This window comes from Homarus americanus, unplaced genomic scaffold, assembly GCF_018991925.1.
Source record: "Homarus americanus isolate GMGI-L3 unplaced genomic scaffold, GMGI_Hamer_2.0 scaffold824, whole genome shotgun sequence".
Lineage (NCBI taxonomy): Eukaryota > Metazoa > Arthropoda > Malacostraca > Decapoda > Nephropidae > Homarus > Homarus americanus.
The window spans coordinates 3,232,574-3,300,165 of NW_024719328.1; the positions used below are offsets into that span (position 1 = coordinate 3,232,574).

Genomic DNA, 67,592 nt, shown 5'->3' on the forward strand with positions numbered 1-67,592 from the left:
GTGTGTGTCCCCAGAGTCAGGTTGTAGGGCATGTGTGTGTGTGTGTCCCCCAAGGAGGTCAGGGTTGTAGAGGGCATGTGTGTGTGTGTCCCCAGGAGGTCAGGGTTGCCTTGGGGCATGTGTGTGTGTGTGTGTCTCAGGAGGTCAGGATGGTGGGGTATATGTGTGTGTGTCCCCAGGAGTCCAGGGTTGTGGGGCATGTGTGTGTGTCCCAGAGGTCAGGTTGTTGGGCATGTGTGTGTGTCCCCCAGGAGGTCAGGGTGCCCAGGGCATGTGTGTGTGTGTGTCCCCCCAGGAGGTCAGGGTTGCCCAGGGCATGTGTGTGTGTGTCCCCAGGAGGTCAGGGTTGTAGGGCATGTGTGTGTGTCCCCAGGTCAGGTTGTGGGGCATGTGTGTGTGTGTCCCCAGGAGGTCAGGGTTGTAGGGCATGTGTGTGTGTGTCCCCAGAGTCAGGTTGTAGAACATGTGTGTGTGTGTCCCCAGGTCAGGGTTGCTGGGGCATGTGTGTGTCCCCCCAGAGGTCAGGTTGTTGGGCATGTGTGTGTGTGTGTCCCCCAGGAGGTGGGGTTGTTGGGCATGTGTGTGTGGCCTCCAGTCAGGATATTAGAATATGTGTGTGTCCCCAGGAGGTCAGGGGTTGGAGGGGCATGTGTGTGTCCCCAGGAGGTCCAGGGTTGTTGGGCATGTGTGTGTGTGTGTGGCCTCCAGGGTCAGGATATTAGGAGTATATGTGTGTCCCCAGGAGGTCCAGGGTTGTTGGGCATGTGTGTCCCCAGGAGGTCAGGGTTGTTGGGCATGTGTGTGTGTGTCCCCAGGGATCAGGTTGTAGAGACATGTGTGTGTGTGTGTGGACCTTGGGAGGTCAGGGTTATGGGGCATGTGTGTGTGTCCCCAGGAGGTGGGGTTGTGGGGCATGTGTCCCAGATCAGGGTTGTAGGCATGTGTGTGTCCCCCCAGGAGGTCAGGGTTGTTGGGCATGTGTGTGTGTGTGTGTCCCCCAGGAGGTCAGGGTTATAGGGCATGTGTGTGTCCCCAGGAGGTCAGGGTTATGGGGCATGTGTGTGTGTGTCCCCAGAAGGTCAGAGGTTGTGGGGCATGTGTGTCCCCCCAGGAGGTCAGGGTTGTGGGGCATGTGTGTGTGTCCCCCAGGAGGTCAGGGTTGTTGGGCATGTGTGTCCCCAGGGAGGTGGGTTGGGGCATGTGTGTGTGTGTGTGTGTGGGTCAGGGTTTATGGGGCATGTGTGTGTGTCCCCCAGGAGGTCAGGGTTGTAGGGCATGTGTGTGTCCCCAGGAGGTCCAGGGTTGTTGGGCATGTGTGTGTGTGTCCCCAGGTCAGGGTTGGGGCATGTGTGTGTGTGTCCCTCAGGAGGTGGGGTTGTAGGGCATGTGTGTGTGTCCCCCCAGGATCCAGGGTTGGGGCATGTGTGTGTGTCCCCCCAGGAGTCCAGGGGTTGGGGCATGTGTGTGTGTGTCCCCAGAGGTGGGGTTGTGGGGTATGTGTGTGTGTGTCCCCAGGAGGTCAGGGGTTGTAGGGCATGTGTGTGTCCCCAGGAGGTCAGGGTTGTAGGGCATGTGTGTGTGTCCCCCAGGAGGTCCCAGGGTTATTGGGCATGTGTGTGTGTCCCCAGGAGGTCAGGGTTGTTGGGCATGTGTGTGTGTGTGTCCCCCAGGAGTCCCAGGTTGTTGGGCATGTGTGTGTGTGTGTGTCCCCAGGAGGTCAGGGTTGTGGGGCATGTGTGTGTGTGTCCCCCAGAGTCAGGGTTGTTGGGCATGTGTGTGTGTGTCCCCAGGAGGTCAGGGTTGTTGGGCATGTGTGTGTGTGTCCCCAGGAGTCAGGGTTGTAGGGCATGTGTGTGTGTGTCCCCAGGAGGTGGGGTTGTTGGGCATGTGTGTGTGTGTCCCCCCCAGGAGGTCAGGGTTGTTGGGCATGTGTGTGTGTGTCCCCCAGGAGGTCAGGTTGTTGGGCATGTGTGTGTGTCCCCAGGAGGTCAGGGGTTGTTGGGCATGTGTGTCCCCAGGAGGTCAGGTTGTTGGGCATGTGTGTGTGTGTGTGTCACTCCAGGGTCAGGATATTGGGAGTATATGTGTGTGTCCCCAGGAGGTCAGGGTTATGGGGCATGTCCCCAGGAGGTCAGGGTTGTTGGGCATGTGTGTGTGTGTCCCCAGAAGTCAGGGTTGTTGGGCATGTGTGTGTGTGTGTGTGTCCTCAGAGGTCAGGATATTAGAATTATATGTAGTCCCCAGGAGGTCAGGTTGTAGAGACTGTGTGTGTGTCCCCCAGGAGGTCAGGGTTGTTGGGCATGTGTGTGTGTCCCCAGGAGGTGGGGTTGTAGGGCATGTGTGTGTGTGTGTGTGTGTCCCCAAGGGGTCAGGGTTGTGGGGGCATGTGTGTGTGTCCCCAGGAGGTCAGATTTGTGGGGCATGTGTGTGTCCCCAGGAGGTCCCAGGGTTGTTGGGCATGTGTGTGTGTGTCCCCCCAGGAGGTCAGGGTTGTAGGGCATGTGTGTGTGTCCCCCAGGAGAGTCAGGGTTGTTGGGCATGTGTGTGTGTGTCCCAGGAGGTCAGGGTTGTTGGGCATGTGTGTGTGTGTCCCCAGGAGGTCAGGGTTGTGGGGCATGTGTGTGTCCCCAGGAGGTCAGGGTTGTTGGGCATGTGTGTGTGTGTGTCCTCAGGGAGGTCAGGATATTAGAGGTAGTATTGTCCCAAGGAGGTCAGGTTGTGGGGCATGTGTGTGTCCCCCAGAGTCAGGGTTGTTGGGCATGTGGTGGTGACCCCCAGGAGGTCAGGGGTTGTGGGGGCAGTGTGTGTGTGTGTGTCCCCCAAGAGGTCCAGGTTGTGGGGCATGTGTGTCCCCCCAGGAGGTCAGGGTTGTAGGGCATGTGTGTGTGTCCCCAGGAGTCAGGGTTGTTGGGCATGTGTGTGTGTGTCCCCAGGTCAGGGTTGTGGGGCATGTGTGTGTGTCCCCAGGGGTCAGGGGTTGTTGGGCATGTGTGTGTGTGTCCCCAGGTCAGGGGTTGTGGGGCATGTGTGTGTGTGTCCCCAGGAGGTCAGGGTTGTAGGGCATGTGTGTGTGTGTCCCCAGGGAGGTCAGGGTTGTGGGGCATGTGTGTGTGTCCCCAGAGTCAAGGGTTGTTGGGCATGTGTGTGTGTGTCCCCCAGGAGGTCAGGGTTGTAGGGCATGTGTGTGTCCCCCAGAGTCAGGGTTGTTGGGCATGTGTGTGTGTGTCCCCCAGGAGTCAGGGTTGTTGGGCATGTGTGTGTGTCCCCAGGAGTCAGGATTGTTGGGCATGTGTGTGTGTCCCCAGGAGTCAGGGTTGTAGGGGCATGTGTGTGTGTCCCCAGGAGTCAGGGTTATGGGGCATGTGAGTGTGTCCCCCAGGGTCAGGATTGGTGGGCATGTGTGTGTGTGTGTGTGTCCCCCAGGTCAGGGTTGTGGGGCATGTGTGTGTGTGTGTCCCCCAGGAGGTCAGGGTTATGGGGCATGTGTGTGTGTGTCCCCAGGAGGTCTGGATTGTTAGACTGTGTGTGTCCCCAGGAGGTCAGGGTTGTAGGGCATGTGTGTGTGTGTGTGTGTCCCCCAAAGAGGTCCAGGGTTGTAGAGACATGTGTGTGTGTCCCCAGGAGGTCAGGTTGTTGGGCATGTGTCAGCTGTCCCCCAGGAGTCAGGGTTGTTGGGCATATGTGTGTGTGTGTGATCCTCAGGAGGTCAGGATGGGGTATGTGTGTGTCCCCAGGAGTCAGAGTTGTAGGCATGTGTGTGTGTCCTCAGGAGGTCAGGTTGTTGGGCATGTGTGTGTGTGTCCCCAGGTCAGGGGTTGTTGGGCATGTGTGTGTGTGTGTGTCCTCAGGAGGTCAGGATATTAGGAGTATATGTGTGTGTCCCCAGGGAGGTCAGGGTTATGGGAGCATGTGTGTGTGTGTGTGTGTGTGTCCCCAGGAGGTCAGGGTTGTAGAGACTGTGTGTGTGTCCCCAGGAGGTCAGGGTTGTTGGGCATGTGTGTGTCCCCAGGAGGTCAGGGGTTGTTGGGCATGTGTGTGTGTGTGTGTGTCCCCAAGGGTCAGGTTTAGCCCAGGGCATGTGTGTGTGTGTGTGTCTGGGGAGGTCAGGTTGTGGGGCATGTGTGTGTGTGTGTGTGTCCCCCAGGGTCAGGGTGTGTGTGTGTGTCCCCCAGGAGGTCAGGGTTATGGGGCATGTGTGTGTGTCCCCCAGGAGGTCAGGGTTGTTGGGCATGTGTGTGTGTGTCCCCAGGAGGTCAGGGTTGTTGGGCATGTGTGTGTGTGTGTGTGTCCCCAGTCAGGTTGTAGAGACATGTGTGTGTGTGTGTGTCCCCCAAGGAGTCAGGGTTGGCAGGGCATGTGTGTGTGGCTCCCCCAGGAGTCAGGGTTGTGGACATGTGTGTGTGTCCCCAGGAGGTCCAGGTTGTTTAGGCATGTGTGTGTGTGTCCCCCAAGTCAGGGTTGTAGGGCATGTGTGTGTGTCCCCAGGAGGTCAGGTTGTTGGGCATGTGTGTGTGTGTCCCCAGGAGTCAGGTTGTGGGGCATGTGTGTGTCCCCCAGAGTCAGGGTTGTTGGGCATGTGTGTGTGTGTCCCCCAGGAGGTCCAGGTTGTTGGGCATGTGTGTGTGTCCCCCCAGGAGGTCAGGGTTACAGGGCATGTGTGTGTGTCCCCAGGAGGTCAGGGGTTGTTGGGCATGTGTGTGTGTCCCCCCAGGAGGGTCAGGGTTGTAGGGCATGTGTGTGTGTCCCCAGGAGGAGTCCAGGGTTGTTGGGCATGTGTGTGTGTCCCCAGGAGGTCAGGGTTGCAGGGCATGTGTGTGTGTGTGTCCCCCAAGGGTCAGGGTTGTAGGGCATGTGTGTGTGTCCCCAGGAGAGTCCCAGGGTTGTTGGGCTGTGTGTGTCCCCCCAGGTCAGGGTTGTTGGGCATGTGTGTGTGTCCCCAGGAGGTCAGGAGTTGTTGGGCATGTGTGTCCCAGAGTCAGGGTTGTTGGGCATGTGTGTGTGTGTGTGTCCTCAGGAGGTCAGGATATTGAGATATATGTGTGTGTCCCCCAGTCAGGGTTGTAGGGCATGTGTGTGTGTGTGTGTCTCAGGAGGTCAGGATAGGAGTATGTGTGTGTCCCCCCAGGAGGTCAGGGGTTGTAGGGCATGTGTGTGTGTGTGTGTGTCCTCCAGGAGTCAGGATATTAGAATTATATGTGTGTACCCCCCCAGAGTCAGGGGTTTGTAGGGCATGTGTGTGTGTGTGTGTCCCCAGGAGTCAGGGGTTGTGGGGCATGTGTGTGTCCCCAGGAGGTCAGGGCTGTAGGGGGCATGTGTGTGTGTCCCCAGGAGGTCAGGGTTGTTGAATGTGTGTGTGTGTGTCCTCCAGGAGGTCAGGGTTGTAGGGCATGTGTGTGTGTGTCCCCAGGTTGGGGCTGTGGGGCATGTGTGTGTGTGTCTTCCAGGAGGTCAGGATGTGGGGTGCTATGTGTGTGTCCCCAGGAGTCCAGGGTTGTGGGGCATGTGTGTGTGTGTCCCCCCAGGAGGTCAGGGTTATGGGGCATGTGTGTGTGTGTCCCCCAGGAGGGTCAGGCTGTGGGGCATGTGTCTGTGTGTCCCCAGGAGGTCAGGGTTGTGGGGCATGTGTGTGTGTGTCCCCAGGGTCAGGGTTGGCCAGGGCATGTGTGTGTGTCCCCCAGGAGGTCAGGGTTGTAGGGCATGTCATGTGTGTGTGTGTGTCCCCAGGAGGTCAGGTTGTAGGGCATGTGTGTGTGTGTCCCCAGGAGGTCAGGGTTGTAGGGCATGTGTGTGTGTGTGTCCCCAGGAGGTCAGGGTTGGGGCATGTGTGTGTGTGTGTCCCCAGGAGGTCAGGGTTGTAGGGCATGTGTGTGTGCATCCCCAGGAGGTCAGGGTTGTGGGGTGTGTGTGTGTGTGTGTCCCCAGGAGGTCAGGGTTGTAGGGCATGTGTGTGTGTGTCCCCCAGGAGGTCAGGGTTGTAGGGCATGTGTGTGTGTCCCCAGGAGGTCAGGGTTGTAGGGGCATGTGTGTGTGTGTGCATCCCCAGGAGGTCAGGGTTGTAGGGTATGTGTGTGTGCGTCCCCAGGAGGTCAGGATATTCTGGTATGTGTGTGTGTGTCCCCAGGAGGCCAGGGTTGTAGGGCATGTGTGTGTGTGTCCCCAGGGTCAGGGTTGTAGAGGGTGTGGGTGTGTCCCCAGGAGGTCAGGGCTGTTGTTTATGTGAGTGTATATCTCCTGGGTTCAGGGCTGTAGCATGTGAGTGTCACCCACGAGGTCAGGGCTGTAGGGCATGTGAGTGTGTCCCCAGGAGGTCAGGGCTGCAGGGCATGTGAGTGTGTCCAGAGGTCAGGGCTGTAGAGGCATGTGGTGTGTCCCCAGGAGGTCAGGGCTGTGGGGCGTCTGAGTGTGCCCCAGGAGGTCAGGGCTGTAGGGCGTGTGAGTGTGTGTCCCCAGGAGGTCAGGGCTGTAGGGCGTGTGAGGTGTCCCCAGGAGGTCAGGGCTTTAGGACATGTGAGTGTGTCCCCAGGAGGTCAGGGCTGTAGTGCATGTGGTATGTCCTCCAGGAGGTCAGGGCTGTAGGGCATGTGGGTGTGTCCCCAGGAGGTCAGGGCTGTAGGGCATGTGGGTGTGTCCCCAGGAGGTCAGGACTGTAGGGCATGTGAGTGTGTCCCCAGGAGGTCAGGGCTGTGGGCATGTGGTGTGCCCCCAGGAGGTCAGGGCTGTAGGGCATGTGGTGTGCCCCCAGGAGTCAGGGCTGTAGGGCATGTGGGTTTGTCCCCAGGAGGTCAGGGCTGTAGGACATGTGGTGTGTCCCCAGGAGGTCAGGGCTGTAGGACATGTAGTGTGTCCCCCAGGAGGTCAGGGCTGTAGGGCATGTGGGTTTGTCCCCCAGAGTTAGGGCATGTGGGTGTGTCCCACAAGAGGTCAGGGCTGTGGGACATGAGTGTGTCCCCAGGAGGTCAGGGCTGTAGGGACATGTGTGTCCCCAGAGTCAGGGTTGTGGGAGCATGTGTGTGTGTCCCCCAGGAGGTCAGGGCTGTAGGGGCATGTGGGTTTGTCCCCCAGGGATTAGGGCATGTGGTGGTGTGTCCCCAAGAGGTCAGGGCTGTGGGCATGTGGCTCCCCAGGAGGTCAGGGCATGTGGGTTTGTCCCCAGGTCAGGCTCTAGGACGTGAGTGTGTCCCCCAGGAGGTCAGGGCATGTAGGTGTGTCCCACAGGAGGTCAGGGCTGTAGGGCATGTTGGTTTGTCCCCAGGAGGTCAGGGCTGTAGGGCATGTGGGTTTGTCCCCAGGAGGTCAGGGCTGTAGGGCATGTGGGTTTGTCCCCAGGAGGTCAGGGCTGAGCATGTGGGCTCCAGGAGGTCAGGCTGTAGGGCATGTGGGTTTGTCCCCAGGAGGTCAGGGCTGTAGGGCATGGTTTTGTCCCCCAGGAGGTCAGGGCTGACATGTTTTGTCCCAGGTAAGGCTGTGGGGCATGTGGGTTTGTCCCCAGGAGGTCAGGACTGTAGGACATGTGGTGTGTCCCCAGGAGGTCAGGCATGTAGGTGTGTCCCGGAGGTCAGGGCTGTAGGGCATGTTGGTTTGTCCCCCAGGAGGTCAGGGCTGTAGGGCATGTGGGTTTGTCCCCAGGGTCAGGGCTGTAGGGCATGTGGGTTTGTCCCCAGGAGGTCAGGGCTGTAGGGCATGTGGGTTTGTCCCCAGGTCAGGGCTGTAGGGCATGTGGTGTGTCTGAGTCAGGGCTGTAGGACATGTGTGTATAGTTTAACTGTATAGTCACTCCTGTTTCTCAAGGAATTGTATTTCATTCCTCAGCCTATAATTTTTTCCAACAGGTGTGTGTGTGTTCCCTTTTATTGAAGGATCAGCTATAAGCTGCTCCAGATACTGTCATACAAGTGTAAATCATTGCAGCCACTAGAAACCCAGAGTTTGGTAGCAGAAGTTCGATTCAACAATACCAGATGTCTTTTGCCAGACAGTTGAAATCTTGGCCCATGACCTTCAGAGCCATGTTATTACAATAGATGAGACTTCTGTCAAAGGAGGTACAGTAATAATTGGAACAGTTTTATCTTCAGATGAAGTTCAAGTATGACTGTGGTTAGGTTAGGTTAGGTGAGGTAAGTTGAACAAGTGGGAAAATGACAAAATCTTACCGCCATTTGCCCTGGACACTGGCTGCTTGGCCTTAATATTCTCCATAGCAACTTGGCCCGATTGGGATGCTGCCTCTGCCGGCCCTTAGTAACAAAAAAAGTGTTTTGACGTCATGATAGTTATTTCTTTTACTATTTCTTTTTATTTTTTTTTATTTTGGCTCATACTGTATGTAACTGCGTAAAATATCTGAAAGTTTTGTATATCTACTTGAAATTATGAGTTAAAAAAGCCATCTTTTCTAAAAACCAGTTTTTGTGATACAGTCATCCCTTGGTTATCACGCCTAATTGGGACCACGCCCAGTGTGTGATAACGAAAAACGCGATAATGAAAGTACAGAACCTATGGGATTTATTCTATTGGTTCCAGGCACCCAAGACCCAACCCCAAGTTTCCCATTTTACCACCATTTAAACCCACTAAGAATATATATAATGTTATGGTAAATATAATAAACACACACAGGCATGGAGGCTTATTACAAAGTGATGAAAAGTCGCTTAATACTGTAGTCCACAAAAACATTAGCTATGTTTTCTTTTTATTTCAGTCCCCCCATAGGAGTCCGTTTTCTCTCGCTTCAGGACACCTGAGTCCTCTGTTTTCTCTCAATCTTAGAGTGCACCAAGACTTCGTTATTCAGTAATGACACAGAATATTGCAACCCCAATAGCAACTGGGGTTGCAATTGGGGTTGCAATGAGGCAACTAGACATGTCTGATTACAGCAAATGTGTTATTGTCAATTTGTAGATGAAAGATTTTATCCTCAATAGATATAAGTTAACATTACACCTGGAGGCAAATGCGTGATAACCAAATTCTCAGCCTGAAAAATGCTTATAACGGCAGGTGTGCAGATTTTGATGGAGGCGTGATAATGAAAATCACGATAACCAAGTGCGCTATAACCAAGGGATGACTGTATAGTCCAGAATGTGATGCCTAGCTTATACCTAAGTATGTTAATGCCTAGCAATAACTCGCCAGGCCAACATACAGGCAATTAAAACATCTAATAGTTACTGAATAAGTAATATTAGGAGGACACGTCGCTAGCTGGCATTTAATTGCAATTCTCAAAACCCCCTCCTTCATCCCCCATCACACTCACTGCTACCGTCATCTTCTTGCCTGGCAAATCAGCTGTATATATGCACAAGGAAAGCTTTGCTAATTTGTGTTGTAATAGCTGAAATTACCCTAGAGGTTGGTCTTCCAACCCACACACCAACCATGTGAGGATGGGGCTAAACATGGTGTAATCTTTCATAAAGCTGGGAACCTTGTCCCCATGCCCGGTGCAGAAAGGTTTGACTGATTTTCTCGCCATTTTCTCAGATTTTCAGGTAATTACTTTATATCATTATTTATCGTTTTTATACATTTAGTATGTTCACTGTAGGCTGAAGTAGGTTTTACTGTATCATGTGTCTGAGGTGTCTCTGAAGGTGTGAGCGTACTAACAGAATTCATCTCAATATAGCAAACTAGTTCACTAAATACAGTGAAAAATATTGGAAAAATGCCTTCCACCAAATCAAGTGTTCAATAGGGATCCGTTATATCGAGAGTACAGTTGTACCCCGATTTACGCGGTCAATTGAACCCACGGGGTACCGCGGAAAGTAAAAACCGCGTAAAGTGAACAACAGAACATATGGGATTAATTCCAATAGAGACTGGCCCGACCCCCAAACTCCACTTTTTCCGACACAAAACTATGTTGTAGTAAAAATAACATCTTAATTTTATGATGGTATACACACACAATTAATATTTAAAAGAAATACAGTCGCCAGGTTAATGTCCATTCAAATAATGGACTCAACTCTTCCCAGCTCACTAGCTCCTACCTCTGAGAAATGTTTGGGTGAAAACACTAGATTTTAACGATAGTAATAAATAATGTAATTGACATTTCTCTTCCTTGCAGGTCAGGGAATATTTTGAATGTAAACTTCATATATTTTGCATAAAAGATAAAATATTTGCTTTTGTAAACCAAATTATTACATTAGATCTAAAAATTGTATGTCTAATGCAAAATCCATGATGTTTATATTCAAATGATCATCATATTGTAGAATTCCAGCAATGTATATTATATTCCCAGGTAATTTTGTATGAATTTTCTGAGCTAAATAAAAAATTATACTTCACCCGCATATATGAGTAGATGCACCACGTAAAATGAAATTCCGGTTCTGGCTAGGTACCGCGTAAATGTAGAATCGCAGAAAGCGAAACCGTGTAAATCGGGGTATTACTGTATACCATTTCCTCTTTTTAAATTTTGATCAAATATCCATAATTCTTGGCATAGCGGCAGCTGCTACGGTCCTTATTTACATAAGAAACAATAAAAGTCGTAGAAATATAATTTCAAAGCTTTTATGTCACTTTGAAGTAAAGAAAATATATTTTAAAACTATAAAATAAGGGAAATGTTAAGTGAATCTTGTGTAAGACGTCAAGTTAAGGTGGTGGTGGACCTTCCCTCTGTTCCCTTAGTACAACATTATGCAATTTCATCATAATTCCTATAGAATTTACTGTAGGTTCATTTGGTATCGGGTTAATATAACTATCATAAAGTAATCACCCCCCAAAAAAAACTCTTAGTCAACCCCAGACCTAATTATTCTGCCTCATTAAATTTCTGGTTGTTTACACAGAGCTCTCACAGCCAGCCCGACACCTGTCTGTCTCGATGTTGGTGTCACCAAGAGGATAAGTATTAGAAGGGAAGGAACTGTTAATGTAATATACAACTACAGTGAACCCTCAAATATTCGGACCTTGTAAATCCGGATTTCGGAGATTCGAACAAAATTTAGAAGTTCCAGGGGCCAAGAAGCCTCCCTAAGAAGCATTCCCAAACCAGAGCAAAGAACATTTTAGGCCCGTGGGAGCTGCTTGACCCGTCAGTTGCTTGAACACAGGTGCCCGAGGAGGTGGGAAAATAAACACAGTTGACATTTGTTGTTTGTGGGAATATTATTTAATTCACTCAAGTAGTGATACAATGTTTCTTATTATGTTATCATAGGTAGCTGCATGGCTTATATAATATGTTTACAACTGTGCCCGTCACTGTTTTCAAATTAGACTGCAAGAAATGTATTTCTCTCATGCGTATTTTGATCTGCACCTGACAGTGGGTGTGGGTAAGGGGAGTCACTTCATTAACTAGTTAGTGCATCGTCTGCAGTTGTAACTCTCCTCACTTCCCCGAGTTCACTGGACTTACTGTTATTATTAGTGTTTACTGATTTAATGGTGATTAATCATGACATTGTAGCCAGGTTAGACTTATCACTATAACCACCAGGCTATTGGACCACGCTGTTGTGTTATTGTAGTTGTTTTTCAACTCATATTTTCGGGTAGATATACGTAACTTTCTTCATTTATTTTTACTCAGTTAGGTACATGCACACTCCATCCTACATATATATTGTGAAAATAGTAAAAGAAATAATTGTCATAAGGGTAAACAATAAAGGGAATAAACAGTTCTTTGTACACGAGTTAGCTGGTTCAGTGAGGGAGGGTGCAGAGTGTAGGGGTGGGGAGCGTTGCTAGGACATCATCCAACTGGTCTTTGTTACTATGGGGAACCAGGCAGTGTATGCAAATGGCGACTGTGTTGTCATTTGGCTTTTATTTACCGGTTAGGTAATACTACAGTATTTTTTTTTGTAACTTATTTATTGGTATTATTGTTATTTATTCCTCACATTTATTGGTACTGTATATATTATTTTCAGAAGACTATGGCTACAGGAGGAAAATACACACAAAAGTTTTTTTTCTTAAATACTCACTCCCTTGTGTCTTTATATGCAAATACAGTCCTGTATTTTTTGGCTTTTTTTTTTTTTAATTATTTATTGTTTTTACACATTTAGTTCATCCACCAGAAGATTCAAACAATTGGCTTTTTTGGACAGGTGGTCCCCCCTTTTAGTCCGGATCTTCGAGGGTTCACTGTACTGTTTGTACAATATCTATGTGTTATTGCATTTAATGATGTATTATGAACCATATTTAGTGTTTATTAAAGTTTCTGAAACTAAAGTAATTATTTCCATTGATATTAATTAAACTACAATTTGCAATTTATAATTCACGATGTCTTGTGGTACCTGACCCGGGAATTATGACGACCCAATCTAAAGTGTGTGATTTTATTTTCTTGTGTTTGATAAAGAAATTACTGTAGCTGTATTTACAACATTCTGCTACTGCTTTAATCATTAGAAGTTAGGTTCTAATAAATGGCCTGTGAAATAATGAGTCATTCACCTTCAGTATGACCACAGAATGATTGTTCAGGATTCACTTCTCCATTTTTAGGTGTACAGGTGTTAGAATAGGGTCCCTTAGATCAGTTGATTGCCCTATTAATTCCTAACCCCATAACTGTGTTATTCCTGTGGCCATGAGAGGTTAAGGGGTTTTGTTTTACTGTAGTAAGTGATGAACTGACTGTCATCTTGCTTATAACTTAACACCTCACATATTGTAAGTGATGAACTGGCTGTCATCTTGCTTATAACTTAACACTTCACATATTGTAAGTGATGAACTGACTGTCATCTTGCTTATAACTTAACACCTCACATATTGTAAGTGATGAACTGGCTGTCATCTTGCTTATAACTTAACACCTCACACATTGTAAGTGATGAACTGACTGTTATCTCGCTTATAACTTAACACCTCACATATTGTAAGTGATGAACTGGCTGTTATCTCACTTATAACTTAACACCTCACATATTGTAAGTGATGAACTGGCTGTTATCTCGCTTATAACTTAACACCTCACATATTGTAAGTGATGAACTGGCTGTTATCTCACTTATAACTTAACACCTCACATATTGTAAGTGATGAACTGGCTGTTATCTCACTTATAACTTAACACCTCACATATTGTAAGTGATGAACTGGCTGTTATCTTGCTTATAACTTAACACCTCACTTATTGTCAGAAGCATCACAGAGGATTTGTTTCTTTATAAGGAGATAGACTAATGTTTGTTATTTAAATTATTAAAGAAGTTCATAACAGCTGTGAACATATCATCTTTGTATCCTTTTTCTCTTACAGGTATGTACTTCAGTGTTGTTGCCTTAATTAGTGCAAGTGTGTGCAACAACCTCTCCATCACCAGCCTTGTGTCTCCCCTCACTGAGTTCATATCCATCATTATGAAAAACAATATTCTGGTCAAGGTTGGTACAGGTTGATAATGCTATTTGATCCCCGTTCAGTGGCTCTCATTTCCCCATAGAATCCCATGTAAACCCAATAAGTGTGGCATTTGGGAAATATGAGTCTACCCCAAGTACTGCAAACAACACAATGGTGAAATATAATGTGTTTATTTACTGAAGATATATATGTTTTTAGCTCATAAAATATATAATTTACATTGCTGGAATCCTGACAAGATGGTGATCATTTTAAATATAAACACCCTAAAATATGCATTAGGCATTCAAATTTTAGATGTAATTTAAGAAGATGAAAATGAGCAAAAATTTTATCTTCTGTGCAAAATATATGACGTTTACATTCAAAATATTCCCTGTCCTGCAAGGAATCCAGCAATGTCAATTATATTATCCTAACTTTAGTCTGAGGTATTATTTATTACTAAAAATGCAAATATACCAAACATTTCTCTGGTAGGGAGGGAGGGAGGGACCCAGCGAGCATGGGAAGAGGTTGAGTCCATTATTTGAATGGACATTAACCTGGCGACTGTATTTCTCTTAAATATTAATTGTGTGAGCATACCATCATGAAATTAAGATGTTATTTTTACTACTGAAGATAATAACACAGTATGAGAATGGAAAAACAGTAGCAACAATCTCACGCGACCTAGGTTTCTCACACTCAACTATATCCACTATTCTGAAGGACAAGGAACGTATTCGTGAAGTAGTGAAAGGAACAACACCTATAAAGGGAACTATAATATCAAAAAAAAGACAAGGTCCTATCCACGATATGGAAAAATTATTGGTGATATGGATAGAAGACCAGATACAGAAGCGTGTACCCTTAAGTGTTCTAACCATACAGGCTAAAGCAAGAAGCCTGTTCCAAAGCCTGAAGGAGCAGGCAGGAGATGAATGTGATCAAACCTTTACAGGAAGTCATGGGTGGTTTGATAGATTTAAAAAACGCTACAGTCTACACAATGTTAAGGTGAGTGGAGAGGCAGCTAGTGCCGATGTTGGTGCTGCCGAAGCTTTTAAGGAGGAGTTAGATGATGTGATTGTGGAAGGGAATTATTTGCCTGAGCAAATATTCAATGTGGATGAGACTGGATTATTGTGGAAACGCATGCCTGAGCGGACATACATCCACAAAGAGGCAAAAAAATGCCCGGATTCAAGGCATTCAAGGACAGAATTACACTTCTGTTGGGGGGGAATGTTGCTGGTTTCAAGCTAAAGCCCTTCATGATCTATCATTCAGAGAACCCCAGGGCTTTTAAACATGTCAGCAAACACACACTGCCAGTGTTTTATCGCAGTAACAAGAAAGCCTGGATGACCCTAGTACTGTTTGAGGATTGGTTCATGACTTGTTTCATTCCACGAGCCAAGGAGTATTGTCTGCAACAACAGATTCCATTCAAGCTTTTACTGATTTTGGATAATGCTCCGGGACACCCACCACACCTGGACGACATGCACCCTGATGTTAAGGTAGTGTACATTCCACCTAACACTACCTCTATCATCCAACCCATGGATCAAGGTGCTATTGCTGCCTTTAAAGCGTATTATTTACGCACGACCTTCGCTCAGGCTGTTGCTGCTACTGAAGGTGAGAAAACGCTCAGACAGTTTTGGAAGGAGTACAACATTTTGTCATGTATAAAGAACATTAGTGCAGCATGGGATGAGGTTACAAAACATTGCATGAATGGAATATGGAAGAAAATCCTGAAAAGATATGTGCACAGTTTCAAAGGATTTAATGAAAATGAAGTTATTTTGGATATTAGTAACAAGATAGTGGAGTTAGGTAAACAGCTGGAGTTAGAAATTGATACTGAAGATGTTGGACAGTTGGTTGAAAGTGTAGCAGAATAGCTCAGTAACAAGGATCTTATTGAACTAGATGCACAGAAAGTTGCAGAGGAAGAAGAGAGACAAAATGTAGAAGAAGAGCCTGCACCCCCCAAAAAGTTTTCAGTGAAACATATGGCAGAGGCATTTGCTACAATTAATAAAGGAATGCAAATGTTTGATGACATGGATCAAAATTATGAGCGTGATGCCAAAGTTGACAGAATGATCCAAGATGCACTTGCTTGCTACAGAGAAATTTATAATGAAAAGAAAAAGCAAACTGTGCAGTCTAAATTGGACATCTATTTCAAGAAGTCCCCCAGTACTGGCTCCTCACGCCCCACCAGTGCTGCCTCTTCACTCCCTCAAGATGATCCAATACCTTCAACCAGCAAGTTTCCACAGTACATAAACCTGTCTGAAGGAAGCGACATTGATGACCCACCCAGCCCTGTCTCCTCTTCTGCTTCATCCAATTAATGTAGTCTCCACGTATCCTGTAAATAGAAAATTATGGGGGCCCTGTGTGCATTCAGCTGACTACATTTAAGGTAAGTGCTCAGTCACACTGTATCCATTCCTCATTATTTATTACTTTTACTGTACTGTATCCATTCCTCATTATTTTTTACGTTTAGTGTACTGTATTTCATTGTAGATTTTTTATTTTTTTATTTTTTTATAAATTGAATTTTTTTTTTTTGTTTTTTTTTTTTTTTTATCATCGGACTTGACCTGGATTTGGGTCCCTAACTTGCGTCATAAGTCGGGGTCTATTTTATTATATATATATACAGTGGGGTATGCTATAACGAACGGATCCTACTACGAATATTCCTATAACGAACGGTTTTACCTATAAAATTGAGAATGCTATAACAAACAAAACTCCTACAACGAACATTATTTATTTATTTATTTATTTATTTATTTTTTTTTTTTTACTAATTTATTGTTTTTTTATTACAAGTATTAATGATATTGGTTATTTCAGGGGTTTAGATGCATATTTATGCACTTTTTTACAATTTTTACAATTTTACCGGTGACTAGCCAAGTCAGGTCAGAAAAAAGGGACCCACAAAATAACTATCATACATCTAGATCAAAGGTTTTCAAAGCATTTTTAACCTTGGGCCACTGACTTGGCTAGTCACGTCACCACCCTTCTCTTAAGCTCCTCTACGTGTGTGTTGGTGTGGGGATTAGTGGATGTCATCATTTTGACCTGACCTCATGTTTTTAGGTCACCCTGTATATTTAAGCCTCTCTCTGTCCATGTAATCCAGTTGCCTCTGAAGATGTCTTGAATAAAGACGAAAGCTAAGGTACTCCGTTGTTTCCATTTTCCAGTGTGATTTTATCAAAATATATATATATATATATATATATATATTAACACCTCTTCAGAATTGAACCCCACAGCTTTGGCTTCTGTGTGACCCGAGGGAAGCATGCTTCCTTCGTTACCAGGATGCAAAGCAGTCCTAGACTTTGTTTATATTTCTAAAATTATATTTCACTTGAAGCTTATAAGCCGTGAGCAGGTAGTCCCCATTAGAGTTCACGGTATATAGCTCGTTGAACAGGCTTTGTGTGTGTAGAATCGTGCTATTGGGCTAATAAATATATATATATATATATATATATATATAGATAGATAGATAGATAGATAGATGAGATGATCGATGAAATTGGGACACAGACATTTAAAAAATGCTTTAGTAAAGTCAAAATCCGGATGCAATCGGACCACCGAAATCGGACTTTTTAGAAAATAATTTTTTTTTTTTTTTTTAGCGGGCTTTTGTGTGTATGTGCACATGCGTGAGCGCCACAGCTGCACAGCGACAACAAGCGACCACATGGTCGCCACTTTGAAACGAGCAATCAAACTGTGACAACATACCGTATACGGTGGTCCCTCGGTTAACGAGCACAATCCATTCTAGAAGGTTGCTCGTTAACTGAGAAACTCATTAACCGAAACCATTGTTTCAATGGGTTTTTGGGTAATTGGTTCCAGCTCACCGAAAATTGCCTAAATTCAACAAAAAAGGTAGAAAAGTACACTTACTTTGAGGTGTGTATGTAGAAGGCTCCTGGATGATGATGATGATGGGAATTAGAATGGGGGTGGAGGAGAAGGGAGAAGAGAAGGCATTGGGGTGGTAGAGAAGTCACCCCATGGCGCCATTTCACCCATGAAATTTTAGTTCTCTTGGTGCAATTCAAGATTATTTTCTTTAAATGAACACTGCATTGCATTATATATTGTCAATATGTAAAATAAATTTCAAAATGACCAAAAATTTGCTTGCATAAACAGAAACAAGGCATTTAGTTGAAGAGAGTCTCAAGCAAGATGTTACCTCCACTGAAAAGACACAAAGACTGACGCCTGTATGGTGTGTTGAGAGGCTGGATGGCATGCATAAAACTAGTTTCATTACCTTCAATTATGTTCAATAATTGTTAAAATTAGTAAAAAATTTAATATTAAACTTTTATAATTATTGAATAGTATAAACTTCTTGATATTTGCTAAAATGGTAAGGAATTTAAGCCCTAGAACCGATTACTGTATTGGCGGACTAATACTACAGCTGGTGGACCGCCAAATGCAAGCGAAATCATGTTCAGGTTGGCTTGTAAGAAACTCGTTAATCGAGGGATTGCTCGTTAACCGAAGTTAAGAATCTTATGGAAGGCAACTCGTAAACCGAAATCTCGTTAACCGAGGGACCACTGTATACTGGTCTATAGCCCCCTCGTTTATCGGTTGACCCTGATTTTTTGACCAAGAAATCGTTAATTTATGATATTCCTCGTTTATAGGTCGACCCACGTTTTTGAGGGTAATGCAACAACAAAACCTTCAGTAAAAACGCTCTACGTCCTGTAAACTGAGGCTCGCCGTGCCTGAAACACCGAGTGCCGAAGGCAAATTGTCTACCATTTATTATTACGACACTTTACACTGAAACGCGGGTAGTTTCAGCAAAATATTGTATATTTCCATTCAAGTATTTATTCAAGTCAATTAGGAGGGAATATTATTGTAATACAACAGTTTTTTAACTAAACCATTCGAAAAGCGATTATTGTAACATCTTTTGAACGAAAGAAAGCGAAAGTTATTGTCTTCGTCACGATTTTATCCAACTTTCCACTGTAATACGTACATAATTTCAGCAAAAATATTACATTTCCGTGAATGCATTATATCAAGCACAGTATGAATAGAATATCATTGTAATATACATAACAGAATTTTAACCGAAAACTATTAAAAAAACGAGTAACATCTCAAGAACATCGGAAGCTTAGGTAAAGTCTTTTGTTTTCGTCATGTATTTTATCCTACTGTATTTTACATTGAAATACATCACGTTTCAGCAAAACTACTATTTATTTCCGAGAATATATTCATTCAGGCGCAGTTTAGGTAAAATATACGTGTGATGTAATAGTTTTTTAACTGAAAACGATTCGAAAAACACGTACCCTCTTGCCCTGTTCAAGGAAAGGACTTGGAGAAGCTGTTTGGTGCTGCAGACGATGACAAGGAAAATGATTTTGATGGATTTTAATGAAAATATTCAGAAATATGGTATCATAGTATTTATTCAAGTCAATTAGGATAGAATATTATTGAAATACAACAGTTTTTTTAACTGAAAACCATTCGAAAAGCGATTATGGTAACATCTTTTGAACGAAAGAAAGCGAAAGTCATTGTTTTCGTCACGATTTTATCCCACTTTCCACTGTAATACGTACGTTATTTCAGCAAAAATATTACATTTCCGTGAATGCATTATATCAAGCACAGTATGAATAGAATACCATTGTAATATAACAATATTTTGAGTCCTACTCTTTCCATTTACAGAGTACTGTACAAGCCCATAATAATGGCTCCTAAAGTAGATAAACTTTGTTGTGTGAAGAGAAAGAAGAACACGTTGAAATTGAGTGACAAACTTGAAATAATTAAGAAACTAGAACGTGGTGTGAGCAATACTGTTCTAATGGAAACATACGACATTGGAAAGTCTACAATTTATGATATAAAAAAGGCAAAGAATAAAATTCTAGAATTCACAGCTTTTTCATTAAAACTGCTTGTTTTGATAAATGAAGCATGCTATATTTGCTATTGAATATACTATCAAAATGTACCTGTTCATCTCTTCTTTATTCCTCCTTTAATTTGAATTTTAAAAGTACTGCCTGAGAATCCGGAAAATCCGAAAATCCAGAACGACCCAATCCCCAAGCAGTCCGGATTTTTGGACTTCTACTGTATACAGTGACCACTCGTTTAACGAACGCCTCGGTTAACGAAATTTCGGTTAACGAACTGCCTTCCATAAAGATCTTCAATTCGGTTAACGAACAAAAATTCGGTTAACGAATTTCTTACGAACTGACCTCAACATGTTTTCGCTTGCACTGACCGGGCAACCAGCTTTAGTATCAGTCCGCCAATACAGTAATCGGTTTTAGGGCTTATATTCCTTACTATTTTAGTAAATATCAAGAAGTTTATACTATTCAATAATTTTAAAAGTTTAATATTAACTTTTTTAGTCATTTTAACAATTATTGAACATAATTGAAGGTAAAGAAACTAGTTTCTGGCATGCCATCCAGCCTGTTAACACACAAGACAGGCGTTAGTCTCTCTCTGTTTTCAGTGGAGGTAACATCTTGCTTGAGACTCTCTTCAACTAAACGCTTTTTTTCTGTGTTTCCAAGCAAATTATTGGTCATTTTGAAATATATTTTCCATATTGACAATATATAATGCAGTACAGTGTTGATTTAAAGAAAATAATCTTGAAATACACCAAGAGAACTAAAATATTATGGGTGAAATGGTGCCATGGGGTGACTTCTCTTCCACCCCAATGCCTTCTCTTCTTCCTTCTCCTCCACCCCCATTCTAATTCCCATCATCATCATCATCATCATCATCATCATCCAGGAGCCTTCTACATACACACCTCAAAAAGTGAACTTTTCTACCATTTTTGTTGAATTTAGGAAATTTTCGGTGAGCTGGAACCAATTACCCAAAAACCCATTGAAACAATGGTTTCGGTTAACGAACTTTTTGGTTAACGAACGACCTTCTGGAACGGATTGAGTTCGTTAACCGAGGGGTCACTGTACTGTAATACCTCGGTTTACGCGTTTCCACATTTATGCGGTACTTCGCCAGAACCGGAATGCCCAATTTACGCTGTGCATCTACTCATATACGCGGGAAGCGGCGGGGCAGGGTGTGCACAAGGTGGCCCAGTCATCAAAACATTACCGAGTTCTTCACCCGCCACCCACCACAACCGGCCCAAGTCAGTGATAGTGATAGTGAGGATATAGACTTATATGGACTTTGAGGGGTTTGACAAAGAGGCCCTGCAAGCCTCTGTGGTGGATAGTGATACAAGTGATACAGGTGAGGGCCAATAATCTGCCCTCTGCCCCGGAACCAATCCCCCATCCCCGTGTGCCCAGCCATCTTTTCTACTAATGTAAGTGTTAAAAATCCTAATATTATTGATATTTCTCTTAATTATTAATTGTGTGTGCATACCATCATAAATTAAAAATGTTATTTTTACTACAATGTACGTATTGTGTCTGAAAAAGTGGAGTTTGGGGGTCGGCCCGGTCTCTATTTCAATTAATTCCATATGTTCTGTTGTTCCATTTATTCGTTTCTCGTTTTACGCGCTACTCCGCGGGTCTTTTGACTGCGTAAATCGGGGTATTACTGTATATATTTTTTTATTATCTTATTTTATCCTATTTCCTTCATTTTCCTATAGGGGCTAGTCCGTGGCCCACCTGAGAACCACCCCATGGCCCACCAGTTGAAGACCACTGTGGGCCTATGCTTATTGTACAGGGGCCCCATACTCCGGGCCCTATGCTTATTGTACAGGGGCCCTTATGGTTGTGAATATATTATATAATGAAATACTCGGTGTACACTTGAAATAAGGTGTCATGGTTTTGGGGTGGATCGGTGGTAGTAGGAGTGGATTATATTATATATAGATAATAATATGTCGTATTTCTTATTTCTTACCGTAGAGTCCGATACCTTCACACTGATTACTTACAGGAGATTATGGCGTATCTACGTAGAAGTTCACTCCACCACTCGACATTCCATGATTTATACTTGATAAATGATGATTTAATGAATTCATTTAATTTTCAACATCCATCTAAGTTATTGGTTATACTATGTCATAACCAATCAGTCATTACCTTTAGTAATAATAAGATAGGATCACAGATACGGGCAGATAATTGCGCTTACATTTATTTGTCAAGCTTCCATACAATGATTTACAATTTGCATGGATATATGATTCTCTCACGTTCACGCTGTAATAAAATTAATCTTCTAAAAGAGAATTTTAACTTGGTGACACATGTGATTACTCTACTATGGGTATAACTTAACAGAGCCTTAATTCTTCAAGTGATACATTTACTGCCAGCCTGGATTGCTTTTGTTGCAACCAGGCTTCATCACAAGAACTTCTTCCCACGGCCATAACAACAAAAAGGTACTCTTGGGTTACCACACATAGTCTCGCGTCACTGACAGTCACTGTGGACGGTTGTCGCGGCAAGTAGAACTGGTAAGCGTGACTTGAATTAACCATTAGGTGCAATAGACCAGCCTGGATTGCTTTTGTCGCAACCAGGCTTCCACACGTGATATTTCCACGGGGATAACAAACCTAGGTTAACACACTTAGTCTCGTGTCGATCACGGTCACGGTAGACGGGTGTCGTGCAGGAGAACTCTGTAAGCGTGAATTAATTAACCATTTACTGTAGGTTTGATAGGCCAGCCTGGATTGCTCTTGTCGCAACCAGGCATCCACACGTGATATTTCCACGGGGATAACAAACCTAGGTTAACACGCTTAGTCTCGTGTCGACGACGGTTCACAGGACGGAGTGCGGTGGAGGACTCTGTGTGGTGTGGTGTCCCGCCCCCCCCTTCAGGAGGGAGAGGCTGGAGGCGACGTCTTAAGTAACCCATGGCTCAGGGGATACTGCTTAAAATGAGGTTTTTGGGTGTGAAGCGATGAACAGTACAACACTGTTCTTCTGCCCACCCCCCTAAAGGCTGGCTAACATACACTAATTGAAAAATACATGTCCCAGTTATGCCTCGCCGGGCGTCTTATCTCTGGTAAAACAAACTTTGGAGTTGGTTGCGTGGGTAAGCCTAACGCAACCCATGACATAAGGTTATACGTTGGCACGTTGCACGACAAATTAGTTTCTGTGGGCCCCCAGATACCGGTGGTCCCTAGGCCAATGGCCTACTTGGCCTATTGCTAAATCCGGCCCTGCTCGAACCCTCGATGCTGGATTCTGTAAAATGCTACTCCAACCATATAAGTGGCACAGGCAATCCCCAATTGGAGGTTCATGGCTCCATAAGCACGATCAACAGGCTTTGTGTGAAATATAACAAAGTCTAGGATTGCTTATAGTGTCCTTGTGGCGCGGTTGGTAGCAATCCCTGGTCATACGCATAAGGTCAAGGGTTTGAGTCCTGGCTGGTGAGGTTGTTGAATATATGTTGAAGTCTGCGTGCTATATGAACTAATGATATATATATATATATATATATATATATATATATATATATATATATATATATATATATATATATATATATATATATATATATATATATATATATATATATATATATATATATATATATATATATATATATATATATATATATATAATTTTTTTTTTTTCAGGTGTGCAGTGTAAGTGACTTGTACTGCTTTTACCCAAATGACTGTCACCCACTAAAACATGCAGCCTTCACTTACCATCCAGTGAATGCACACAGTGTGGACTTGAAACTCTATACAAAGTAAGCATATTTGGTGTTCATAACACATTATTATACTGTAATGTAATGGATATTTATGCAACTAACTAGATGTATGTACCATTTTTTTTAATTAACTGAAATTATCAAGTCCCATTTTATTATGTATGATCAAAGGTGGGCAGTTGTGCCACAAAAGGTTGAGGCGTAACTTGTGCCACAACTTTTTGGTTGTGCTTACAGTTGCACCGCACTTTTTTCCAGAGAGTTGTGGAACTGGTTGCGGCACAACTTTTACAAGCATTTTCAAGCGCAAAGCGCAAAATTTTTCGGTAATAATTAAAAATTGGAATACGACCGCATAAACAAACAGGCATCCTTAGAGCCGATCATTACGAAAATTTCTGTTTCTGACAGAATGATCCAGTATACACATGATACAGGTCGGGCAGCATATTTCTGAACTGTAAACCAGATGAGACACCCCGCCCCCCGTCGCTCCCTCACTCCCCTTTCCTCGCTGTAGTTGCCAAATTTCATCTTTCACATTAACTGTAGAGACTAGAGTTAATGTGAAAGATTAAATCTGGCAACTACAGCTCATTTTGCACACATAAACATTAATTCAATAAAAAAGACATTCAGTAATAAACAATAATGAATCTTTTGTACATAAGATACATAAGAGAAGTGACGCTGTTTACACGATTATGCACGTCGTCTGCATTTTGGCGGGCCGTTCAAACCCGTCGAAATTCAAGTTTCCGGCGTCAAAATTTTTATTTATTTATTTTTGTGTGTGTTCCAATAAAATACGTTAAGAATTAAAAACTCGCGAAATTTGAGAAGCTACTATACGACATTTAACCCTTCAATATGTCTTCAAAGAGACCATGACGCAGAGAAAGTGGTGCTAGTGCTTCCAGGCATAAGCACAAGTCACTATCTATCCAGGAAAAGGGTGAATTTCCATGGTCCGGCACCGGTCAGGTCCCGAGGTTGCCGGACTAGAGAGGTACAACCTGTACCTCTTTATGTCTCTATTTATGTCCATCAGTATCCGCTTAGTTACATTTAAGTATTTCAGTGTTAGTTTTTATATGTTTATGCAGTGTTAACGTAATCCAATGCTTTATTTTTATTCTTTTGATGTTTCGATGTTTAGTATCATTTGTGTCTTAAAAGTTTCGATGGTGAATCAATTTGTTGACAGCCTACGAGGCTCTTTATTGTGTTAATATTTATTTAATTAAATTCTTATAGGTTTACTTTGTTTATTTTTATTCCCTTTTAATTTACTTCACTTTTTTGTTTGGTTACGCCTAGAACCTGGATATTTAGGTAAATTAAGAGACAGCGTAACAACGTACATAAACACTTTTACTCTAAGTCACTACTGTAATGTGATACAGGTGATTAATTTTTATCTCTTGTGCAAAATACATGACGTATATAAAATTATTCACTGTTTTACAAGGATTCCAGCAACGCCGGGCAGATGGGGGAGAGAGAGGGAGGGAGCGAGCGAGGGGGCGTGGGGGGAGGGGAGGTAGTACGTTTGACAGTTGGCACAGGCCCAGGTCTAACGCGTGTATATTTATCAGTTATTAGGTGACTAAGCTTCTCTCTTATAAAAAGCCAGTGAAATGACCTGGGTGAATATAATTAACATTGCTGGGATTCTTGTAACATACTGATTAATTTGAATATAAACATGCTATAATTTGCACTAGACAAAACAATTTTAGTACCATCATCAAATTAGTACATGTGCACTCCAGCTTTGCACTAAAGTCATTTATTTCTTTTACGTTTCTTTTAGTATGGTGTGTGCATGTAAATGGATGAAAATAAATACTAAATGAAATTTATGTAAATCTACCCAAAAATACAGTTGAAAAACTTTTTATAAAATGTACTACAGCATTGTACACTAATGTACTACATTTTTAATATCGTTAGCAAAATATATGTCGCTTATATTTAAATTAATCTCTGTCTTGCAAGGATTTCAGCAATGGAAATTATATTATCGTAACTTTAGTCTGAGATATTATATAAAATAAACATATAGAAATCACCAATCTTTTGTCTGGTAACACAAGGAGGGAGGCAAGGAGGGAGGTAGCCAGCGAGTGTGGGAGGGAGGTGAGGTGACAGTGTGTCTTTATTTATTTGAGATACGATTTGACAGTTGGCACTAAAGCCTGTGTGTTTATTTATCATTCCTTAAGAGTGACTAAGCTCTTATCATAATTTGCCACCCAAACGACCTGGATGAATATAACTGACATTGCTGGGATTCTTGTAAGATAGTGATTTATTTGAATACCTGTACATTTAGTACATGTACAATACAGGTTTGCACTTAGGTCCATTGTTAACCGAGGGACAACTGTATTGCAGTGTACTTGTACTGTACAATATTGACTAAATTCACTAGATGACGTACACAACTAATGAAACACAGAGGTTAGGAAGGCTAATAAAATAACATAATGTCTACAATTGCTAATATATTGAAGTAAAAAAATACAGGTTCAGTATAATATACATACAGTAAATCAGGCACAGTACAGTATAGAAAAATTAAACACTACACTGTTCACTGATTGAGAAGTAAATGCAGTATCGTATCCTTAAATCTGATGGACTTTTCTTGCGTTTTACTTTGAAAATTAGATTTTACATTTCACTTATTTAACTTAAGTATAGTATACAATTTACATATACATCACACAATTTTTAAGCCTGCTCTAGGGCCATTTAGGTTCGCTACTTCCCATTATTTGAATGTTTTTTTTTTTTCAATTTCAATTTCTATTGTTTATTCCTTGATAGAGGAAGCGGGATCCTAGTGCTGTCACTTGGTACCCCAGTACCATAACACCAGAAGAAGCTGCCCAGTGTCACAAGTATATACAGTACAGTCATCCCTTGGTTATCGCGCCTAATTGGGACCCCGCCGATAACGAAAGTACAGAACCTATGGGATTTATTCTAATTGGTTCCAGGCACCCAAGACCCAACCCCAAGTTTCCCATTTTACGACCATTTAGACCCACTAAATATATATATAATGTTATGGTAAATATCATAAACACACACAGGCATGGCTAGGTTTATTACAAAGTGATGAAAAATTATGCTTAATACTGTAGTCCACAAAACATGTAGCTATGCTTTTTTTATTTGGTCCCCCATCATAGGAGTCCGTTTTCTCTCACATCAGGACGCCTGAGTCCTCCGTTTTCTCTCTTAATCTTAGAGTGCACCAGAGACTTCGTTATTCTTAGTAATGCCACAGAATTTGAAATTGCATACCCAATTGCAACTGGGGTTGCAATTGTTGAGGCAACTAGATATGTCTGATTACAGCAAATGTGTTATTGTCAATTTGTAGGTGAAAGATTTTATCCTCAACAGATGTAGGTTAACTTTACACCTGGAGGCAAATGCTTAAAAAAAGCCTAAGGAAGAGAGCATATTCCTTTAACACATAATATCTGACCAGTATGGGGAGGATCATCGTGTCTCCGTCAGGGGGTCGTGGAGTGGTGGTCGAGCAGGCGTCACAGACTGTACTTTTCTGTGAGCTGGAACCAATTACCCAATATCCCATTGAAACAATGGTTTCGGTTAACGAACACCTCGGTTAACGAATTACCTTCCATAAGAATCTTCAATTCAGTTAACGAACAAAAATTCGGTTAACGAAATTTATACGAAATCATGTCAACATGTTTTCGCTTGTTCACCAGCTGGTAGATTAGTCCGCCAATACAGTAATCGGTTCTAGGGCTTAAATTCTTTCCCATTTGAGTAAATATCAAGAAGGTTGTACTATTCAATAATTTTCCAAGTTTTATATTAAATTTGTTAGTCATTTTAACGCTTATTTAACATAATTGCAGTACAATGATCCCTTGGTTAACGAGATTTCGGTTAACGATTTACCTTCCATAAGATTCTTAACTTCGGTTAACGAGCAATCCCTCAATTAACAAGTTTTTTACGAGCCGACTTCAACATGTTTTCGCTTGCATTTGGCAGTCCACCAGCTGTAGTATTAGTCCACCAATACAGTAATCGGTTTTAGGGCTTAAATTCCTTACTATTTTAATAAATATCAAGAAGTTTATACTATTCAATAATTTTAAAAGTTTAATATTAACTTTTTTAGTCATTTTAACAATTATTGAACATAATTGAAGGTAAAGAAACTAGTTTCTGGCGTGCCATCCAGCCTGTTAACACACCAGACAGGCGTTAGTCTCTCTCTGTTTTCACTGGAGGTAACATCTTGCTTGAGACTCTCTTCAACTAAACGCTTTTTTTCTGTGTTTCCAAGCAAATTATTGGTCATTTTGAAATTTATTTTACATATTGACAATATATAATGCAGTGCAGTGTTGATTTAAAGAAAATAATCTTGAATTACACCAAGAGAACTAAAATTTTATGGGTGAAATGACGCCATGGGGTGACTTCTCTTCTCCCTTCTCCTCCACCCCCATTCTAATTCCCATCATCATCATCATCATCATCCAGGAACCTTCTACATACACACCTCAAAGTAAGTGTACTTTTCTACCTTTTTTGTTGAATTTAGGCAATTTTCAGTGAGCTGGAACCAATTACCCAAAAACCCATTGAAACAATGGTTTCGGTTAACGAGCAACCTGCTGGAACGAATTGTGCTCGTTAACCGAGGGACCACTGTACAGGAAACTAGGTTTTGGTGCACCAATCAGCCACTTGACTCACCCAGCAAGACATCAGTTTGTATCTCTGGTCAGTGGAGGTAAGATCTTGCTTGTGGCTCTCTTGAACATAAACTAATTTTACGTTTTTACAGTGCAATTATTGGTCATTCTGAAATTTATTTTACATATTGACAATATGTAGTGCAGGGCAGTGTTGATTTAAAGAAAATAATCTTGAATTACACCTAGTGAACTTAAAATTGTATGGGTGAAATGACGGCATCAAGCATGGGGTGATTTCTCTTCCATCCCCACTTCCTTCTCTTCTCCCTTCTCCTCCACCCCCACTTCTAATTCCCATCATCATCATCAACCAGGAGCCTTCTACATACACACCTCAAAGTAAGTGTACTATATTGCATTTATTTTTACTTTGTATGTAATTTTTGGTGAGCTGGAACCAATTACCCAAAATCCCATTGAAATAATGGTTTCGGTTAACGATCGACCTGGAACGAATTGTGTTCGTTAACCGAGGTACCACTGTATTATGGATCGTTGTGTGATGAGGAGGAGTCTGTGGCCAGCAGCAGTGATCCTGCCTACCAGGACATGGACACGGAAGTTGAAGTGACTGAGACTGTTGACAGCCAGTCGACTAAGGCCAGTGGCAGTGAGGCTTTTTTTTTTTGTAATAAAATTTTGATATTAACTTATTTTTATCAATTATATTTTTGTTTTACTTGTAAATAGGCAACTTTTTTATTATAGTATTTGTTATTTTTTTTAAAGTTGTTTGTTGCGGTTTTGCTTGCGCCGCAACTTTTTTAAAATGGTTGTGGGTGCGGCACAACTATTTCAGCAGAGTTACGGTTGCGGTGCTAAAAAAAAGTTGCGTATGAGACATGGTAAGTGACCAATTAGTAACACCTCCAGCAGAGTTTACCATTGGTCAGGAATTTCACAATGCCTGGCAGCAGGAAGACACAACACTTGAGTATCAGGAATAACAATACTTGGGACCAAGCATCTGGTGTATCTACTCCAGGAACCCATATTATATACTGTACTGTACAGTATTGTCTCGGTTTACGCGGATTTTCTATACGCGGTTGGTCATTTACGCAGCACCTGTCCAGACGCACCAATTATTAGGTACGGGGTACATTTCTGAATTTATGCGGGAAGCTGCGCGGACAAGGTGCGTGCTAGGTCGCTCTTACATCACCGCTGATGTCAGATAACGTTTTGGACTGTGATTGGGCCACACATCCTTACCACCCACGCATCCCCTCCGCCACTAGCTGTGATTGGTCTATTTAACCTTGCTTGCCCAGTCAACAAAACATTACTGAGTTCTTCACCCGCCACCCACTACAGCCAGCCCAAGTCAGTGATAGTGATAGTGAGGATATGGACTTTGAGAGGTTTGACAAGGAGGCCCTGCTAGCCTCTGTGGTGGATAGTGATACAGGTGAGACAAGTGATACAGGTGAGGGCCAATAATCTGCCCTCTGCCTCAGAACCAACCCCCCATCCCTGTGTGCCCAGCCATCTTTTCTACTAACGTAAGTGTTAAAAAACCTAATATTATTGATATTTCTCTTAAATATTAATTGTGTGTGCATACCATCATAAAATTAAGATGTTATTTTTACTACTACGTGTGTATTGTGTCGGAAAAAGGGTAGTCTGGCAGTCGGCCCAGTCTCTATTTCATTTAATCCCATATGTTCTGTTATTTCATTTACGCGTTTCGCGTTACACGCGGACCTCCACGGGTTTAATTGACCGCGTAAAACGAAACTATACTGTATATAATTAACACAATTCATCAATATTAATTTTATGAAAGTACTGCCTGACATTGGCCTCTTAATATTAAGCTCTCCCCCACCCCAACCCCCCTTTTATTTTTAAGTAGCAACATTACATGAAAATCCAGAAAAAATCCTCCATTCTGGGCATGGGAACAAATTACCATGAGATTGCATCATGTTTCTGATGCAGGGAGATGTGAGCCTCTACTGTCATGTGACTGCATGGGAAGCCTATGATTGGTTGATGCATCTTGCAGCATAGCTAGACTTTGAGGAGATAGGCTACAAGATTCTTGCAGCCTATCTCCTCAAAGTCTTGCTGCCATTGTACATGGTTGTTTACTCACTCACTACTGTTATCACATATGATCTGCGTTGTGCAGTACTGTACATTACTGTACCAGCATATAATCAACCACGAATACTGTTAAAGCAGTGTTAAGATTTTAAAAGTTATTTCAGTTACCGGTATGTATATTGCACTGTATTTTCTGTAAGTGTGAAAGTACCATATAAACTGTACTGTACAGTACATAGCAGGCTAGTATAGTCTAGTGTGTAGAGGGTGTAAGAACAGTATTCAGTGGAGAGTGACAGTTAGCAACACAGGAGATGGTACAGGGCAAAGGTAGGCCATCCTGTATCATGATGTCACCATTTGGTTTGCCTGCATCACAAGTTCAAGATGACAGCATCTGCTGGTGAGTGCAGGATAGTGTATACAGTAGTGTATTTTGTTTATTTACAATATATACAGTATAGACTGCATTTACGCAGTCAATTGAACCCGTGGAGTACCGCAAAATACGAGAAACGCATAAATGAAATAACAGAACATATGGGATTAATTGAAATAGAGACTGGGCCTACCCCTAAACTCCACTTTTTCCGACACAATATGTACGTTGTAGTAAAAGTAACATCTTAATTTTATGATGGTATGCACACACAATTAATAATTAAGAGAAATATCAATAATACATGTATTAGGTTTTTTAACACTTACGTTAGTAGAAAAGCTGGGTCGGCACACGTGGATGGCGGCTGGTTCTGAGGCAGAGGGCAGATTAGTTGCCCTCCCGTGAATCACTTTCACTACTAGCAGAGGTTTGCAGGGCCTCCCAGACAAACCCCTCAAAGTCCATATCCTCACTGTCACTATCACTGACTGGGGCTGGCTGTGGTTGTGGTGGGTTGCGGGCGAGGAAGTCCTCAATACTACGTTGACGACTAGCATTGATGTTGTCGAGATAGATCTGGATATACGGCTCCATAACTTTCATCAGATGGTTATTAGACGCTTCATACCGTTGCTTGTCTGGGTCATTGTCAAGGATGAGCTTAAGTTTCTCCCCCAACTCGATGATTTCCTTCACATAATCATGGCTTGGTCCAGGTAATTCAATGTTTTTCTCTGGTGGTGGGGGTCCCACGGAAGCCATTGTGAGTTCTGAGGGGAACAGCGGGCACAAGAGAGAACTGTATACGCGGACTGAGAACAATGAGACAGGCCCTGCTAGGTCAATGACTTCTACCCTCTGGTGGCAGGGCACGTCATGTTACATTAGACCAATCACAGCTAGTGGTGGAGGGAATGCGTGGGTGGTAAGGCTGCGTGGCCCAATCACAGTCCGATACGTCATATGACATCAGTGATAACGTAAGAGCGGCCTAATGCGCACCACTCACCGCTTCGCTTCCCGCATATGGTCAAGAATGGACCGCGTGGGTAAAAAATGGCGCGGCGGTCTGGACCTCTCCAGCCGCTCGCCATGTAAATGACCAAATTTACCGCATAATTAAAGCATTTTCATTCTGGCAAGGCACTGCGTAAATGACCAAACGTGTAAACAAATGCCGCGTAAGTGCAAACTATACTGTATTATGTATACAGTGGTGATTGCATAAATAAATACAGCTCTGTGTCTGTCTGTGTGAGGTACTTAGTTTAGACTCACAGAAAACTTTCCCAGTACAGTATACAGGTAACCGGAAATATTCCAAGATTGTGCAATTTTTTCCAGGGGTGAGAAAATTTGTCTCCATACCTGGAATATTGGTACCGCTCTGCACCAATTATTACAGGATATATTGGAACTGCTCTGCACCAATCATTACAGGATATATTGGAACCGCTCTGCACCAATTATTACAGGATATATTGGAACTGCTCTGCACCAATTATTATAGGATATATTGGAACTGCTCTACACCAATTATTACAGGATATATTGGAACTGCTCTGCACCAATTATTACAGGATATATTGGAACTGCTCTGCACCAATTATTACAGGATATATTGGAACTGCTCTGCACCAATTATTACAGGATATATTGGAACCGCTCTGCACCAATTATTACAGGATATATTGGAACTGCTCTGCACCAATTATTATAGGATATATTGGAACTGCTCTGCACCAATTATTACAGGATATATTGGAACTGCTCTGCACCAATTATTACAGGATATATTGGAACTGCTCTGCACCAATTATTACAGGATATATTGGAACTGCTCTGCACCAATTATTATAGGATATATTGGAACTGCTCTACACCAATTATTACAGGATATATTGGAACTGCTCTGCACCAATTATTACAGGATATATTGGAACTGCTCTGCACCAATTATTACAGGATATATTGGAACTGCTCTGCACCAATTATTACAGGATATATTGGAACCGCTCTGCACCAATTATTACAGGATATATTGGAACTGCTCTGCACCAATTATTATAGGATATATTGGAACTGCTCTGCACCAATTATTACAGGATATATTGGAACTGCTCTGCACCAATTATTACAGGATATATTATTGCACCAATTATTATAGGATATATTGGAACTGCTCTGCACCAATTATTACAGGATATATTGGAACCGCTCTGCACCAATTATTACAGGATATATTGGAACTGCTCTACACCAATTATTACAGGATATATTGGAACTGCTCTACACCAATTATTACAGGATATATTGGTACCGCTCTGCACCAATTATTACAGGTGTTAGGGTGGTTCGGGACTATAATTAAATTCAATATTGCCGATATTTTCTATTATGTTGGTTCAATGTTCCTTGTCATATTATTGTTCACATGCAGCGACTCACTCACACTCAGTATATTGACAGCAATACAAGTATTTCTTCATAATCCGGCTGCTATCAAAGACCCAATAATATTGTTCAATATTCAGTTGTGCTTTTCACGAGGCAGAAGTTGTATTGGGGTAATTGTCGTGTACAGAGGCAACACTACTCCCTTCCCATGGCTTGCCTCTGCCACTGTGTCACATACAGTAGGCTCTCGCCAATAACGACTTCCACAATAACGTTTTCGACAACAACGGTAAGTTACAATAGATATCCATTTTCGATAATAACGTCTGGATTCTCTTGAATAACGGAAATTTCGCGGGAAACTTCCGAGCACACCAATGATAGCATTTGTTTACCGCCATGTTGATGACGTAGTTGTCCTCTCCGCCTCACTCTCACACACGCTCAGTGGAATACAGCGCTGCGCCCACGTGTGAGATTTTCGCCTCTATAACCAGTGGTTGTTAGGGTCGGTGATCAATAATGGCTTCCGCATTTATGCCTGTGGGGGCTAGGGGAGGTGGTGGAAGGAGTGATTTGCCACCTGAATGACTGGGAACTTTTAAAGTGAGGAAATTGAACTGTCCTGAGTCTACAGTGCGAAATATTAAGAGGAACTTAGAGGAGACCAAGAAGAGTATTGCGCTGGCTAAAAATATTTCGGTAGTGATGAAAATGCGAAGCGAGCTATGAATGATAAAAGCAATAGAAACAGGTTGTTAGTGATAGCAGAGCATTTTCTTGTGAAATGGTTAGCTTGTAGAATGAAAGACAGTGCAAGTGTTAGAGGCCCTCACATACGGAACAATCATCACACCAAGCACCTCAAAAACTCCCCCAAGCTAAGTGTTATATTAAGCAAACTCTTTATTTTGATGATTGAATAGCAATTCTTTTTATTTCAGCTAACAAAAAGTGTTAGGAGGGCTTCAAGGGAAAAAATGGGTGAAATTCTTGTGGCGGCGGCACCAATAAACCCTTTTTACATGTATTTTAATGTCACACAAAGAACGTTTTCGCTAATAACGGTGTTTTTCAGGCACCTATTAAACATTATTGGTGAGAGCCTACTGAACAGCACTTCTTCCCATACTGATGAAGAGGGTGGGTGTGTTGCAGGCAGGGTCCTACCATTTTGGCTCTGGGAGTTAGCATCATGGCCTCTGCATCATGTGCTAAGTAGAGACTATTCAATCCTGAGTGGACCTCAGATTTCTTTTTCACGGATCACCAAAGTAAAAATCTTTGCCTTATTTGTCGGCAGACATTGGCTAAAACCAAGCGATGTAACACGAGCGACATTACAAAACAAAGCATGCGGCGAAGTACTATTCCTTCAACAAAGAGGAGAGAAAGGCAAAAGCATCAGCCATCCAGAAAAATATTAACCTTCAGCAGCAAACATTCACCAGCCTTAGTAATGCCAGTGAAAGCTTCACTAAAGCAGGATATAAAATCACTGAGGTTATTGCACGTCATCTCAAACCACTTCAAGATGGTGAGTATGTTAGGCCTGCATAGAGGCATTTGTAAAACTTCATTTTCTCGTGTAGAACTATCATCCCGGACTCTGGCTGTAAACACAAACGAAAACAGTGGCGTCCCATCTCCTCTTGTTTGACCATTTTATTATTATTCATTTATATTGTTTAAGGTGCATTCAGAAACATTATTTGAAGAATATAATTTTAATTTTTCATTAATTGTGTTGTTTTGGGGGGAAAAGAGGGTAAAAAGCCACACAAAAGATATGAAAAGGTCACACTTGGGAAGGCATCTCATAATTATTGCTTTATTTTAATGGTAATTAATGATTTGTGATACGATGATTGACCTTACACTGCAATATTGGAGGACACATTACTGTTGTTATTCGAGGGTTTACTGTATACAGTCAGTCCTCGACTAACGACGGGGTTAGGGACCGACAACCAGGTCGTAAGTCGAAAATGCAAAAATAATACATAGAAAATCTAAAATGGGTGTCTCTTTTTTTTCTCAGCACCACGAGAACTCTCACTTTTATGCTTGCCAGCTAATGTAAAGGGAATTGCAAATGAAAATTTTGTCAGTACACAGCGCGATCACTAACGTCAGGACTCGAAAGTACTGTACGTAATTTGAAAAATATTTTATACGACTGCGGCGGTCGTAAGTCGAGTTGGTCGTAAGTCAAGGAATACCTGTATACACGAAAATTAAACTAAATTTGCCCAAACAATTGCCGCATGGGACAGAAAACAATCAAAACAAACAAAATTATAATCTGAAATAATGCCTTTGTGAATAATCAGGGTATGCTTTGTGAATATATAATAAGGGTGTTAAAATATATCTGTTGCTGACAAGTGGGGTTACAAATAGCCAGTGGTGGGCACGGTTCCGCTAACCACTAATTAGTGAAGCTAACTCTCTTTAGCGGATTAGCATTTTCGCTAACTTTGGAAACCATTAGCGGATCAATTAGCTTCCGCTAACTTTAAGTCCACTAACAAAATTTATACATGTTTGTTCCTGTCTGTTGTAAGCGTGTGACACCGCGACGCGTGTCTCCAACAGCCAGTCAGGAACGCTTGGCTGATTGCGTGTTAGTACGTGTAAACGTGACAAGACATAATTTGTCAACGCCACGCTGCAGCAGCTGAGCGAATGGAATTTTTTTATTATTAAAGTTTAATACTTTTTTTTTTACAGTAAATAAAGACTGTCAGTGTATGTTGATAGAATCATAGAATGTAATTGTAAACTAATGTATAATTTCATTTCTCATTTATTTGTTAATTTAATTAGGATTTTTTTGTGTCAATATATTTGGTTATGCTAAGTACTGCATAAGTTCATAACCAGGATGTCATCCAAGGTGTGCTCCAAACAGAAGTTTCTAAAAACTTACTTTTCTTTAAAGTTTCGAGTTTTCTGTTTATTTACATGATTAAAACCAACAATAAGTTATATAAAAATGCACTGGTATAATGACTAAGACCAACAATAAGTTATATGAAAATGCACTGATATAATGTGTATGTGGTTGGTATTGCATATTTACATGAATAATGAATAAGGCCGATAGGTTGTATGAGAATGCAAATTAATTATTTGTGAAATTGGGTACAGTGTACACCTTGATAAGTTGATCATCATCTGATCTTGGCATGATGCTATTTGCTACCTATGCTATACAGTACAATAGTTTTTGGATTCGTTTAATACTTTCTGTCTTTTCGTACAGTAAATAAAGATTATAAAGTGTATGTTGAAACTTGAATGTAAACTAATGTTTAATTTCATTTGTTCATTTGATTATTTGTGTACACCTTGATCATCATCTGATCTTGGCATGCTATACCTTTTTGGAAAGCTCTATGTCTAAGCTACAAGACAACTTATGAAAATTTCAGCTCTCTAGGTCTGTTTTTAAGGGGTTTTGAGCCCCCCCCCCCCAAAATGAAGCTAAATTCATATAATAAAAGTTAGTAGTTAGTGTTAGCTTCCGCTAATTTGTTTAGCTGTTTAGCGTTAGCGAAGCTAACCTTTTAGTTAGCAGATCAGCGGTTAGCGAAGCTAACTTTTCGTTTAGCTGTGCCCACCACTGCAAATAGCAAGGTAATAATTTTATACCTGGACTTGGGAAGTTTGAAACAAAGTGAACAGTATGAAACTCAGTGCCAATATAATATATAATGGTTATATTACTGTAGTAATATAGGTAGCCCTCATTTAATGTTGAGGATGTGTTCCTGAATATCCTGACACTAAGCAAAATTATTGCTAAACGAAGGATAATGTCCGTCAAGATGGCACATTGCTATTGTTAAGAAACTATAAAGGATGTTGAATAAACATTACAATACAGTACTCTAATGTGGCTTAGAAATAAATAAAATATAATACAGGGTGAAAAAATTGAAAGTAAGAAAAATTAAGAGCATGGATGTATCTGTGTGGCAAGTGGTCATGTATGTGTGTGTCGGCTGTGACTTATGGTATGGTCATTTTTCAACTGGGAATTTCAGGAAAGTATAAATAATTTTACCCCCTTTTTTTTGTACTTTGTTACATATACACAATCATTCATCAAGAATATGCCAAAAAAATATAAAAATAAATTAATATTTTAAGTCAAAAACTTAAAGGGAATAAATATTTCTTATATACGCAAGAGTTAGCACACGGATCTGGGAAGAGGGGTGAGGCGTAGGAATCTCTCGGCTGTTTCCTGTCTCCTGTGTTCCGTGTTTAGTGAAATGATTACCGAATGGCAGTGCAATATTTTATTTTATTTTATTTTTTTATTTATTATTACCATTGCTTCTATTTATTCCTAACATTTTCTGGTACGGTATTCACTTGACATAGTTCAGCCGAGCAGTCACTAAGCTGACTCAAGAGACGTGGGGTTGCCACCTGTATGCCGAATCGGCTGTAAACATGCACAAGGAAAGCTCCACTAATTTGTGATGTAATAGCTGAAATATTAAGTGCCACGGGGATTATATTTTTGGTATTTATACATCTTAGCACGGTGAGGAAATCTAGTGATTTTTGCACTCTTTTGCAACTCCCACCTTTATTGTACATAATTATATAATTAGCATACAGTATATTGTTTTCACTCTTAATTTATTTTTTTTCATTTTTGTATTTATTTATGGTTAATATTATTACAGAATTTTATTATTATTATTATTTCATTTTTATTTTTTATTATAATTTGTATTAATTATTATTATTAGTGTATTATTATTTTTATAAGTGTATTATTATTATTATCATTATTATTATTATTGTTATAATAATTATATTTTTGCCCCTAGACCCTGATATGGGTCAGTGACCTGTGCCCGGGTGGACTAATTCCATAAACAAAAATTGAGAATTATTATTAAGGGAGCTCCACCAAAATCATTATATTTAATATGTAATTGTTGTTCATGTCTACTGTATTATTAATATGTATAATAACCTATTTTACAGGAATGATGAGCAAGCATTGTTGGTGGTACATTCTCTCTCAGCTATACTGCCTTGTGATGTTAAAATCCAGCATCCAGTCCTTCATATCCAAGACTACCATTCACAAGTTACAAAACTACAGCATCAGTTACTGACCAAAATGAAAGAAGTAACCACCTATATTACTGATGGTTTTGAAGACAAGTTAAAATCTCATAAAAAGAATAAAAATGTTGACTTAGTAATACCAGAACTGGAAGAAGTAAGGGTAGAGAATGAACCAAAAATTGTTCCTAAAGATTTTGGGCCACAGGAAGCCTTTCAGATTAGCAGTGTGGAGTATGTGAATGAGAGGCGAGATGTTCTATCAAGATCCGGAGATGTAACATTTGATGTGAAGCGGTATAATGTGTGGAGGAAAACACTGCACAAAATTGAATGTGAAATTGATGATTTGTACTTGAAGTATCTTGAATAATTTCTGTTGCAGGTAAATGTATTCTTTTTAAATCACAATTTCTGTATTTATTTTATTGTGTTTTATTTTCCCCTGCAAATAATCTTGATTGAAATTTGCCCAATACAAACATTTCTACAACATGATTAATTTATGAGCTGCTGTACAAGTTTTGTAGATGTAGCAACAAAACTTGCTTTCTGTGTTGTGTAGAATGAGGGGAAGGCTTTACTTGCCTCCTCAGGAGCTGGGGAAGACCTTTACAGTGATATCCCCGTTAGCCGGAACAATTGGTGCAGAACACTTCAGGGAACGAGAGATTTCCCGTTAACCAGACTATTTTCTCAAATCAGGAAAAATCCCTGGAAATATTTCCGGTTACTGGAAAAACTTTCCGAGTGTCTAAACTGTGCATTTTGCACAGACAAACACTAGCCCACATCCTCAGAATGTTTCTGTGTGCTAGGGAGTTTTCCAAGAGTCTAAACTAAAAATCTATATGATATGGTCTGAATAAAGTTGTGTTACAGTAAGGACTGATATTTTCCACTCCATTGGAGCTGTGGGGGATTAGCGGGTCTTGTGTAACTGACCTGACCTGATACAATGTCAGGTCATCCACTGTTGGGTGGGGGATTAGTAGGTCTCAGGACCTGAAGATGTCTTGAATAAACATGAAAGCTAAATTACAGTATTTTTTATACTTACACTTACCACATTATATCCCTTCAACATTACGTTACATAAGATTTGGACCAACACTGACAAGATTAAGGTTAGTGCTGGAAGTGATAGAGAAGGTGGAAAAGATGCTGGCAATGTGGATGGAGGACCAGAATCAATGCAATGCCCCTGTGAGCCTTATGGTTATCCAGCATAAGGCCAGATCCTTGTTTGACCGTATGAAGGAAACAGAGGGTCAAGGATTGAAGGAAGAGACCTTTACAGCCAGCCGAGGATGGCTTCAACGATTTAAGCGTCAGTATAACTTCCACAACATAAAGATGACTGGTGAAGCTGTCAGTTCAGATATGGTTGTTGCCGAGACATTCCCTCCAGAATTCAAACAGATTATCCAGCAAGGAGGCTACTCACCGAAGCAAGTCTTCGATGTGGATGAGACTGGTCTCTTTTGGAAGAGGATGCCTTAGAGGACATACATCTCCAAGGAGGAGAAAAGAGCACCAGGTTTTAAAGGGGCAAAAGATGGCTTGATGCTGTTGCTTGGCGCGAACGCTGCCGGTGACTTCAAGGTTACTCTAAGGTCTTGTTTACACAATCAGTCTCGGAGCTTGTTTTCGAGGCATGGTAATGAAGCCGTGCTCAGGCAGTGATCGTGTAGACGGCAACACTGAACCACCAACCCTTTCCGGTCAGTTATGTGTGGGAGCCTAATAGTTGCGTGGCCACCTACGTGGGTCCCTGCCACTTATAGAGTCCCTCATATCTGTATCCGTCCTGGAAATATGTGGACGCACTTTATCCAAGAGTGTGTTGTACATTACAGGGGTCATGAGAATGTATCGTTGCTCGTCCTGTGTGTCCTGACGCTGCATTTCATCAAATATTTGGTTATAAGTACCACACGATTTGTTCCTTAACCAGTTTTTCACCCACACAGTCCGTCCACAGTCCGTTTTCTTGTTTTTTCTTCAGTATCATCCCAGCGGCCAAAACACACAACAGTCCAGCCGTCGGTCGCCGACTTGTCTGTCTGGGAGCCATGAACCTCTTACCTAGCAGTCTACCACACACTGACCGGTAACGATGGTGTGGCAGTTCTGCGTAAACACACCGTTCACTAAACAGTGGCCAGTACCCTGCTCCGACCCCATGCTTCACCACTGATCCGACGCGTGAGCGACCACCTTCCTGTCATTTACAAGGCAAACAAAAAGGCATGGATAACCAGTGCCACATTTAGCCTGGTTAAACGTGTATGCTGTCCCTGCATTGAAGGAATACTGTCCCAAGGAGAACCTTGACTTCAAAATTCTTCTGATCCTTGACAATGCTCCAGCTCATCCTCCCAATCTCGACGACTTGCATTGTATGTATATTATGTATGCTATATGTATATTATGTATGTGCTCCATTTATATACACTATTTATTCAGCCTAGCTAGCAGCGTGTGGCAATGTATTTACCATGTCCCACACGCTTAATTAATGTGCCTGGCGACATATGGAAGCTGCTAATGTATCACTTACCACATGTCGCCCAAAAGGCTAGTTGACCCCCAGACAGAGTAAGAAGTGCTACCTCCCTTGTGTATCTCTGTTTATCCAGTAAATAGAACCTACGAAAACTCTACAGGTGTTTGTGTTCGCTCCTGTAGATAGAACTTGATACCCAGAACACATGCATGGTGCAGTGAGTCATTTTACTGGATCATTATACAAGTGAAGTGGAAAGTTTGTGGCAAGACCGGCTTATGGACCCCTGCTCTGTGTCAACCACCGCTAATGGCCGTCTCTTCAAAGAATTTATAGCAACTTTGAGCAGTGTCAGTGACAGTTATTTCCTGTGAAATGTATAGTGCATTGTGTGTTTAGTGCCATAACTGTGACCTTGTTCTAAAGGATTCCCAAGGTGTAAGGCATGTTCTGGGCATTTGTGAGGAGAAGAGTTGAGTATACCTCCCCTCGCCATGCCTGGAGGGTAACTGACGACAGACGTGAGTCGCCGCCTCCACCCCCTCACAGCGAGACTGTCCGAGACACGCACACACACACACACACACGTACGAACCCACTGACTGCGGCCATTCCTTTATATATATTTTATATATATATAATCTACTTATCTGTGCATTTAATTAATTTTTTGTTTCAGATCTTGTTGATACGACAGGCTGACCGGTCAACACTGATTTAAGACACAGTACACAGATTAAGTAATTATGTCTCGTGCCTTACGCAGTTGTAGAGCCAACGCCTGAATGAGTCAGTTGGATGACAGCTCTGCAGAGATAGATGACCAGGCTGAACAGGACGCTCCAGTTCCTCCCACCACATCGCGCAGCCCTTCACCTCGATCTTCTGCATTGTCTTCAGAGATAATAGCTTAAATGAAGTTTATGAGGGATGAAAGGCACGAGGACAAAGCTAGAAGACTTGTGGAGAATGAAGAAAGAAGGCAAGCAGAGGCAGAGAAAGAGACCACCAATGGAGATTGGAAGACAGTGCACGGTTTGAAGCTTTGATATCTCGCCTCACTGTTAACCAAGCCCCTGGCTCTAACACTGCCTCGGTATTGACTGGTTCAGATACCTCATCAACGCTTTCTTCACGCCCACCAGCCCCATCTAAAGCAGCTGCTCAAACACCACCCATCTTGAAGCCTGATGTGAATTTCCAGACTTTTCGTGAATGGCGGCGACGGTGGACTGATTATGCTACAATGGTGGATCTCCAGAGTTTGTCACAGCCTAAACAACTTATTCAGCTGCGTATGTGCCTGTCTTTGGAAACTCAGCGTGTCTTGGAACATACGTTGCAGGTACCTCCGACCTCTTCGTTATCTGTAAAGGAGGTACTGGATATTCTACAACAGCACATCAAAGGGCAGCGGAATGAAGCTCTACGCAGGAGGGAATTGTTTAGCTGCAGACAGATGGAGGGCGAGACTTTTGATGCCTTTTATGTACGACTCAAGAGAGCCTCGGAAGAGGTCGATATATGCCCAGGTAACCACCAGCAGTGCAAGGAGACCCAGTTGAAGCAGGTGATCCTGATGGGTGTTAAGGACGAGGAGCTTGTCCAACGCCTCACCTCCCTCGACTCTTCCTCTTCTCTTAAGGATGTGTTGACGATATGTCGCTCCTATGAGGCTGCCAGGTGTGCCACCTCTGCCATCCGAGCTCCCCCTACAGCTGTACGCGCTGTGTCCCGGTACAAGAAGGACAAGAAGTCTACTCCAACGCCTTCGCCCACCATGCCCACGTCTGGCTCCTTTTGTAACAACTGTGGTAAGCAGCATGGAACACAGGTGTGTCCAGCTGCTGAGTCTACCTGCAGCAGTTGTGACCGTAAGGGCCACTGGTCACTCACAGTACAGTGCCCAGCCAAACGCGTCCAGTGCAATGTGTGCGGTCGTCTGGGCCACTATGACAAGTGTTGCCCAACCAACAAACCCAAGGGACAGCGTCGGCGGAAGCTTCAGCGCCCTTCCACCAGTGAGGGCCGCCTACAGTCTTCCAATCAGAAGCATGACGACCCTGGACAACGCTCGAACCATATTAGAAAGGTGTGCTCCCCTTCGCGTCCCAGGACCAAAGTTCCCCAGCACATCAGCATCATCATGACCTATGGCAGTGTGTCATCCCATCTTCAGATGTTGCCCGACACCGGCGCTGATGCTACAGTCATCGGTTCCCAGCATTTGCAATGTTTGGGGCTCTCTCCAAGTGATCTAGGACCGCCACCCAAGGATCTCCGCCTCACGGCAGATGGTTCACAGATGGCCCCAGCCCTAGGTTCACTCCAAGCACAAGTCACCTTTGGCAACAGGTTGTGTCAAGCCTGGATTGATGTGCATAACGGTGTCCCGACTCCTTTGCTGTCCTACAGACATTGTCAAGAGTTGGCCATCATCTCCCAGGGCTTCCCCAAACCTATTCTCAAGGTAAAACACGCCAACAGGGTGCACGAAGGGAGCAGCAACTACCCTGCTGCCGCCCTACCCCTGCCTCTTGCCAGTGACACCTCTCCTTCGGATGCTCGGAAGTACTTCCTGAAGGAATTCAGCGACGTTCTGGTGACCAAGTCCGCTCTGGAATCCAAACCTCTCAAGAAGATGGTAGGCCCCCCCATGAGGATCCACCTGAAGGACGACGCGAAGCCCTTCGCTATCTACACCCCTCGACTGGTTCCCCTGGCCTTCCACGATGTGGTCAAAAACGAGCTGGACTCCATGGTCGCCCAAGAAATTATTGCACCAGCCGGTGATGACCCGTCTCCATGGTGTCACCCTATGGTAGTCGTCGCAAAACCTAAAGGTGGTGTTCGGATCACCACTGACCTCTCCAAGCTCAACAGCCAGGTGTCTCGTCCTGCGCACCCTTCTCCCACGCCCTTTGCAGCTATATGCAGTGTGAACCTGAAGGCGCGCTTCTTCACGACGATGGACGCCCTGTGTGGATACTGGCAGATAGAGCTTGCTGAAGAAGACCGACCACTTACAACTTTCGTCACCCCGCATGGACGTTACAGTTATTGCTGTGGCCCCATGGGATTCGCTGCTACAGGAGACGCTTTCTGTCTTCGAGGTGATATGGCTTTACAAGGTCTGGCAAACTGCGTGAAAGTGGTCGACGACATACTCGTGTACGATGAGGATTACATGGATCACCTCTGCCGTATCTACGAGGTACTCAACAGGTGCCGGAAGCACGGCATCACCCTAAATGCCGACAAGTTTGTTCTGGCCAGCTCTTCAGTGGACTTTTGTGGGTACACCCTCTCAGGGTATTGCAGCTGACCCGGAGAAGGTCCATGCCATCACAGATTTCCCCACCCCTCCTAACCTCACCGACTTGAGGTCCTTCATCGGTCTCATCAACCAGTTAGCAGAGTTTTCGCCGGACATCTCCGCAGCTGCCCAACCACTTCGCCCCCTGATGAGCCCCAAGAGGACATTCCTGTGGACCCCCGACCACGACAAGGCCTTCCAGCAAGTGAAACAGGCCCTGTCTAGTCCACCTGTCCTCGCCACGTTTGACCCAGCCTTGCCGACGGTTCTGCAGACAGATGCCTCACGCTTGTACGGCGTGGGATACGCCCTACTGCAGGATCATGGTGGAGGGCAGTTCCGGCTCGTCCAGTGTGGCTCGCGTTTCCTCTCTGACACCGAGACGCGCTACGCCACTATTGAGTTGGAGCTGTTGGCTGTGGTTTGGGCGATGTCCAAGTGCAGGTTTTACCTCATAGGCCTGCAACACTTTCACCTAGTGACCGACCATCGCCCGCTTGTCCCGATCCTCAACCACTACACGCTGGACGCCGTTGAGAACCCTCGCCTCCAGCGTCTGAAAGAGAAGCTCTCGGCGTACATCTTCACAGCAGTGTGGCGTGCTGGTAAGGAGCTCTGCATCCCTGATGCCTTATCCCGCTCTCCTGTCAGCCGCCCTACTCCAGAAGACCATGTGCTCGACGCCGACCTCGCTCTTTCCATCAGGACTGTGGTCACTCTACATGCCGTCCAATCCCTTCGTTCGGACCTGTCACCAGATGACGACAAGGCAATGGAGGACCTTCGAACAGCGGCCCGAGATGACCCTTCCTACGTCCGACTCGTCGAGTGTGTGAGGAATGGATTCCCTAGCAACCGCTACGACCTTCACAACACCCTGCTCCCGTATTGGAAACTCCGCGATGAACTCTACTGCGACGGGGACCTTGTTCTGTACGGAGCACGTGTAGTTGTCCCTGCTGCATCACGTCCCCACGTCTTGGCTCGCCTTCACGACAGTCACCGTGGAGCTGAGGCCACCAAACGACGTGCACGACAGACTGTGTTCTGGCCCGGCATCAACTCCGACATCTCCAATGTTGTCCGTGCGTGTGAGCCCTGCCAAGTATTACAACCCAGCCAGCAGCAGGAACCCTTCATGAGTGACGACAACCCCACCCGCCCCTTTGAGTCTGTGTCAGCCGACTTTTTCTCTGTGTCAGGAAAGTCCTTCCTTGTTATCGTCGACCGTCTCTCTGGTTGGCCGGTTGTCATCAAGTGCGGTAATGACACGACGTCTGCCGCCACTATCAGCAAGTTCCGCCACTACTTCCGTGACGTGGGTGTTCCTGTGCGCCTGCGAACCGACGGAGGGCCCCAGTTCACAAGCCGGGACTTTGCTGTGTTCCTTGACCAATGGGGAGTCCGGCATGTGTTGTCATCGCCCCATTACCCGCAGTCCAACGGCCACGCTGAGGCTGCTGTCAAATCCCTGAAGCACCTCATCCTTAAGGTGGCCCCATCTGGGAATATTTACTGCGATGCCTTCGACCGGGGTCTTCTTGAACTCCGCAACACACCTAACTACACCGGACACTCCCCTGCCCAGGTCTTGTATGGACGCCCCCTTCATTCTTGTGTCCCTGCTCACCCTCAATCCTTCTCCAAGGAGTGGCAGGCCAAGACAGAGGATTGTGATCGCCGAGCCACCGAACGTGTTCATGATGTCGTCGCCCGCTACAACGACCACACCCGTTCTCTCCCCAGGTTGAGTGTCGGCACCCAAGTCCGTGTTCAGGACCCGACCTCCCTACGTTGGGACAAAGTGGGCGTAGTCATGGGTCTCGGTAGGTCACGGGACTACCAGGTGCGGTTACCCAGTGGCCTTGTGTGGTGGAGGAACCGCCGTTTTCTCCGCCCCTTAACAACGCCTTCTGCTGACCCCGCCACCAGTGTTGAGTCCCATACCCTTCCTAGTGATCAAGTCCCTCGACGCTCAGAACGGATCCAAAAGAAAAGGTCCGCTCAAGACTTTGCTATGAGCGTATAGGGGGGAGGGAGGTGTATGTATATTATGTATGCTGTATGTATATTATGTATGTGCTCTGTTTATATACACTATTTATTCAGCCTAGCTAGCAGCGTGTGGCAATGTATTTACCATGTCCCACATGCTTAATTAATGTGCCTGGCGACATATGGAAGCTGCTAATGTATCACTTACCACATGTCGCCCAAAAGGCTAGTTGACCCCCATACAGAGTAAGGAGTGCTACTTCCCTTGTGTACATATCTGTTTATCCAGTAAATAGAACCTACGAAAACTCTACAGGTGTTTGTGTTCGCTCCTGTAGATAGAACTTGATACCCAGAACACATGCATGCATGACAGTGTAAAAGTTGTATTCCTGCCTCCCAACACAACAGCACTGATGCAGTCTATGGACCAAGGCGTCATCGCCGCATTCAAGGCGTATTATTTATGCTGTACCATGTCCCAGCTGCTCAAGGTCACAGACGGAGAAAATAAACCAACGATCCGAGAATATTGGCACAGCTTCAACATTCTTCATGCAATTGACAACATTGGCAAGGCATGGAAAGAGGTTTCAGAAAGTTGCTGAATGGTGTGTGGCGTAAACTGTGGCCCGAGTGAGTCAAAAGTTTTACGGGGTTTACGGACTTAGTCCCAGCTGTGAATGGGGATATCCTCAGCTTGGCTAGACAGGCAGGCTTTGATGAGCTGGAATCAGAGGATATTGAGGATGTCCGGGCATCCCATACAGGAGAGCTCACCAACGAAGATCTGCAACAGCTAACAGAACAGTCCCGTTGAAGACGACGATGAAGAAGAACCTCAACGAACTCTAACTTCCAAGAGGTTGACAGAATCGTTGAATATGTTCCAGTAAGTAATGCAAATGCTTCCAGATGACGACCCAAACAGAGAACCTAGCTCGAAGGTTCAATGCAGCATTGATGACAGTCTTGGTTGTTACACCGAGATCTATAAGGAGAAGATGAGTAGCACCAAGCAGTCAACACTGGATTAATTTGTTCGTCGCAAGATGGCAGAAGGAGTTTCTTCACAACAGCCGGCAGCCGAGGAGGAGCAAACAACAACTGAGGAGGAGCAAACAACAATGGAGGAGGAGCAAACAACAATGGAGGAGGAGAAAACAACAATGGAGGAGGAGCAAACAACAATGGAGGAGAAGCAACCAGCAGCGGAGGAACCCCAGTCAGAGGAGGAGGAGAAGGAGGAAGCCGCAGAGTCTCAGTGACTTACCACCCTCCTCCGCTCCCTCCATCCTCCTCCTCTGCTCCACTACCCACCACACACTCGCTCTACCACCTCCGCCCATCAGTGAGTACCAATACAAACTTAGTACTGTAGTTTTATATACTATTTTCTATAGAAATGGCAATGATTTTCTGTATATGTAACTTTTCATGGGGTAAAGGGAGGCTCAGGAACATAACTCCCATATTTTATCTATTTCTTATGGAAAAAAATTGATCCACTTAAAGTTGTTTTATATAACGTCTTGTTTTCAGGAACATGACCTCGACGTTAAGCGAGGACGTCCTGTATTCATCAAACTACTGTACTGTCAATAACAATAAAATGTTGTTTATTATTCATTAATTAATACCCCAACACTACATCATACATAAAACCTATTGTGTGTGACACTGTGAGGTGGAGGGAGGCAAGGTGCTGGCAGGGGGAGGCCAGGTGCTGGAAGGGAGGCACAGGGGAAGCAAGGTGCTGGCAGGGGGGAGGCAAGGTGCTGCAGCAGGGAGGGGAGGCAAGGTGCTGGCAGGGAGGGGGCTGGCAAAGGGGGCAGGGAGGCAAGGTGCTGGCAGGGGAGGCAAGGTGCTGGCAGGGGAGGGGGAGGCAAGGTGCTGGCAGGGGAAGGCAAGGTGCTGGCAGGGGGAGGCAAGGTGCTGGCAGGGGAGGCAAGGTGCTGGCAGGGGGAGGGCAGGGAAGGCAAGGTGCTGGCAGGGGGGGAGGCAAGGTGCTGGCAGGGGCAGGGGGCAGGGAGGCAAGGTGCTGGCAGGGGAGGCAAGGTGCTGGCAGGTGAGGCAGGTGAGAGGCAGGCAAGGTGCTGGCAGGGGAGGCTGGCAAGGCAGCAAGGTGCTGGCAGGGGGGAGGCAAGGTGCTGGCAGGAGGCAGGGGAGGCAAGGTGCTGGCAGGGGAGGCAGAGGGGAGGCAGGGAAGGTGCTGGCAGGGGGGAGGCAAGGTGGGTAGGGGGGCAAGGACAGGAGGCAGGGAAGGCAAGGTGTTGGTAGGGAGGCAAGGTGCTGGTAGGGAGGCAGGGGAAGGCAAGATGTTGGTAGAGGCAAGGTGCTGACAGGAGGCAGGGAAGGCAAGGTGTTGGTGGGGGAGGCAAGGTGCTGGCAGGAGGCAGGAGGCAAGGTGTTGGTAGGACGAGGCAAGGTGCTGACAGGGAGGCAGGGGGAGGCAAAGGTGCTGGCAGGAGGCAAGGTGCTGGCAGAGGAGGCAAGGTGCTGGCAGGGAGGCAAGGTGGGTGCTGGCAGGAGGCAGGAGGCAAAGGTGCTGGCAGGGGGAGGCAAGGTAGGCAAGGAGGCAAGCAGGTGCTGGCAGGGAGGGCAGGCAGGGAAAGGCAAGGTGCTGGCAGGGGAAGGCAGGAGCAAGGCAAGGTGCTGGCAGGGGAAGGCAAGGTGCTGGCAGGGAGGCAGGCAGGAAGCAAAGGTGCTGGCAGGGAAAGGCAAGGTGCTGGTAGGGGAAAGGTGCTGGCAGGAGGCAGGGGAAGGCAAGGTGCTGGCAGGGGAAGGCAGGTGCTGGTAGGGGAGGCAAGGTGCTGGCAGGAGGCAAGGTGCTGGCAGGAGGCAAGGGGAGGAGGCAGGGGAAGGCAAGGTGTTGGTAGGGGAGGCAAGGTGCTGGCAGGGAGGCAGGGGAAGGCAAGGTGTTGGTAGGGGAGGCAAGGTGCTGACAGGAGGCAGGGGGAGGCAAAGGTGCTGGGCAAGGTGCTGGCAGTGAGGAGGCAAGGTGCTGGCAGGGGGCAGGCTGGCAGGAGGCAGGGGAAGGCAAGGTGCTGGCAGGAGGCAGGAGGCAGGTGCTGGCAGGGAGGCAGGGGCAGGAAGGCAAGGTGCTGGCAGGGGGGGCACTGGGCAAGGCAAGGTGCTGGCAGGGGAAGCAAGGTGCTGGCAGGGGGAGGCAAGGTGCTGGCAGGGGAATGGCTGGCAGGGAGGCAGGGAAGGCGTTGCTGGCAGGGAAAGGCAAGGTGCTGGCAGGAGGCAGGGGAAGGTGCTGGCAGAGGCAAGGTGCTGGTAGCTGGAGGCAAGGGGAAGGCAGGGGAAGGCAGGCAAGGCAAGGTGCTGGCAGGGAAGGCAGTGCTGGCAGGGGAAGGCAAGGAGCTGGCAGGGGAGGCAGGGTGCTGGAAGGGAGGCACAGGGAGGCAAGGTGCTGGCAGGGGGAGGCAGGGGAGGCAAGGTGCTGGCAAGGTGGGCAGGGGGCAGGAGGCAAGGTGTGCTGGCAGGGGGCAAGGCACAAGGTGCTGGTAGGAAGGCTGGCAGGGAAGGCAAGGTGCTGGCAGGGGAAGGGCAAGGAGCTGGCAGGGAGGCAGGGTGCTGGAAGGGAGGCACAGGGGAGGCAGGTGCTGGCAGGGGGGAGGCAGGGGAGGCAAGGTGCTGGCAAGGGGAGGCAGGGGAAGGCAGGGGAGGCAAGGTGCTGGCAGGGGGGGAGGCAAGGTACAAGGTACTGGCTAGGAGGCAGGGCAAGGCAAGGTGTGCAGGGAAGTAGGGGAGGCAAGGTGCTGGCAGGGGAGGCAGCACTGGCAAGGAGGCAGGGGAAGGCAAGGTGCTGGCAGGGGAGGCAAGGCAACTGGCAAGGAGGCAGGGGAAGGCAAGGTGCTGGCAGGGGGAGGCAAGGTGCTGGCAGGGAGGCAGGGGGAGGCAAGGTGCTGGCAGGGAGGCAGGGGAAGGCAAGGTGCTGGCAGGGAGGCATTACTAATACATTACAGTATAAAAAGTATTGTACTGTATTGTATATGAAGAGTACAGGTACAGTATTAATAAGCACAGATTATTACAGTAAGAATATCCTTACAGTGGTCCCTCGATTAACGAACACAATTCCTTCTACAGAGTCATTTGTTAACCGAAAATTTTTATATGCTGCCTTTATTGATTTTATATACATTATATGAGGCGTCTAGCGTAGGAGGGACGAACTCGCCAAATCATAGTTTTGAGTAAATGCACAAAAAAATTTTAAAACTGTAAAATCACAGCGCCATACGAAAACAACGGGGAGTAGAGACAAACTCGCCACTTCCTAACATCACAGTTGGAAAGATAAAGCCTGGAAAATTCCGAAACCATAGAAAACAGATTTTTGGGGGACTGGCGAGTTTGTCCCTCCTACGCTAAACGCCGCATATACAGTAAAACCTCGATTAACCGACCACATATGAGGGGAAGGGGCCGACGGATAATCCGAAAGGTCGGTTAATACAGTAGTACCCTGATTTACGCGGTCAATTGAACCCACAGGGTACCGCGGAAAGTTAAAACCACGTAAAGTGAACAACAGAACATATGGGATTAATTCCAATAGAGACTGGCCCGACCCCCAAATTCCACTTTTTCCGACACAATACCTTTGTTGTAGTAAAAATAACATCTAAATTTTATGATGGTATGCTCACACAATTAATATTTAAGAGAAATACAGTCACCAGGTTAATGTCCATTCAAATAATGGACTCAAATCCCCGCCCCCCTCTCTTCCCAGCTCACTGGCCCCTACCTCTCTGAGAAATGATTGGGTGAAACACTAGATTTTAACATTTAGTAATAAATAATACCTCAGACTAAAGTTAGGATAATATAATTGACATTTGTGGATTCCTTGCAGGTCAGGGAATATTTTGAATGTAAGCTTCATATATTTTGCACAAAAGATAAAATACAGTACTTGCTTTGTGTAAACCAAATTATTACATTGGATCTAAAATTTGTACAGTATGTCTAATGCAAAATCCATGATGTTTATATTCAAAATGATCATCATATTGTAAGAATTCCAGCAATGTAAATTATATTCTGGTCCAGTAATTTGTATGAATTTTATGAGCTAAAACAAATATCTTCAGTTAATAAAAAAAAAAAAATATTCTTCACGACACTATCTGTCAATCAAAGTACCCCAACTTGCCTCCCCCCCTCTTCCAACCGCGCCAGATGGTCGGTCTGTCCCAACCCTCCCCCCACCCCCCACCTTCCCTCCCCACCAGAGAAATGTTGGGTGAAAAAACTACATTTTAACTTTTAGTAATAAATAATACCTCAAACTAAAGTTAGGATAATATAATTGACATTTCTGGATTCCTTGCAGTCAGGGAATATTTTGAATGTAAATTCATATATTTTGCACAAAAGATAAAATATTTGCTTTGTGTAAACCAAATTATTACATTAGATCTAAAATTTGTATGTCTAATGCAAAATCCATGATGTTTATATTCAAAATGATCATCATATTGTAAGAATTCCAGCAATGTAAATTATATTCTGGCCGGGTAATTTGTATGAATTTTATGAGCTAAATAAAAAAAAAAAATCATACCTCACGCGTATATGAGTAGATGCACCGCGGAAAGTGAAAGTCCGGTTCTGGCGAGGTACCGAGTAAATGAGAAATCGCGGAAAGTGAAACCGTGTAAAGCGGGGTAATACTGTAGTACATAAAGTCTACGGAAATAAAACATACATTTTCAAAGTACGTTTCCCTAACCTACCTCATTTAATTCCCTCTATTCATTTTTGTTCATTTGCCATTCATATTTCAATAGAATTTGCTTTAAAACATTAACCACTTTAGTAAATAAATATGAACCAGCAAACCGTGAATAAAAAATGGAAAAGTCAAAGAACATGTCATCACAAAAATTGTGACCAAGTCCCAGGTTGCTGATCTGACTTTCTACCTCATTTACACACAATTGCAGGGTCTCAATTGCTTCTCTTACTAGTGACAACACAACATACATATATTGTTTCTCACTCTTGATTTTTTTCATTTTTGCATTTATTTATGGTTCTTTATTACTATTATTATTATCATTATCATTATTAATATTATTACATTATCTCCCCCCAGGTCCCGATGTGGGTCAGTGACCTGTGCCCGGGTGGTCTAATCCCTGTAAAAAAAAAAAAAAAAAAAAAATTTTTTTTTTAGGAGTTCGGGATTGGCGGTTAATGCGAAAGTCGGCTAATCGAGGTTTTACTGTATTATGTTACTTCTTACCAAAGTGAGAATGTGTTTAGGCCTGTGTAATCACGAATATGTTAGGCACGTGGTACATAAAAACAACCAATAAACGCCCAGAATAAGACTCAGCATGTGGCTTCTCATTCTCACAAAGTGTTGGTGAAGTCCTTGAAGAGAGGATAGTGACCACTGAAGGGAAGGCTACTCTGAACCTGGAGAATTTAAGTGAAGAGAGCAACCATGGCTGGTGTCAGTGGATACATCGGACGAGTGGGGGAGTATGATGCAAACAAAGAGGACTTCACATCATATTGTGAGAGAATGGACTTCTTCTTTCCGGCAAATGAATTAATGGACGTCGGTGGTGATGCTCACAAGAAGAAGGCCCTTGAAAAGAAAAGGAAAGCAATCTTTTTGACAGAAGTAGGAGCTAATGTTTATTCTACTCTGGTCAGTCTGCTTGCTCCAGACAAACCAAAAGACTCCTCACTGATTCAGATTACCAAGATTCTGAGGCAACATTTTGATCCTGCTCCACTTGAGATTGCTGAAAGTTACAAATTTGGCACAAGAGATAGAGGGAAACATGAATCAGTAAGTGATTATATAGTTACTTTGAAGAAGTTATCCATTCACTGTAACTTTGGACAGCTCTTGAACCGAGCTCTAAGAGACAGGATTGTGATAGGTCTGAATTATGAAAAAATACAAAATAAGTTAATGAACACCACTAACTTAACTTTTGAAAAGCATGTCAGATAGCTACAAGCATGGAATTAGCAGAGAAAAACACCAGAGAATTTGTTCCCAATGCCGGTAGTGAAAGAGTTGGCAGTAGTGGCTCAGTGTGTAAAGTAACTGTAGCTAAAAGGAAGAATTATGCCACAAAACAAGGAACACATGCTGATTTAAAATGTAAGAGATGCCGAGGGAAATATGAAAGCTTTCAGCGTAAGTTCAAAAATTCAAGATGTTACAATTGTCAGTGTATTGGACATATTGCTCCTGCTCCTGCCTGTGAGAAAGAAATTACAGCCCCTGCCAGAAGTGATCGAGGTAGAGTATATGTCGTTGAAGGTGATGAGAAGGAAATGAAAAACAGTATTCATGAGAGTGTTAGTGAACCTAATAATGATGAGAGTGCCCATGTGTTTACTATTTACACCAGTCATGAAGAGAAAGTTAAACATAGGTATAATGTGGACTTGTGTATTAATGACACAACTGTAACCATGGAAGTGGATACTGCAGTAAAGATATGTATGAGAAACTATTTGCGCATGTGCCTTTAGAAGACTCAGGTGTCAAGTTGAGAACTTATACTGGAGAGATTTTAAACACAGAAGGTAAATTAGAGTGTGAAGTAAAGTACAAAAATCAGAATTTAAAGTTGGCATTAATTATAGCTAGTTATGTGAATAGACCAACCTTGTTAGGTAAGAACTGGTTGTGTGAACTTGAGATGGACTGGAAGGAGATATTTAGTGTCATCACATATTGCTTGAAAAATACAAGATTTTATTTGTCAAGGGACAGGATGGTGTAAAGGGTTATGAAGCTCATATCACCATTGACAGGAATTTGACAGACTTGTGAGTGAGGGAATTATTGTGAAAACCGCCAAGAGCAATTGGGCTGCTCCAATAGTAATTGTACCTAAAGTTGATAAATCTGTTAGACTATGTGGTGATTATAAAGTTACCATTAATCAAGCTGTTGAGGACGAGCAATATCCCTTACGCACATCTCAAGATTTGTTTGCTGCACTAACAGGTGGAACCATTTTCACCAAGTTAGACTTGTCCCAAGCATATGCTCAGGTCTCTGTTGATACGAAAAGTCAACAGTACCTTACCATCAACACTCATAAAGGATTGTATAAGTTCAAAAGGTTGCCTTATGGTGTTAAAAGTGCACCAAAGTTATTTCAGTGCATCATGGACCAAATTCTTGTGGGTCTTCCCAATGTGTTATGTTTTCAGGATGATGTCCTTATTGTTGACAGTGACATCCAAAATCATGTCAAAACCCTAGCCACAGTCTTCGAAAGATTGTTGGCACACAATGTCAGGCTCAACAAGAGCAAATGTTCATTCCTAGCTAAAGAAGTAACTTATCTTGGCTACAAAGTGAATGCAGAAGGGCTGAGACCTGTAGAAGATAAAGTAGGAGCCATAGTAAATTTACCTGCTCCAAAAAATTTCAGTGAATTGAAAGCTTTCCTGGGTATGATACAGTATTATTCACGGTTCTTGAGTGGACTTTCATCAGTTTTAGCCCCTCTGCATGAACTATTAAAGAAAGGGATACCATGGAAATGGAACAGTGCAACTCAGAAGTCATTTGAAGATTGTAAAGCTGCTCTGTCTAGTACTGATGTTTTGGTCCACTTTGATACCAGTAGAACACTAAAGCTTGCTTGTGATGCATCGGGCTATGGATTAGGTGCTGTCATAAGTCACATAATGGATAACGGTGAAGAAAGACCCATTGCGTATGCCTCGAGAACTCTTACCCAAAGTGAGAAAATTTTGAAATTATGCACAAATAGAGAAAGAGGCTTTGTCTATCATATTTGGAGTAAAGAAATTTCATCAGTATTTATATGGAAGGAATTTTGTCTTAATGACTGATCACAAGCCTCTCATGGCAATTTTGGGTCCTAAATCACTTGTTCCTACACTTGCTGCAGCAAGAATGCAGAGATGGGCTGTGATATTGTCGGCATATGACTATGAGATACATTACAGATGTTCAGAGGATTATTCCAATGCAGATGCTTTGTCCAGGATGCCATGTAGTGGGTTCAAATGATGGAGTAGAGCCTAAGGTTTATGCTGTAACCATGTTTGCAGAAGATTTTTGTCACCTGCAGATTGAATGCTCATGAAACAAGGAAAGATGTTGTATCAGGAAGAGTCCTGGAGTATACACTAAATGGGTGGCCAGAGATTTCTCCATCCTTAGACTTTCAACCGTATCATTTAAGGAGATGTCAATTATCAGTAGAACAGGGATGTGTGTTGTGGGGTATGAGAGTGTTAATTCCACAGTGTTTTAGAGGGCAAATTTTGAATGAACTGCATTTTGAACATCCAGGTACAGTCAACCCTCGCTTTACGCGATCCCACTTTACGCGTTTCCACGTTTACGCGGTTCCCTGCCGAAACCGGAATGCTCACTTTCCGCGGTGTGTGTACCCTTTTACGCGGGGAGCGGCGCGAGCAGGGTGCGCACAAGGTCGCCCAGTCATCAAAACATTACCGAGTTCTTCACCTGCCACCCACCACAGCCGGCCCAAGTCAGTGATAGTGATAATGATAGTGAGGATATGGACCTATATGGACTTTGAGGGGTTTGACAAAGAGGCCCTGCAAGCCTCTGTGGTGGATAGTGATACAATTGATACAGGTGAGGGCCAATAATTATCTGCCCTCTGCCTCAGAACCAACCCCCCATCCCCGTGTGCCCAGCCATCTTTTCTACTAATGTAAGTGTTAAAAAACCTAATATTATTGATATTTCTCTTAATTGTTAATTGTGTGTGCATACCATCATAAAATTAAGAAGTTATTTTTACTACAACATAGATATTGTGTCTGAAAAAGTGGAGTTTGGGGGTCGGCCCAGTCTCTATTTCAATTAATCCCATATGTTATGTTGTTCACTTTACGCGTTTCTCACTTTACGCGGGCCGCCGTGGGTTGAATTAACCGCGTAAAGTGAGGGTTCACTGTATATGTGCTATGAAAGCACTGGCCAGAAGTTTTGTGTGGTGGCCTAAACTGGATGGTGAAATAGAAATGATGGTACGTGAGTGCTCTGTTTGTCAGAATGTTAGGAGTATGCCACCCAGCACACCTTTGAAAACCTGGAAATGGCCTACCCGTCCTTTCCAAAGAGTACACATTGACTTCTGTGATAATCTTGAATTACACCAAAAGAACTAAAATTTTATGGGTGAAATGGCACCATGGGATGACTTCTCTTCCACCCCAATGCCTTCTCTTCTCCCTTCTCCTCCACCCCCATTCAAATTCCCATCATCATCATCATCATCCAGGAGCCTTCTACATACACACCTCAAAGTAAGTGTACTTTTCTACCTTTTTTGTTGAATTTAGGCAATTTTCGGTGAGCTGGGACCAATTGCCCAAACACCCATTGAAACAATGGTTTCGGTCAACGAGCAACTTTCTAGAACGGATTGTGCTCGTTAACCGAGGGACCACTGTATATCATATTTGTATCACTATGTTACTTGTGTATTATTTGTAGATCAAGAGACCCACTCCCCAATTATGTAACTGTATATTTTCAGCCTTCCAGCTGCCATGCTCTTTCAATAAACCATTAATAACTAACACACACACGAGGTAGCACAGTGGATCGTGTTTTGAACGGTTATAGTGATGCCAGACGTAAGAGTAATCAAATAAAAAAAATACGAACTTGAATTGGTGAACTAAGGAAAGCTGTTTCAGAAAGTAAAATTGAAAAACATATCATTAAGTTTCAAACCCATGATAGTGCAGCAACAATGTCTGGAAAGTAAAATGGTGCTTAAAAGACATTTCCTAATAGGCTTAAGAGATCAATTACTTACATTCCCTTGTCTATCTCATGGCTCTAATTTATTCATTGATCATGGCTGCAATGCAAGTAAGCTAGCTATACATATGTATGAGGTACTGTTATCTTGCTGTGTATTTTTTAGCAGCAGCACCAGTCGTCATGCAGCTCTTAAAGAAAAGTTGGCACAAACTAAAGGTGCATTGTACAGTAATTTAAAAATCTGTCAAAGACAAGAGGGAGTGCCAGGCCAGAGTCAGTGGATGACTTTTGGAAATCTTATGAAGAGATTTGTGAAGTTTTGGAAGAAATTAGAAATACCAAGAAGAAATATGATTCAGAGGCAAGGACAAAAGCTAATGGTCTCTTATACAAAATTAAGACTTTTGAGTTTATTGTTGCTTTGATGTGCATGAAAAATATTATGTACAAAACTACTAAGCACATGGTAGATGTGTTGTAAACTGTGGATTTAGATGTTTCTGGAGCTCTTATCTCTTTGAAAAGTACATTGAAAATACTTCAGTCAATACATAGTGATGATGGAGGCTGCACTCAACTTTGCAAAAAATTATTGATGTTGCTGGAGAAGAAGCGCAGAAAAGAGTTTTCACCACAAAAAAAAATTAAACAATGAAAATCCAAACTCTAGTGCTCAGTAAAATTTGTACAGTATTCCTATTACTGTATTGTAAGGAAATGAGTACAGTTTTAGATATGATGATTTCTGTGTTGACTTCAAAATGTGAAAATCTGAAATCTTCATTCAAATATTTTGTGGATGTTCTTGATCCTAATGTTGCAGACTTTGACTCAGAAAGCTTTATTGAAGCCATGAAAAATCTGTCAGAAACCTATCCATCTGAAATACCTGACTCTAAATCTTTCAGAGTTGAATCCAAAGTGCTCTACATTCATTTTTCCAAATATGTGGACCAGCATCCTGATGTAGAAAAAACATTCACTCAGCCCCATAATGTGCACAGAATGTTCATAGAAAGTATCATTTATTTCCTCTTGTGGCAAAAGTTTTCAGGGATTCTTGACACCACCACCTTCAGTAGGTAAAAGTGAAAGGTCTTTTAGCAGGCTTAAGCTTTTGAAAACATCCCTGTGAAACAGAACCTCAAAAACCCGGTTGTATAATCTTATGCTCATAGCTTGTGAAAATGACATAACTGATTCATTAGATCTTCAAAAGACTGCAGATAATTGAAAGCTTAACAAAACTAAGAGAATTAAAATATTAGTTTAATTTATATAAATAAGTTAATACTGTTGATTTTATCCAAGCAGTAAATAAAAATATATATATTTATTTTCATTATTTCTTTCTATTTGAATAAAAATTTTACTTTATCCATAAAATTTTTATGATAATGTTCAATAATTCATCATAATGAAAATTTTGTAGCTGGCTCGGTCATTTTTCTTTTAATCCTTATTAGCTGGTCAAATTTGATAGGCTAGGTGACGAGTTGGTAACAACCCTCAACCCCCTCACGCCGCAATCACAACCACTTCGGGCCATCCCTAGGAGAGGGACTCAAGGGTTATACAAGACAATGAGTTCAAGTTTTTCTCTTATAAAATGCCACTGACTTGACTTAAAAGAATATAACTTGCATTGCCGGAATTCTTGTAAGAGAGCAATTAATTTGATTTTAAACATCTCATAGTTTGCACCAGACATAATAATTTTAGTAATTAACTTTGTACATTTGAGTACAGGTTGTGATAATTTATGTGGTTGCTCAGCAGTTGTGGTTGAGGTTTCAAAGCTTCGTGACATCACCAGTGTATAATGAGTCTCCACATGCCCTGGTTTATTCATTGATCAGTTGTCTACGTGCAAAAGAAGCTATATTGAGCCATCATGTATAAATTAATTTTAAAATATAAATCATAGTGTGAAATGTTATAAGACAATGGTTTAGTAGTGCTGTTAATGTGTGTGCTGTGTAAGTGTCTTGGCATGTGACCTCACCTACTGCCCCGTCACCTCACCTACTGCCCCGTCACCTCACCTACTGCCTCGTCACCTCACCACCTGACTTAATACCGCGTTAGCACAGCTCGGAGTTACATTGATTTATTACTGTATTGTTTTACTATTTTAGTATTGTATGTACAGTACATTTAAAGAAATATTTGTTCTACAGTAATTATAAATAGACCCAGAGCAGAAAAATCCAGCATTACCCAAGAGGGTAACCTTTGTCCCCATGCCCGGTGCAGAAAGGTTTGGACTGATTTTCTCACCATTTTCTCAGATTTTCAGGTTATTACTTTATATCATTATTTATCGTTTTTATACATTTAGTACATTCACCGTAGGCTGAAGTAGGTTTTACTGTATCATGTGTCGGAGGTGTCTCTGAAGGTGTGAGCGTACTAACAGAATTCATCTCAATTTAGGTAACTAGTTCACTACATCGAGGGAAAAATAACAGAAAAGATGCCTTCTGCTAAATCAAGGGTTCGTTATATCGGATGCTGTTAAATCAAGAGTATTCACCCACCTCTTGTTTTACATGGAGGTTACGTTCTTGTAAACCACCGCTTAATTAAAAAATGTGTAAATTAAACATAATTTTCCCATAAGAATACATGTAAATGGTACAGGTTAGGGGAACCATCATATACCACACAGGGTACGAACAGTGCTCACACCTAAACAAAGCAAACCTCCGACACACGCTCTCCTCTCTGAAGGCGGGTGATCACATTTAATTTCAAGTTCATTGCGATTGTTTTTGTGCCTCTTTAGCTTTAGGTGCCCCAGAGGAGGCAGATGGACGTTTTCCAGACATGCTCAATGGGGAAAACGGCGTTTAACACTAAAGGGTACGTGTTAAACACACAATGCAAATGAGAGCACAGAGAAAAAGTAGTGCCGGTGTGAACTGAGAAAGTGATCCGCTGGAAGCTTGCTGGACGTGGTCACAGTTGTTGTACAGAATACTTCATTGTCATCATTATCTTCATCATTAGTAGTAATAATCTTTATTATTACATTATTATAATAATTATTATTATTAATAAAAATATTAAAATCATTAATGTTGATATGACTGAGACTTTATAGTAATAACTTACAAGCACCTCGCCAGGCATCACACGCTACTCCACTGCCAGGCAACCAGGAGAATACACACAGCAAATTTAAACTGTCTTGAGCGCGTTATTTAAAAAATAGGTGCGCGTAAATTAGCTTTTGGTATTATTGAACAATCGCATACTGTACTGTACTATACTGAACTGTACAGTACTACTAAGCTGTAACTTATTAGTAATGGTCTGATAATACAACTAACATTTTTATGTAGTTATTTATAAAAATATGTCATTTGTATACACAACACAAAAAAAAGAACCATACTACTGGAGTATTAAAAGGCTTGCTGTAATATATTTCTTGTACAGTAATGATGAAAATTTTAAAATATTGTACAGTAATGTGCAACAGACAGTGAATAAACTTTATATTTTGAGCCTTGCCAATATATTAACAACTTCTGGTATAGTAAATGATGTTTACTTTCCTACACTTAAAGTGGACTTTTCAACACATGCAGAAGACCTTCAGGGGTTGGCGAAGGACATATTCCTGACACTGGGATATTTTGCTGAACTAAAGCAGTATTAGTTGTTGGTCCTATAGCAACCATCTTGACACCTGTTATATCTACACTCAGGGACTTAAGGATAGATAAGGTAAAATTTACACCAGATGGGCTGAAAAACACCATATATGTAGGTAACTGGCCAGTAGAAATCAACTTTTGTATGACTGACTTGAGCTGTGGGTGCTGTGAAGTTTCATACACTGTGAGAGCCCTAAAATCTCGATCATGTTTCACAAGTAACTTGGGTAACTCATCTCTTCCTAAATTGCCACACGGATACAAGAGAGGTTTGTCAAAGGCTTCAGTCTCCTTTATTATGATTGGTGCAAGTTGTTGTGCATTTCCTGACTCTTGTCCTGTATAGCTTAGCTTCAATAGTTTCTGAACAGCACTGCCAGTAGCTTCTCCTATAACAAAAATCTTCTTCTCACTCCATGTATGATGACAGCTGACACTCAACGTTGAATAAATCTCAGCAACTGCCTCTACTGCCCTCTGACTTGTAAAGATAATTCCACTGTGGTTTTGGGGAATTTGTAGTGCATTCTTCAAAGGTACTTGATTACAAAACTGGAAACTGAGGACAGGAACATGTACTGGTGAGAACCCAGATGCAGTAAGAATGCTGATGTATTGACTGTTACTCTCTTCACATGACTTGAACAGCCACACAGTACTCATACTGCTAATTCTCTCAGTCTGAAAGGAAAAAAAATATAAAGGTAAATTTATTAAGACATGGAATAAAATGTTAAGACTTTATTGAGTAGAAACAAGAGTGTTGTTGGTGAGCCATGAGTGAGAAATGACTGTGGTTGTTGATAACAGGGAAATATAGGATACCCGGAGAAAATACAGTGGTCCCTCGGTTAACGAACACTATTGGTTCCACAGCGCCGTTCGTTAACCGAAAATTTCGTTAACTGAATCTATTATTTCAATGGGATATTGGGTAATTGGTTCCAACTCACAGAAAAAGTACATACAAAGTACTGTATACCGGTAATAGAATTAACAAAACATTAAATATACAGTACAATCAGTTCTGCTATAATGCGATTGTTGTGTTCTTGTAAAACATTGTGTTATAGAAATTTGCGTAATAGAAATAACAGGGCTTATGGAGAAAATAGGGTTAGGTGCAGATTACTACTCGAAATAAAAAAAAATTTAGTAGTTAGCCTAACACAAAGGATAGCACAGTCTAAATAAATGTTACATTCATATCTAATAATGAAATCATACAGTAAATGTAACACTTTACCTTGAAAAAATATGAATATAACTTGATGGGGGAGAAGGGTGATTTTGAGGTTGATAACATCAAGCTTCTCTTCAAGTGTTATAGCCTTTCTTTTACGATCATCACCAGGAATGCGATCACCAGAACGCTTCTTGGAGATATTCTTCTTTACCATATTCACAGTTAATACCACAAAATTGGAGAAATAGTAAGCAAAAATCGCGTTACAGCAAACAAGCGTTCGCGTTATACAAATATCGTTCCTCTATTCATAAATCGCGTTAGAGCCAATTCGCGTTGTCAAAACACACGTTATAGCAGAACTCACTGTAAACTAAATACAGTACAGTACTATACTGTACAGTATACTGTATAATAATAAATAAAAAACAATAGAATACTGTATTTTAACTTATTTTGAGATGTGTATGTCGTATTCCCGGCAGCTTTATTTACATATCAAACAGCAGATTGTAGAGGCAGTCGATGATGACATGCCATATTTTTTACAGAGTGCATTGGTTCTAATGCCTTCTTCATTTTTCATAATAATTTCTGCACTGTATATTATCAATATGTGAACTAAATTTTAGAATGACCAATAATTTTAATGTAAAAATGCAAAAATATTCAAGAGACCAACAAAATCGATGTTCACTCCACTGTATATAAAGTTAAACTGAGAAGCGTTGTTGGGTGAGTCCATCAGCTGATGGGCACACAAAAACTGTTCCCTGTACTGTATATATTATCAATATGTTAACTAAATTTCAGAATGACCAATAACTTCAATATAAAAAATGGAAAAATATTCAAGAACACAACTTTCTTGACATTTACTCCACTTTGTTGGGCTGATGCGCCCAACAAGGCGTGATTCTCGTAAGGATTTCGTTAATCGAAGTTTTGTTCGTTAATGGAATTAAAAATCCTTATGGGAGCCAATTCGTTAACCCAAATTTCATTAATTGGACCGTTCGTTAATCGGGAACCACTGCATTATGATTGATCACTGAATGAGGAGTACGAATGGTATGGGCAGCCTAGAATTGAAAGAGGATGGGTGAAGAAAGGAAAGGCGGCTGGAAGCTCTGGGATCAGCAGTTACAGAAATGTTGACAGCATCAGGGGATGTAGATGTGTCAATGGTGACTGAACTGACAAATGTAATCATGAGGAAATGTACTGTTCCAGACAACTAGAGGAAGAGTGTGATTGTGAACACTTACAAGGGTAAAGGTGATGCACTTGAGCATTGTAACTACAGGGGCTTGAAGCTGCTTGCTCAGATTAGGAAATTTGTAGAAAGAGTGGCAATATATAGCCAAGCAACTACAAGAGCAACATCTAGTGAAAGAAAAAATTGCACTGTCTACTATTGTATAGTATTTCTATACTTAGAGAAGACATTTGACAGGGTATATACCACGTGAAGTAGTAAAGCGGACAATGAGAAAGTTAGGAGTCTAGGAGGCAGACAGTCCGAAAGTGAACTTGGCAAAAAAAAAGTAGTCTCTCCTCGACTTACGACAACCCGGACATATGACCGCCATGGTTGTATAAAATATTTTTCACATTACGTATTTTCGAGTCCCGACGTTTGGTCATAATGTGACGCCGTACGATAGCTTGGGCTGCGCCGCCTTGTGGTGTACAGCATCCACGCTGTAGCCCGCCAGTTGGAGTTTGGCCGTCATTGCTGTTAGTGATCGCGTTGTGTACTGACAAAATTTTTGTTTGTAATTTCCTTTAAAATGGCTGGCAAGTGTAAAAGTGAGAGTTCTGGTGGTGCTGAGAAGAAAAAGAGACAGTCAATTACTTTTGAGATGAAAATGAAAATAATTATGCAATATGAAAATGGAAAACGGTAGCAACCATTTCATGCGGTCTTGGCTTCTCTCACTCGACGATATCAACAATTTTGAAGGAGAAGGAACGAATTCATGAGGTAGTGAAAGGATAAGCACCTATAAAGGGAACTATAATAACGAAGAAAAGACAAGGTCCATTCACGAGATGGAAAAATTACTTGTGATGTGGATGGAAGATCAGATACAAAAGCCTGTACCCTTAAGCCTTCTAACCATACAGGCTAAGGCAAGAAGCCTTTTCGAAAGCCTGAAGGAGCAGGCAGGAGATGAGTGCGACCAAACCTTCACGTGTCATCGTGGAGGGAAATTATTTGCCTGAGCAAATATTTAATGTGGATGAAACTGGCTTATGCCAGAACGGACATACATCCACAAAGAGGCGAAAACCATACCGGGATTCAAGGACCGAATTACACTTCTGTTGGCGGGGAATGTAGCTGGTTTCAAGGTAAATCCCTTCATGATATACCATTCAGAGAACCCAAGGGCTTTTAAAAATGTCAGCAAGCACACACTGCCAGTGTTTTATAGCAGTAATAAGAAAGCCTGGATGACCATTGTACTGTTTGAGGATTGGTTTCCAAGTTGTTTCATTCCACGAGCCAAGGAGTATTGTCTGCAACAAGGTGGTTGTGTTCAAGATTTTATTAATTTTAGATAATGCTCTGGGACACCCACCACACCTGGACGACCTGCACCCTGTTGTTAAGGTAGTCTACATTCCACCTAACACTACCTCTATCAACCAACCCATGGATCAAGGTGCTATTGCTGCTTTTAAAGCATATTATTTACGTACAACCTTCGCTCAGGCTGTTGCTGCTACTGAAGGTGAGAAAACGCTCGGAGAGTTTTGGAAGGAGTACAACATTTTGCAATGTATAAAGAACATAGCTGCAGCATGGGATGAGGTTACAGGTCAGTGCATGAAAGGAATATGGAAGAAGGTCCTGAAAAGATGTGTGAAGTTTCAAAGGATTTAATGAAGATGAAAAAATTTCTGAGATTAGTTACAAGATAGTGGAGTTGGGTAAACATCTGGAGTTAGAAATTAATAATGAAGATGTTGAGCAGTTGGTGGAAAGTGTAGCAGAAAAGCTAAGTAACGAAGATCTTATTGAATTAGATGCACAGAAATTTGCACAGGAAGAAGAGAGACAAAATGTAGAAGAAAAACCTGCACCCCCAAAAAAGTTTTCAGTAAAACAAATGGCAGAGGCATTTGCTACTATTAATAAGGGGATGCAAATATATGAAGAAATGAATAAAAATGTTGAGCGTTTTGCAAAAGTTGACAGACTGATCCAAGATGCACTTGCTTGCTACAGGGAGATTTACAATGAAAAGAAAAGGCAAACTGTACAGTCTAAATTGGACTTATATTTTAAGAAGTCCCCCACTGCTGGCTCCTCATGCCCCACCAGTGCTGCCTCTTCACTCCCTAAAGATGATCCAATACCTTCAACCAGCAAGTATGTTAACCTGTCTGAAGAAAGCGACCTTGATGACCCACCCAGCCCTGTCTCCTCCTCTGCTTCATCCAATTAATGTAGTCTCCATGCTTAATTAAAAAATTATTGAGACCGTGTGCATTTAGCTGACTACATTAAAGGTAAGTGCACAGTAACACTTTATTCATTCTTCATTACTGACTACTTTTACTGTACTGTATTTCATTTTAGAATTTCTATGTATTATTTTCGCTTTTTCGACTTATGACCAATTCGACTTACGGCCTGGTCGTCGGGACGGAACCCCGTCGTGAGTCGAGGAGATACTGTACAGTATTGATTAGTGGTGTGGGTGAGGGATCCATAGTGGAAAATGCTAAGTGCTGTCGATAAGATAGGTGTTGGCAGCAACTCAATAATGTACAGCGAGTGTGGAAGGTGGGTACACAAGAGGTGCAGTGGAGTAGATGGCTGACTGCAAGATGTTGCTGACATTTACCGGTAAGTGTTTTGTATGTGCAGGTAATGTGCTCTTAAAGTCAGCAACACCTTGCAGTCTGTGACCTGGTGTAATGGTCAGCATGCTTGCAAGTGAGTGGTCCCAGGTTTGATTCTCAGGCAGGATGTATCTATGGGCAAGTTTATGCCATTTGGCTCTGTCTACCCAGCAGTAATTGGGAACCTAGATGTTAATTGATTTTCGGATCGTGTTCCGGGGTAATGGTTAGTCAGTGCAGTTGGCGAGTTGTCCGGTCTTCTCAGACTATTCCTTGACATTGGGCCATACAACTTATTAACTTAGGGTTTGGTTGTTGTGTTGGCGACAACTTCTACACCTTAAACAAATTCATGCCGAGGTGGCCTTTGGGCAGAGTAGTGAAAAGTACTGGACTTTGTTACTTAAGTAAAAGTATTGTTACATTGGCAAAATGTTACTCAAGTAGAAGTAAAAAAGTATCTCATTCTTCAAGTACTCAAGTACTTAAAGTAAAAAGTAACAAAAAATTTATCATTTGTCTCAAATATTAAAATATATCCACAGTAAATTATAAAAAATTTGTTAACTAAAGATAAAAATAAGAGACACAGCATTACACATGTTTAATTGCAAATCTTTCTATTAATATTAATCAATAACTGATCCTCAAAATTATGGTTGTCCAATCAGGATCTTTTAGGCCTAAATATATACCCAGCATGAGCCACTGAAAGAGAAATATATCCATCAACACTATGATCACTTTCTTCCTTATCCACACATTGTGGACGTGGACTTATGGTCCGCAGACATAATGTTGTCTCTCCTTGCATTAGGTGAGGGTACAGACCTACTTGGCATGTATCTGAGACGGGGGATGACCCGTACTTCTCTTCCTGTAAACTCTGTAACTGTCCCAATACTAGAACCCTTCAACACTCTTGCCTTGACTGTCCCACTGTCAGGAACCTCCTACCACAGGGGTAGTCATTAACCACTATATGTAACCTCCTACTTATTCATGATAATTTAGATTTAATTCTTGTAAGCTATCCACACATTGGTGGGTGCTAACTCCCATTGTCCTTAAGTCACATCAATATTGTCACCATACCACAAGTCATAGCGTGTCCTGCGAGACATGAGTACAGTACCACTGTATTAATGTCTGACTGCATGGTCTTGTGACTAGGGTTGTTGCTCCTTTGGGTGAAATAAATTAATTAAATAATAAATAATAAGCCCAGCACGACTAAACTGACACTCACAAGCAGCAGCTGCAGGTAGTGGGGTGTTAAGCTTGAGAGATAAGTCACATAATGTTGGGAGAGACCACAGTAGCTCCATTCCATCCCCCGGGCATGCCAAGTAGCTATCAAGCTCCTTCAGTTGAGGAGTTTATGGATGATTGTTGCCTCCATAGTGACTGAGTCTGACTCAGAATCACCTTGAGCTGTCCTTCTAATTGGGGTGTGGCTGTGGTGACATAATTTTTTTATTCTAATTGACGAGTGGCTGAATTTTTTGCACCAAGTAACATCTTTCACAGAAGGAAAAACTTACCCCCAGACTTAGACCCCCTGTACCTTGGTAATACAATCCTCAAACGCGAACAAAATACTAAATTCCTCGGAGTGATTGTTGATGAGCAACTTAACTGGAGAAACCACATACAAGCCATTCACAGTAAAATCAATAAACAGCGCGGTATCATGTATCACACTCGACAGTCACTCACTCTCACAGCAATGAAAGAAATCTATCATGATCTTGTTTGCCAACACCTGATACACTGTCACACACTATGAGGGCCTCTGGCTCTTCAAAACACAATCCCTGGTTACTGCACAAAAGAGAGTTGTACAGACAATGACCTACTTGAAAAAAAACAGATCACACAAACGAAAAATTTGCTAAATTGAAAATGTTAAAATTCGAAGATATTAACACTTACTGCTGTGCCCACTTTTTTTTACAAATCTATCAATCACTTGCTTGACAATAATTATTTCCAGTCCCGGAATAATCAGAGATACAACTTAAGGCACCCAGAGCTACTAAGACCACCACCCATGCGCTCCTCTCAGTTCCAGACCTCCATAAAATATCACGGTGTGAAGCTGTGGAATAACTTACCCCCACCCATCCGAGCAAAGACTACGCTCCCTTCCTTTAAATCGTCTCTCCACGAATAACTATAGACCGGTGAGCCAGACCAGCATAGTGTGTAAAGTACTTGAGCATCATAAGAGATGCCATGATGGAACATCTACTATGAAACAACCTTGTAAAGGATTGCCAACACAATTTTATGCCGGGACACTCCTTCTTAACACAGTTACTCAAGGTACTGGATATTTGGACCCAAATTCTGGAACAGGGTGGTAATACTGTATTGACATTATTTACCTAGATTTTGCCAAGGCTTTCGACAGTGTACC

The 67,592-nt window shown here is 42.9% G+C and overlaps 2 protein-coding genes across 2 annotated transcripts; one reads left to right on the forward strand and one right to left on the reverse strand.

Annotated features, from left to right (window-relative positions):
• Nucleotides 1-7,976: 7,976 nt before the first annotated feature.
• LOC121860007 lies at nt 7,977-38,282 on the forward strand (the record flags this gene model as incomplete). The annotated part of the gene is given in 4 exon segments (XM_042357020.1): nt 7,977-8,042; nt 13,280-13,404; nt 23,082-23,200; nt 37,775-38,282. Coding segments are annotated over 4 exon segments (767 nt in total), but the record flags the coding sequence as incomplete, so codon positions are not given.
• Nucleotides 38,283-59,868: 21,586 nt separating this feature from the next.
• On the reverse strand, nt 59,869-60,837 carry LOC121860008 (uroporphyrinogen-III synthase-like). Its single transcript, XM_042357021.1, has one exon. The coding sequence runs from the start codon at nt 60,787-60,789 to the stop codon at nt 60,031-60,033; it is 759 nt and encodes a 252-aa protein (XP_042212955.1). The 5' UTR covers nt 60,790-60,837; the 3' UTR covers nt 59,869-60,030.
• Between the last annotated feature and the right edge of the window lie 6,755 nt (nt 60,838-67,592).

Bases quoted from the DNA above. Each gene is read 5' to 3' on its own strand.
- LOC121860008 (XM_042357021.1), bottom strand. From the start codon at position 60,789: ATGAGTACTGTGTGGCTGTTCAAGTCATGTGAAGAGAGTAACAGTCAA.